Below are 72,089 nucleotides of genomic sequence, written 5' to 3' on the forward strand. Positions count from 1 at the left end.
AGGCCCAGAGGGGTGGAGTGGTTGAACAACGTCTTCCAAAGACACATAAGTGCGCTGGAGGCAGAGTTGCTGGAGACGGCACAGGTCACGTTCGGACCACCTACAAACCCACCCTTCTTCAACTCGAGGTCTTTGTCCAGTCGCTTAGGCGAGAGAGCCGATTCTAGAGACAGTTCGGGGAACAGCCGGACCAAGTTACCGAGCAGGGCGCCCATGGAAGCTGATGAAGCGACATCAGCAACTCCTCAGGGGTCGATAATATCCTCAGTGGTGGTTGCGGAGAAGAAGAGGTCAGAAAAGCCACTGGAGACCAGCAGGTCGAAATATGAGGAGAAGGTCAAGGAACTGGATCTGGAGGATCTGGAATGTAGGCTGGAGCTAGCGAGAACTTTGGGTCTTGAGCAGGTATCACACGAAGACTTGGGGAGACACCAGTGCGTGGACTGGTTGAAGGCTCATGAAACACATTTCTCGAGAGCGAAGTTGATGGAGACGGCGGATCTGACTGGAAATCCCATAAAATCGGTGATGGGACCGATTAATTACAGACCTCTCAAGTCATTGGGGAGCCCGGGACTGGTGGTGGAGCCTCCCAAACACCGAACCAGCATTGCCAGAATTAGAGTGGCCACTCCAGCACAGTTGAGAGTGGTAGACAAACTGATGGACCCGAGAGAAATGGAGTTACCAGACGCCGCATATGAAGGCACAAGATTAGCCAATGACCCCCGATACGGGAAACCCTGCGGGCAGACGCAGCTGGCCAAAACCTTGGCAGTTTACGACAGGGCAGACCCAGCTGCAGCAAGGGTGGTTATCGTGGCAGGATCAGATTTTGAAGGAACGTCTCCCAAGTTGTTTTGGCCAGAAACTCTGATATATGCCTTGCCGGGAGTGGAGCTAAACCAGATGTTGACACTGGTGGTGGCAATGAAGTCAAAAATGCCCTGCGAACCTGAGTTACTACTGTTTGCAGGGATGAACGATCATCTGCAAGCAACGGGATTTCTTGAGCAGCTCAAGGGTGGTGAGCCTACACCAAAGAGGATCTGGGAGGCCATCCAGACTTTATTCGCGGCTATAAATGAAGTACAAGAGAATGTCGCCTCAAGATTCGGCTCCAAGACAAAAGTGGCGTTCACAACGTCCCCCGGGTACTCGAACATGCCGCTTGCTCTGCAATTTGTGTACGCGGTCTTGATCTTGATCGCAGAGGGGAATGGGTGGCGTGTCCTGATGGCAGCTCCCAACCGAGAATTGGAACCGACGAACTTGAGACTGCGCAGATCAGAACTCGCGGCGGCATGGGCGGATGTCTCCCATGCGTTGAGAGGCTTTTACGAGTTGGCCGACATCCTCATCGTATTAGACGAGGTCCTCTTGTTGGAGATATCCAACTTCGCCAGGCAACTCAAGCTTAGCCCGATTATAAGGGACGATCATCCAGTGGTGGCTCACCTGACGGCTAGTCTGTGGTTTCGGGACATGGAGTTGACCATCACGAACTCAACCAGCAGATCTAGAGGGCCGAACAACGAAAGGAAGAACGTGGCCGCATCGGAGAAGCAACTAGAGTCGATGGTGCATCGGTTGGCACAAGAGGGAGGCAAGTGGCTCTTCTTAACACCAAGACTGGAAAACGCCACGGGGAAAACAAGAGAAGATGCGCCGCTTCTGGTGAAGCAGATCTGGGATTTTCTTGAGGAGCAACTGGGAATAGCTGAGAAGAGGGAGATGACGGTTGGCAGGTTCGTCACAGCAGCCAATGAGGTCACGATTGGAGGGTTCTGGAGGGAGCACGCGAGGGGTGAGCTAAGGACGAGGAGGGATCATGAGATTCTCGAGTTCTTGAGTCCTTGTTGGGGAAAAGAGTTCCTGGCCGGAGTGTACAGTGCGAAGGAGACTATCTTTAAAGCGTTCATACAGGAGGTATTGAATATGCCTATCAGTCTGTTGCTGGCGCTGTACCTGGTTTACCCGAAGTACTTGTTTAATATGGGCCCAGCATACATGTTCAGTCGTGGCGTGGATACCCTCAGGATAGACGGATACTTGACGTTAGTACTTCTGACCCACGGTGAACTGACCTCATTTCACCGATTGATGAGGTACGGGGAGCCCCTGTCGATGGGAAAAACACACTCGAGTATGGATACCTACTCGTACAAGTGTGCGGCCGGGCTAAAGACGCTGCTAGTGCTGTATCTACTGATGCAAAACAGGCACCTGACTGGTGAAGAAAAGAGCCCGAAGACAAGAGAGGAATGGAGAAGAGTGAATGGAGGCATGCCCCTATTGACGGACCTATGCCTGGCCATGAGATCGGACCCCATGGGGATGATCCGGGGGCTAGGGGAGTTCGTGACCTGTATCTATGGACCGGCCGTCACGTTCGCGTTTCCAGATCCTCTGGTGACAGCTTATCGATACTCGGTGACCCACATGAGCCTCATAAGCGTATTAGATGGAACGACACTTAACTGGTGTCAGCAAGAGGTGCTAAGGACACAAATGAGCAACACGGTGCTCTTTGGAAAGGTGAAGGATCCGGAGTTGGTCGTGTACAGTTTCCGAGGACAACTGCAATGCCGGATGGGAGGCAAGCGCGAGGGCCCCATCGAAACTTACCCCAAGTTCTGGAACTTGAATCCCTTGACAGCCAATGGGCGAGAAATCTTGAGAATTCCTGCATGGACAAAAAGCTTCGAGCTAGTGAAAAAGGAGCTGGAGGCGATATTGGAGAAAGAAGTCCTGCCAGCGAGCATTCCTGAGTTCCCCATAGTGAGGAGAATGACCCTGGGGATGAACAGTTCCCTGGTTGTCCCGTCCCTTTACGCGAGAACCGCAACCGAAGAACAGCAGAAGGAGTTCACCGACGGCTGGGATCCGCTCTTCATCGGCTACACTGCAGCGGTTTATTTTCATACCAGCGATGCGAAGATAAGTCCATGGACCACTCAAGCGAAGAAAATGAGAGGGTCATTGCCCCCGAAATTCGAGGCGCGAGATGCCTTGAGAATACTTGAGCGAGCAGGTCTGGAGAATAAGTTGCCGGTGTGGGACGATGGCAGGATAATATTGAATGAAGGGCATATCGCGCTGAGAGACGACGAGATACTGCTTGCCACAAGGAGATACCGGGCACCTCACGGACTAGAGCAGGTGAAAAAGTGACAGGAAGGGAAGGAGCTGGATGCAGCAGGTCCATTGTACGTGGCACTGACAGAGCACAAGGGGACGAATCCAACGACACCATCACCCCTATCGGTGGACACCCCTGGGGATAAAAGGAGTGGCACCGTGGAAGATCGATTCAGGAGGATTCTTGAGAGAAGAGAAGCAGAATCGGGAGACGAGAGCATGGATGAAACTCTCAGTGAGGCAGGAGAGGATATGGAGGTGGGAAACACACCGGAGCAGAAGCCAGCGGAGGAGGAGTTCACTGCGCAGGAACTGTTGAAGGATCTGAGTGAAGAAAACTGGGCAGATACCCCCACGCCACCTCTGACCTCATCCCCCGCAAGGACCCAGAGTTGTCATTGACGAGCGAGAATCCCAGCATGGGAATGATCTTCTTGAGTGCGGAGAGAAGGGAGAAGAATACCTTCGAGGGAAACAAAGACGCCTTCCTGGGCACTCTGGACTAAGATGCTTGGCAAGAATTCTTGAGCGATTTCAATCGAGAAGTGGATGAAGACACCACATTGGACAATTTTAAAGAGGAACTGTGGGACACGGTGGTGAAGTTCGGTGAACCTGTCCTGATGGGGACGGGTTTAGAGGAGAAAGCTAGAGGAGAGCTGCTGAGCAAGATGGTCGAGTTGAGGAAAACATCAAGAAAGACCAGAGAAGACAAATGTAAAGACAGCTCTTCTCCGAAACAGAAAACTGACAATAAAATAATTAAATATACAAGGGGGGATAAGGTAGGAACTAGTAATATGATTAAAAGTACTAATATCCTTAAGGCTCGAGCAGGGGGGAGGCAAGAGTTGGCTGGAGAGAAGGAAGTTGAATCAGTGATGATAACGACGACGCCCCCGAATAAAGACGTGAGGTCTCGCAAGAGGAAGAGAGACGTGGAGGGATTGGGCAGTCCTTCAGCTGACGCGGTCTCGGAAAAGGACTTGAGAGAGACGGCCCCCATGGTTCTGGCGCGATGGAAGACGGCAGCCTACAAGAGTAGCTATGAACCGAGGAAACTGCTCGACATAGAAAAAGAAATGGAAAACCCCACTAGCTCAGTGACGGAGGAAGATTTCAAACCTCAGAGAATAAAAATGAAGCGAGGTTCGACGAGCGGGCAGACCTGGGAGGTAGACGTCGGCAAAGAATGGGTCTCAAGTGAACATCAGGCTATTGGGAAACAAGTGACCAGCGATCCTCTTGAGAAGAATAAAACCAGAAATACCTCCCGACCGTGGTGGATAGCCCTTGGGACATTGAAGGAAATGGAAGACTGCTTGAAGAAATTGAACAGTGGAGTAGCCCGCAAACGACACAGTTGGGCCACCCAGCAGAAGGCTGAGGTTAACAAGATAGAATTGGCGAACCAGCTGAAGAGATCCTGGCAAAACTTATTGAAGGATCATTTTGAAGAGGCTATGAGGACACCCTCATCGGCACCGCCGCTGATGGCGAATCCCTTTATCAGGACTGCAGGACAACTGATGTTCGCGTGGAGCCTGTTGGGGATAGAGCTGGAGACACTGACTTCGTACGATAAGCTGAAGCTGGGAGGCAAAAACCTAGAGATATATCGAATGCTGATGCAGCACGTCGCCAGGGACAACTCAGGCTTGAGTCTGGCAAGAAGGAAAGATGCAACCTGTTTCTTGAGATGGACGATGTCGATGATGACTGACAGTACCATCCTAGCATGTCATCAGAGAGCAGATGGAAGCAAGACGCTGGAAAGGAGAGTCTCCACAGTCATCTTGAATGTGTACCAGAGTACTGGAATAGAGAGGGAGGATGGTTCTAGGCAATCTCTGGAGAGCCATAGGAAGTTAGATGAGATACGAAGGTTCTACAACAAGAAGTTCGAGGAGAAACACGACGTTCACCGCAACCTGGCTTCGTCAGGGGAGTACTTAAAACTCAACAAAAAGGGAGAGTACCAGTATGTTTCTGGAGTGATGGGAATGGCGTACAACCCCTTCTTGGACTTGGAAGCCGGAAGTGCCCACAGAAACTATGAGGTGGCGGAGCTACTGAAGTTCTGGACAGAGAAGATAATGGAGATAGACACTGTGGAGAGAGAGAGACCTAGCCTGGGTCTGATTCTCGAGAGAACGCCGGAAGTGATAAGTGTGCCACGCTCAAGTAAAAGAGTGGAACTAAAAATGGGTAACGGGAATGGCGTGTTGACCACGAATCTGGGAGTGGTATGGAAATTACTCAGACCCTCCTGGTGTCCACATCCCCATGCGAGCCTGATTGAGGAGGTCACTGAGCGAGTGAGATTGGCACCGACAGAGGATGAGGATTTGGCGACCTTGAGTATAGTACATAGACTGATCCTGAGTCAGATGAAAGAGTCGAGTGAGGTGACGAGTGGAACAGGGTCGGTGAAGAGGATGGAGCCGGGCAGTTGTCTTGATTCGACATGTGGCAACGGCTAGCATGCTTGTGATGGACGATCATGCGTCAGGATACAGTCTTTCCAGAAAGAGGACCTCATCACCTGGTTTGAGGATATCACCGAAAGGGAGAAGAGCGAGATACAGATAGTGGCTGAATGTTACGCGAGTAGCACCGTGAACCTAGCGACAGCCTTGGGATTTTTCTCAAGAATGTGTAGTCTCCAGTCACTGGAGAGGCTAGAGTCAGAACACCACCTGGTGACCGCGTTGAGCGTGGAATCATGGCCCGGAGTGTTACAAGTGAACCAGAAGCACATCAAGAGTTGGAAGATTGGACTCGAGGCGGAGATGGGATTTCCCATGAGCGAAGCCTATGGATTGCCTCTAAATGCGAAATCCTTAGTGGTGCCAGTTTTGGCTAACCTATGTGGAAGCCGCTATCCACTACACATGGCGATGGTGGAGGTGTCCAGTCAGAGGTTATTGATAGACAAAGCCTTCTCAGTGCCCAAGTGCGTGAGACTAACTCGGATGTCGCATCATTCACACAAGCTGTTGAGGAAGATCCGAGGAGCAGTACCGAAGGAACAAAGAGACGACTTGAGTGAAATCTGGGGTGAAGAACTCCTAGACTTGGAGAGCGAAAACACAAGTGATCATGGAAGGCAAAACGTGGTGGGGAAACCCGCAGTAGGTGCTCCAAGCTCGGAAGAAGTCGACGTGATACACGAGAAAATGATGGAACTTGAGCCTCTCCTAGAAGCCTCGGGAGAACGCAATCTTAGAAGCATCGACCTCACGCATGGGGATTGTCCATGCCACTGTCTGGCGCAGACAGTGTGGTACCCAGACCGCGCCAATCTCTGTCTGATCTGGGACATAGAAGAAATTAAGTCGTTGGGACTACCGGAGCATCGACAAAAGGTGACCATCTTGGTGGTGAGCACGATGCTGGCTCTACGATGGATGGAAGAAAACATAGCGAAGTATAGAGAATCGAGAATGCCAACAGCTGAGTCGATTCATGCGATAGATTACAGCAGGAGACTTGAGTAGTTCGAGACCGCATGCAAGGTATTCGCCATACCAGTGGAGATCAGACATATATGGAGCCGCCTGAGATTCTTTCCTTGGTTTCGTGCGACGTTAACATCCTGGTTATATCTGGTGACAAAGGACCACATGAGGAAACATCAAAAGGAGTATCGACAATTCCAAGCCGAGATAAGACCAGATGCCTTCAAGAGACCTCTGCTAACCCATCGAAATGCGATCACAACGGGGTGGAAAAGAGTGGGCAGAGTATCCAGAGACAATTCTAGAGCGAGAGAATCGATACTAGAGGAGGACCTGGCGAATATTATAAGCATGAATCTTCACAATTCCTTCTGTTTGAACCGGGAGTGGAAGGTAAAGAGCTTACCAAATCAATCGAAGAGGTTGCAAGAGCAGAGGGAGTGGATGCGATCCTATGAACAGCTGAAGGCCTGGGAGGAAATTGTGATCAGCTCCGATGATGAAGAGGCACTGTTGGAACAAATTACAGTGTCAAGAACACCGGTGTCGGGTACCTCGAGGGCGAAGGACACGAGGTGAGCCGGCGGCTCGAAGGGAAAATTCTAAAGTCTTGAGTCTTGAGAGGGAGGGGGCTCGAGGGTCAACTCGGATGAAATCCGGGTTCACGAAAAAGAAATTTTAGACGAATAAGCTATTGTTATTAATATGATAAATCTTTTATATAAATCAAAATGATGCATGATAATTTCCTGACTGAATCGGACAAAAGAAATTTTAAAATTACCAGCTTAAAAAGCGGGGATTCATGGGTGCAGGTGTGTGCAGATTTTGATTGGTGTTTAGCGATAGTGTGAAAATTTTATATGGTTGTGAATTTTGGAAGGTAGACAAACTTAAGTCCGATGCAAACTTCTGTAAATGACCACTGGCACTGTATCTTGAGCAACACTCGGTTCTCTGGGACTCACTGGCAGATGACAACACGCGATGAGGACATCGATCTCGAGTCCGGGGAGTATGTGCCAGTCGGTCATGTCTGGAGGTTTGACCTTGAGAAACACGTAATTTTGGAGTGAAGTTTTGATTTTAAAAATTTCGAATGGAGCCTGTCATGCTCAGTTTTCTCGAACCAACTGAAAACAAAAAAAGTGAAAAATCAGAACGACCGAATTAACAATTGCGGGAAACTACTCAAGAAAAAGGCAGGAAATTGCTATTCCCAATTTCTCGATACGAAATAATAAGAGAGTAGAGCTGTCTTATCCTGAAAACAGGAGAATAGAACACAGACTTGAGAAAGGACGATTATTCGAACGGAACAGAGTGAACATTCAATGGAAGAGAGGACAACTCGAGTGTCCCGATGGTTCATACAGAAACTTTGATTCTTGAGACAACTTACTTCTGTTGTTAAAACTAATTAGCATCAAACTTATTTAGTTATATTATTTGATTCTCGAGCTGCTCATCTTTTAATTACCCCTCATACTCAAGCGCATCGACATGTGAGTTCTCAATTTAAATTTCTCGAGTGTATTTTATGATAGTTATGTTGAGATAAGGCGAGTTTTAGGGTGATCCATCTGAAATGGATCAAAGTTCCACTGTCCAATAAAAAGTAACTAAGCGGATTGTTCCGACCCGGTTTTTAACGGCGTTCATGTATTTTGGGTATTTCGAGACCTAAGTATGGGGACGTTCTTATTTCTAGAGTGGGGGGGTATTTTGGTAGTGGCCTTTAAGCTGTAACGGGTTCTAGTCTCATGTCGCAAGCGAACCGAATTGGCTCCGACCGTTCTTGAGGTAGAAAAACACAAGAGATAGTGTCCCTGACTCTTGAGCCAATGGTTATAGGGCCTATTTCTCTTAAGCCTCATATGTGACTAAAGTAGGCGACTGTTACAATTATTATTATGATTATTATTTCATATCTTTCAGCCATTTATCATTTAAACTGCTACCTTTTCCAGAGAAAATGTCGGAAGTGCGCAAGCGGAGGTGGAGTGAAGCAGCTGAAGGTTTTTGTCATTTTATGCCAAGGGAAATGGGTGAGGTGGCCACAAATATTCCAAATTTGCCGTCATTTCGGAAACAACAAAACATTGGTAATCGTCCAAACATGATAAATAGTTGGGCAGGTTTGTCATTCACTAATAGTGAGAAAAACAAGGTTGACAGTATATGCACCGATGAAAGCTTTGGTGGTAGCAGTTCAGTCTTTTCCTTATTTTTTGGCGAATCAGATGAAAGCAGTTCATTGTTTTCAAATAATGTGCCAATTGTTCCCGATACAGCCAGGAATAAAAATTCCAGCCTGGGTCTTAGTTCAGAACACGTGAAATCACAAAACAGTCTAGACACCACTGAGGGTAAATTCACCGGAGGAGCTTTGATGAAAGTTGTGGAATACTCCCAGGTTACAGATAACAGTAAGCTTACGATAGACTCATGTTCTCAAATATCACAAGAATTTCTTCTTTCCCAAAGCTCATTGTCAGATACTAAACCAAACAGCTGCATTCCAATCAACAGTCAGTCATCTTTATCAAGTTGTGAGGCATCGTGCACAGCTAATTCAGGCACCTCAGAAGTTGCAAGAAAGTCTGAACTCGCAGATATGGTTTTTAAGCGTGTGAGCAAAGCTACCTCCGAACAGCAATTGTTTTCCCATATAATATCCAGCCAAGACAGTTCAGATGCGACACTAAATGGTTTTATGAACGAACCATTAGTATTTTTCCCAGCCGGTTTTACTTACAGTGGACCTACTTTACTTCTGCTGTGTTCCTGTGCTATGAAGAGCGACGAAAATGTTCTTCTGATTTTCAAAAAACAGGCAATCGATGAAGTTAAAGTAACAAAACTTGAAAAAGTTATTGTGTTTGATTGCTTTTTGAGACTTTATCTCTCTGAAAAAACTGTATTGTTTCCCTTTTTGTTTAAATTGTTTCTTTCTGTTTCTGATGACATTGTTTTAAATCAGTTGGGTTCGGATGTTGAAAGTTTGTTCAAATTATGAAAGTTTATTCATCAAAACAGTGTTTTTTTTTTCAGCAGATTGTTTTAATTTCATGTAACCTCTTGGTTACGCTTGCCATTAGCAGGTGTTAACAAATTGGAATATAGAATTTTTTCGGGTTAATAACTTGTTTAACAGAATGACTTGGTATCTTAGCTCATAATGAATTCGAATGTCTAAGCGTCTCCGGTACACTTAGTGTGGAGGCAACGAATACCACTGGGACGGCAAAGTGTTGGGCTCGAATCTGACCAGGACCTGTTTTTTTTTCAAGCGGGAAGTTCTCAGTTTCAGAAAACCTTCTGTCCTATTATTTGTCATTCTGTGCTTGCCGAGAAGATGAGTGAAAAGACCGATTGTTCCTATACCGACACCATGAATTACATCAGAAAGAAGCTATCCTTCACAATATTGAAAACTGCTCTAATCGCAATCCGAGGCCATCGAAAGAAGCAAATCTATACTTCATGTACTACAAAGAATACCGATGTCAATATTCTTATTAATAGCCAATAAACTCATTCCACCATCCATGACCAGACTTCCGTTTTTTTTTCATTTTCTGTAAATTTATACACGAACACTGGTTTTTCAGCACGAAATTAAATTTAAAACGCGCCTCCTGGCGTTTTAAAAAAAAACTAATTGTCTGCTTGTTTTATCGGCTTGCCAGGTGTCTTTTTTCTGTTTTGGTAGATTCCTTCAGTACTCTGTCTTCATTTTCAAGAGGGTATCTATAGTTCTTAGTTTTTGTGTTTTATACATGACAAAACTTTCTGTTAGACTAGTAAAAAAGCTTTGAAATAAAAAAATACATTATTCTTTTTCGAATGCATGGCTTGTTTTTTTTTGAAATCTAAAATGCGTGTCATTTTTTTAATTGTCTTTGTTTAAAATGCGAATAAGTTTTTTTTTTACTGTTTTAGGGTTGAGCAATGTTATTTGAAGTCATTTTAAAATGGTGAGATAGTGTTTGTTTCTACAGTTCAGGAAAATTTTGTTGTTTTTCACAATTTGAATTTGACTATTTTGTCAGCAAAAGATCTTGACGAGTGTAGCACGACCTTCAAAAGTGTGATGCTTTCTGGATGAAAGTTTTGGAAAAATAATAAATTTTTGTTTGTTTCTTTGTTTCCTTCACCGGCGTCTATTTTCATCATTTTGGTGTGATACAGCTATCTGAAGGGTCGATAAGCAAGGGTATTGCAATCAGGTGCTAGACTTTTTTCCCGTAAATAACTTTGTTCACAAGACTCACTTCTGAACTCCTTCACCTCTTCGTCCTCGCTGCAAATCCTACTCCTCTCGGTTGCAAATACTAAGCATGGTTGAGTTTGTTATTTTGAATATCCGTCCTTTTAAAAATTTGCTTTTTGTGTTGGTTGATGTTTTCCAACTCCATTTGTAAAATTTTATTTTTTGTTTCTTTTTTTTTCGGCTTAATAGGCTTCGACCTATTTTATATCGACTTACTGGCCTAATTTCGAGTAGTCTCAAGGGAAACATAATTTTTATGCTCACCTCTGCATCGCACAAAAGTCTAAAAATCTTAATAGAATTTATAGTTCAATATTCATGACCAACAATTTTTTTCGGCTTTTTTCTTTTTTCGGCTTGATAAGTTTGGACCTATAATATATCGATTTAATGGCTGCATAATGCGCCTTTCGATGGGCGAAAAAAATTTGTTTGTTGTGACACCTCTAAAGTGATGTCATTGATAGCCATGAAATTATTGCCATATTAGAAAATGTATAATGTTAAAATCTCAAGCATGCAGTTGAATAACTTATTATTGACACAATGTAAATAGTGTGTTCAGAATTGAGAAGCAAGCGATAGTTAGTCTAATAAACAGTCAGAAAGAGAAATTGAATAAAACTAACCAAAAGCTAAATTGTTAGTGAGCTGAAGATTAGGGAGAGATTCATGCTGTCGGGGCCCAAGCGTCCGTGATAAGATACTGCAACAATAACATCTAGAAAGAACATGCAAATAGAGACCAACAAGCAGTATGTCATATGGTGATAGTTCGTGAACGACAGTGACAATCTCCACCCACTCCAGCTGAACATCCAGACGACATCGCAAGGGTGCTAAAACAATAGATCAAGCGCAGCAACTGTGTCGAGCCAAAGAAGTGAAAACTTATACTACATCCTACAGTTTTTGTGGATTTTCTAGTTGAGGAAACTTCATCCAAGTGATGTATCAGGGGAAAAACTCGAGAACTTTCGTCTCTACAAACTTGTAGGTCAAACCATTAAGACTCTTGTGCTATATATTGGTGGAAGTTTTAAAATTGGTGTGCGCTCAATCAACCCAGTTTGAAATCAATCATTAAATTTATGAATTCATCAAAAATTGGAGAAGCGTAAATGCAATAAATTAATGCTTAAAGTCAAAATAGTATCGTACCACTACCTAAACCCACCTAAAGATTATTGAACATTTGCCAATAACCATATTGAGTACTTAAACGAAATAGCTCGTAACTTATTACCTTTTGCGGAAAACCTATCCTAATTTGTGCTAATAAGTTTCACTAATTGCATAAATCAGACTGAAAATCATCAAAATTGTAAATGGCGCACGCTCAAATCTCAGTCACACCATACGGCGGTACGGATGCCGAAGATTTCGCCCAATTCGAACAACTCTTCAACGGATTCATCGGAGTTGCAGGTGTCGCACCACTCCAGCAAGCGAACTTTCTTCAACTCCATTTGCGAGATCACGCACTTCGGTTTTACCAAACGTTACCAGCCGCAACCAGAGAAAACGTAGCGAATAGTCTGACAGCATTGCGAGACCATTTCAGTAATCCTCAACTTCAAGAAGTTCATGTCTTGAAGCTTGAACAAACTAAATATGATTTAAAGAAGGATACGCCGGAGAATTTCTTGGTGACGTTACAGAAAAAAGCGGAGAAAGCATACCCAACGCCTGAAATTGCAATTCCTAACCCAATTGATGCAGGAGCAGCGGATGCAGCTCTCGAAGCAGCACGACATGCTCGAGAAACTGCCCAACGCGACGAAAGATTAGACGCAGTCAGAGAAAATCGGGATGAACAGGTTCGCAGACTTTTTATAAAAGCCATGCCCAATTGGCTTCGAGGCAAACTAATGGATCGCCCTGCGGGAGAAACAGTACAAGAATTGTGTACATATACAAGGAGACAAATGACCATACGCGAAGTTTGCCGAAAAGAAGATTATCCAGAGGATGGATTCAATGAAATTAGCGCAACAGTATCCGATAATCTGATAAACGCCTTGTCTAAACTTAGCGCGACACAAGAAGCTATGGAAAAACAATTCAACGAAATTCGAACGCAAATGAGCGATAGAAATCGTCAAGAAGCATCGACTTCAGCGCAACAATCATCCAAACAACAACAACAACAGCAGCAGCATCAGCAGAATCGACCGCGAAATGACTATAACCGTGGTTTCCAACGAGGATTTCGCGGAGGAGGCAGAGGTCATCAGCAGAGACAATCTTACCAACCCTACCCTGACCATTCAACCGAATTCTTCCCAGGAAACCAGTCAAACCAGGGGAATCAAAATTATAGAGGACAATACCCTCACCAGAGCAATTTCAGATCTGGATATCGAGGAAGAGGTGGACGTTACCGAAACCCTTACAATAATTTCCGAGGAAACCAACAGCAACAGTTCCAACCATTCTTCCCAAATCAGAACTACCAATTTCCGCAACCAAATAACTATCAACAACAGTCAGTCCAACAACAAGCACAAAATGTTGATATACAAAACCCAGCCATGCCATACATGCCAGTCATCCAAGCAACTGCAGTATTCTGTGAGAACTGCGGATACCCTAACCATACAGCCAGTCAATGTCACTTTCGACAAAAACCTCAAGGAAAGGGACAATCTTTCCCATTCCAACAGCAGCCAAAAAACTTCTAAAGCCACCGAGTCAAGAGTCAAGTAAAGAAACGAAAATCATCAACGAAAAATCAGCCAAAACTCCTAAACGAAAAAGAAACTCTAAGTCTCACAAAAAGCGACCCAAAAAACCACACCCTGATCAAACGAAGCGGAAAATCGACCCCAATGAAAAAATTGATCCAGAAGAAATTCTTGATCTTTACGCAGTCGTCCCGGAAACTGATAAAATTTTAACTTACGTCAAACTTCAGTTTGCACCTCAAACATTCAAGCGCGCACTTGTAGACACTGGTGCCTGTGCAAACGTCATTACCAGAAAAACCTTAAATGAACTCAAAGAAGACAAAACATTATATAAAGTAATCCAGACCCAAGAATCAAAGTTGAAACGAGTACGAATGGCAGCTGGACAACTAGTACCAATAGATACAGAAGCTATAATATGTTTCCGAATCGCAGCGCAAACCTTTACAGAAAATTTTTTAGTGCTCCCAAAAGCAAATTCTATGATACTTGGAAACGGATTTTATAAAAAGCACAACATAGAAATTTGTCCAAAATATGACCTTCTTAAATTTCCAGAATTGACAATCCAAGTCAACGAAATCAAGTCACCTACCTCAAAACGACACAAGAAACCTACGCTACGATTTGCCCTACTTCTGTCACAGAAATACGTTATTCAACCGAAGAAAACAGTACTGTTAGAATGTTTCACAGAAACAAATATCAAAAACACTATTGGAACAGTTTTACCAATCCCTGAATTTGAAGATGACTCCAATATTGCACTTATGTCATCAATTAGTGAAACAACAGCAGCCAGCAAACTATATATTGCAGCACTCAACGTTACAGATCACGTAATAACCCTACCAAACAGAAGTAAAATAGCAAATTTTAAGATTTTAAGATCAACAGACACTCGTAACATCATCCCAATTGATTCACAGACATTAGCACTCGCAAAAATGAATAATCCAGAGGATTTAGAGCATGAAATCAATCAACTTATTCAAGTGAATGAATCAGATAACATGAAAATTAGCAAACCTGAGCCAGAGTATGAAAAATTGTGGTTCCCGACACCGGAAACGTGTGAAAACCCTAATTTTCTTACACCGATTCAAAGAGAAATCTACGATCAGATCCTCAACTTTAAAAAACTTGAACTTTGTGAACCGAAATTGAATGACCATGATAGATTGACATTCCTAAGCCAGTTCAATTGGGAAAATTCCATCCTCACGAACGCCCAAAGGTCAGAAGTAGAAAATTTACTAGTTAAATATTCAGACGTATTTGCCAAACATCGATTTGATGTCGGGTATAATTCCGAACTTCAAATTAAACTCACACCGGAACATCAACGACCCCTGTATACACAAGGTCCACCAACGCCAATCCACCTACGAAAGGAATTAACGGTTGAACTAGCATTAATGCACTACTTTGGCTTAATAACAACGTTATCACAATCAAAGTACAGTAGTCCACTGTTTGCTCATCGAAAACCATCAGGCAAACTCAGAATGCTTATTGACTTAAGAAGAATAAACCATTCGCTCAAAAATGACTATCTAAATGCCAACTTCCCAATTTCAAACATGACAGATGCTTCAAATCATTTTGCCGGAAAGAAACTGTTTACAAAGCTTGATTGCTCGCAAGCATACCATTGTGTGCAAATGGCAGATGACATCTCAGTTCAACTATTGGCATTTAACTTTTCATCACGCACCTATGCCTATAAATGTCTAGCTCAAGGTCTGAACAAATCAGTAACCGGATTTAGTTCTTTCATCCGTCATTACCTAGATCCATGCTTAGCAGGGGATATGTGTACTCAGTTCATGGATGATATAGGAAGTGCAGTGCACACTTTTGATGAACTAATACCAACCTTGTCTAAAATCTTTGATTGTATCCAAAAATCAGGACTGAAATTATCACCAAGTAAATGCGAAATAGGCACAGAAAAGATGAAATTCTTAGGCAACATAGTAACACCAGCGGGAGTTTCCCCCGAAGAAGTAAAAATACAAAAATTCCTACGTAATATACGAATGCCGCAAACTGTGAAACAAGTCAAGAGACTTATCGGATTTGTACAGTTCTTTAGGAACTATATGCCAAGCCTAGGAGAAAAATTACTACCCTTTTACAGACTTTTGAAAAAGGATGCTGATTTTAGAATTCTACCAGAACACCACAAAGGTCTTGAAGTACTTAAACACGATCTTTTGCAAGCAACGACGATAACACTAAGATTACCAAAGCCTGATTTGCAATATGTGATCCTTTGTGATGCAAGTTATCACGGAACTGGATTTGTTCTCATGGTAGAGGACTACATAAGCACTGAAAACAAAGGCAAAACGAAAACCTATGCACCAGTATCATTTGGATCAAGACTTTTCAATGAACCACAACTAAAATTTTCGATCTACTACAAGGAATTCTTAGCACTCTACTTCGCATTAGACCACTTTGCACACTTCATCTGGGGTGCAACAAAACCTGTAATCGTTCTAACAGATAATCGAAGCTTAACACAATTTTTTCAATCAAAGTCAATACCACCATCCGTTTGGAATTTCTTAGACAGAGTCTTAGCATTTAACATTGTCATAGCGCACATACCAGGAAAAGCAAATCATGCAGCAGATTTTTTGTCGCGCATGCAGACAGATCCGAATGCATCTCTATCTTTGCGACTAACAGACAAAATACCAGTACGAGAAATACACATAGATTCAACGGCAAAAGTACCAGATGCATCACTCAACTCTGTAGAGGAAATACAGGAAGCATTCCCTGAACAGATGCAGATGACAAACGAATTGCGTCAACAACTGGAATCTGTGGGCCTTCTCGAAGCATACTTGCAAAAACAAGCCATAACACAAAACTCGGATGAACTAGAAGCACAAACGCTTGTACGACTAATGAAACCAGCAATATCAGCAATCGAATACCCCGATCCAGCAGATGTTTTTTCGGATATACAAAACAGAAATGAACCACTGAATTTGAAGGAGGAACAAAGCAAGGATCTCGACATTGAGGAAGTCATAAAGTGGATACTTCTTAACGAAATCCCAGATTTGAAATACGAGAACAGCAAACGGAAAAAATACGCAAAGCAGTTTAATCGACTTGAACTGAAAGACCAAATTCTTTACCGAAAATTCTTCGATGACACAGGCAAAGTAAAATACCATCAATACTGCCTACCCAAACATCTGTGGCAGGAAGTCGTGTACCGTCTACATAACTCACCGAGTGGAGGACATCTCGGAATGGGCAGAACCATAGAGGAATTCAGGAAGAGATTCTACTTTCCAGGATTCACAGAGTTTCTTCTGCATATCATCAAGAATTGCCTGACTTGTCTCCAACTGAAGAAAAACTCCAGCAGATACCAAACCCCTCCATTACAACCAGTTTCATCATTACAATCGTTCCCAGGCGACATGATGCAAATTGACATCGTAGGACCATTTCGATCCACAGTTTATAAATTTGTCCTTACGGGAATTGATGTCTTTTCTAAATACCTGTTTGCAATACCACTGACAAATGTGTCAGCGGATACAATTGCGAGGGAACTGACGAAAATTTTCTTTACCCATAGCTACGTCCCGAAACGAATCTTGTCAGATCTAGGAAGTGCATTTACATCGAAACTAATGCATGAGCTTACATCGCTATTGGAGATACAAATCAGTCATGCAACACTCAAACACCCACAGACGATCGGACTCGTTGAACGATCTCACGCAGCACTCAAACGAATCTTGAAGCTGAATACAAACGAAGAATGGTCTGATTGGCACAAGTACGTCCCGTTAGCAACGTTTATTCATAATACATCGTACTATTCATCAATAGGATGTAGCCCTAGCGCAATTTTTCATGGACGAGAGCCAACCAAACCACTTGACCTTCGTTTTTCAACCACAGCACTCGAATCAATAACTGCTGAATCAGATTTTGTAACCTCAATGCAAGACGCAATGTTAGAGAAATTTAAAGAAACTAAACAGAATATCATTGACTCATATCAACGATATCGCGGATATTACGATCAGAAAGCATTAGCACAACCGCTCCAGCTTCATTCATACTGCTTTCTTCTCAATCCAAAATTAACAACACAATCAGATTTCGGAAAACAATCAAAACAAGTGTGGATACCTCTCTATAGAGTAGAAAAGGTTCTGACCAACTCAAATTATCTCATCCGAAAAATAGGAACGCTATATACGCAATGTGTTCATCGGATTCGATTGAAGCCAGTTGTGCCTCAACAAGAACCAGAAGACCTAGAAAGCATTGATCCAACAACATTTATGACAGATCCTTCATTAGGACAGTACCGAGGAGAACCAGAACTGTTCGACGGACAATTACCTCAGCTCTTAGAAGATATTCAACCTTCCGAAATAAACACTCAAACTCAGCAGCCAGCAACAATCCAATTATCGGTACCACTAGCAGTAGCACCAGGAGCAGCAGCCCCTGTAGCACCACCCGTACCACCAGCAATTCCTGCACCAATGCCGATGATAGCGCCACCGATACCCATCGTGGCCCCACCACCTGCTGAGATACAAGAAGAACCAGCAGATGAAGTAAACGATCAAAACGATAATGAAGAACCACAAGGTGATATTCAATTTCCAGACCCTGAAGAACAGCAGAACAACGATGATGTGCATAATACTCACGTACAAAACGAACGGAATGATGATGATGATACACTTAATTTAGATTTACTATTCCAAGAACCAGACCCTGTTCAAACGCAAAACCAGAGACCGCAGCGACAAGCCGCATTTGAAGCACGTGACAGAATTCACGCTCAACGAGTACAATTTAATAAACGTGTTCAGCGACGAGAAATCACGCCACCACCGTTAGTAGTACGTAGATACGGAATGCGAACGATCGGAGGACACGAAAGAGCACCAACCACATTCACACCGCGATGTGATGCAGCGGCTCGAAAAAAATCAATTCAAGACCAAGTCGCTATGGCCAATGAAAATTTAGGATTAACCCGCGAAGAAAAAGGAAACGTAATCAAAAACAGTGTGAAGCGTGCAAAACATACATTATTAGGTGGCCGACGCAACGAAAATCGAAACGACGAAACAGAGGATGGCCAAGGACCATCAACATTAAACACTATCGGAATAACGACGAATATCACACTAGGTAAGGGAAATATACTTCATTTCCCTGGCCCAATTGCACATTGCGTATCGAGCGATTTCGCGATGGGTAAAGGATTAGCAAAACAGATAGCAGCGGCCTACCCTGAAATCAAATCATCGCTTTTGTCTATCGAAAACCCCCAAATAGGATCCTCGATCGCATATTTCGAACCAACCGACAAGAAATTCATCTATAATTTGATCACAAAAAATCTGTATTTTGAAAAACCAATGTATTATCACCTGTCAGTCAGCTTGTGTCAACTACGAGCGCAGCTAAATCGTCACGGAATAAAGGAAATTGCATTACCAAAACTCGGATGCGGACTTGACGGACTCAGTTTTGAAACAGTTTATCAGATGATAGCGGACGTCTTTTACAACACGGATATCAAAGTATATCTCTACATGTAACCACAAACCTAACCTGCTTAATACGCTACTTCAACAGTGATCTGATAGCAAAATCTGAACGACCTGATGAAGACGACACAGCCATGATGAAACTGATCAAAGTGATGAATATGAGTAGTCGTCTCCTCTAGAAATCTAGAACAAAAACGTAGAATTAACACGATTTAGTGTATGCCGTATAACGATCATGTTACAGTACATTGGATGGTGCCATCTCCATGGCACCACCTCGTAACCAATTACTTAAAATCGGTCACTAAAGCAGTCTTTCCAGCGGAAAAATTTCACGGCATAATCAAAAATTGGCTAAAATTTTCTCAAAAATGCATCAAAAACTTAAAAATTTTGCTAGCCACTGATCATACACACTTCATGTCCCCTGTGGGCAGCGCCGGAGGCAGCCAGTGTGAAAAAAAAAAGTATCAAAAATGATCAAAGTTGACAAAAACGAAAAAAAAAAAAAAAAAAGAGGCGAAAATCCTCTCAGAATCACAGATGAAAAATATGCAAAACATGGAGAAAATTCCTTTTGACACCTTTAATGGCTCTTTGTGATCGTAAAACATTCTGAATCAGCCAGTAAAGCAAAAATATGGACTGGACGAGTACTCTGGAGCACATCTTTGGCCAAAAATAGTGGAAAAATACGAAAAAACGCGAAAATCACCAACTTTGAAAATCGATAACTCTCGAAAAAATTATTTTAGGTCAAAAAACTCTCCAACAAGGGTAGGTTATCGACCCTTCCCCGTCGATCTAGCATGGTTAGAACAAATCTGAAGAAAAAAAATTTTCCTATTCCGGTCCAAAGGATTGGGCCGTGTCCCAAGAAAAAACCTTAATAATAACTCACTTTTAAGTCACCTAACCTCACGACGCTAGCGTACGGTTAACCAGGATTGATATTAACACACTTAGCGAGCGTTTTGAGTACAGAAATCATATATTAACTTGAAGATATACATAAGAAATGACTCTGATTACAAAAGTTGAAAGAGTTTGATAAGTCCAGTCTCAACTTGAGTCATCAGACAACTCATAATAATGAGGTGAATCTGAACGGAGCCTTTTTACAGCCCTTGGAGCCAACTCACCATTCACCTCAGATGCATTAAATTCGCCAACAGTACTAAATAGAAAAAAAAAGCGTGAAAATTCCGCAAATAATCGCAAAAATTCTATTAAGATAGCGCAAAAACTGAATATGTAAGCCATTGAACAGCAAAAGCCAATGTTATTACCTCTTTACGGGAATGTTCATGAGTGGCTCCGCATGGTAGGGTTCCCCAATCCGTTTGCACCCAGCCTGGATGAAGATACATCCGCGGGACCCAGCAGGCTCTTCTGAGCACGGATAACGAAACCATGCGCTTTCATTTACATACTTCCAGTAGACCATTAGGTCTACTTCCATTGTGACCGCGGCCCCCAGAAACTGTAAACACAAAACCAAGAAATCAAATACACCAGTGCAAATCAGCCAAAAGAACAAACTTTGAGGAAAAATAAATTTTACCCAATGATCTCCCACGGAGTTTTGTACCCTCGTTAACTCTTCGATCTCGAACAGGCTTGGCCTAAAGCCTAAGCGCCTTTTGCATATATCTAGGAAGTCCGGTTGCTGCATCCTCTGCCCAACCGCTTGTCGAATCAACTTAGAGTCTTTAGCAAGTTTAGAAGGGTTTATAACAAAAACAAAACTCAGAAACTCCGACATCGTAATTGCACTAAAAGAAACCAGCCAAATATGATTTACCTGACTTCACACCGACGATCGAGTGAAATATGGAGGAGAAGAAACACTTCCCCTTAACCTCGGCGTGTTTAGCATCGACACTGACATCTGGCTTCCCGACTATGAACATCTCATTAGGGGCCACGACTTTATTCTGTCGAAAGGTATAACCGAACATCTTACACAATTCAATCTTTCGGTCATCCCCCAGCGCCCTACACTTGAATTCTCGCTCCCCATGGTTCTCGAGGAAACAGATATGGCACGAACGGATTTGCCTGAAAAAGAATAAAATAATGCGGACTTCAAAAGGAAAAGTGGCAGGACCCATTAATTACTACGTACTCGCTCATTGCGGCTTTCATTCCACCCAAATGCTTAGGAGCGCACCAACCCCTCTTCCTTGCGTGTTTCACGAGAGTTTCAGTATCTTTAATGTGTTTTCGCTTCCCCAAGTGAATCTCCCAAAACACCTTTGCAACATTCTCAGGAGTAGCCACCCGCAATTTCGAATGACTATCCACCAAATTACCACCTTCATCTAGGGACAGATACCTGACTGCCCTCCGCATGTACACCAACTGTTGTTGAGTAAATCGCTCCTTTAGGGTGTCATCATTGTCACAATTGGTGAGGAAAAATTGAAAGGATTCAATTTGCGATAGCTCCATTTCGAACACTTCAATAATTATCTGAAGATCAGAGCCAAAATGTCATTTGAATGAAAATTGCACTATAGGACGCCGAGACATTGTCTCAAAGCGTCAACTACGCACAAGATCAATTGTCGCAGATATAAACGACAAACTGCCATCCTATAGCCGTAAAAGCTAGCAGATGACCGTCGAACCGAACAACAGACCAACTCAAGCAAAACACCCTTGGCTCCTGAGAAGGCAACCGGCGGATGCTTCGCTCAAGTATCAAATTGATCACAATAAATATAAATAAAAATGCAAATGAAACAGTTAAATGAAATCACGAAACTATGAATTATGAATACTTGCCAACGTCGAACCAACATCTAAAGCACAAAAACTACCTTGAGCGCACACCAATATGTTAAAAAAAAAAAAAAATACTGAATTCAATAAAACGCAACTTCTAAAACAAGAAAGCCTCTATGGCTACAAAAAACTGCGCTTAAAGCTAATTGAGTTCACGTAACTCAGTTCGTAATTTCAATGTTCTAACTACTCTTCCTGTCGGAAGAGGAAACAGCAGGCCAGACCACACAGCAAGATAAACACGCCCACTGCAACCAAAACCACCGCCCGCGGGAAAGCTTCCTCCTCGAGAGGGGGACACAGAGAGGAACGCGTGGACCAAAGAGACCCAGCAGCAGAATTAACAAAGCTGCCATTAAAGCAGCAGAACACAGAATTGTTACCAAAGGCAACAGAAAAACACATTATCAAACAACTGAAAAAATTATTTCTTATTACCAATCAGTTCAACTCAAGTACATTTTACCTTTTGACACTCATTTTAAAAAGAGTTTAAAGCTAAAATGAAAAACATTCGGTTAAACAAGCACGTAATCGCGACCTTTTGTTTAACAAATAGAACTTTAGCCTCATTCGTTTAGCTGCTGAATTTTACGAAATTCAAGTTAAAATTTAAATGTTAATCATGGATATTACCAAAACACTTCGCTATACCATCGTCTAGTCTTACTCAACAGAAACAACAAATATGAGAAATAGAAAATAAATCAAAATCGAAGGATATATACAAAATCCAGATTACACGTTAAATGAAGTTTTAAAAGTTTTTCGAGTTACTCTAACTGTCGTGCACGCACGCCGTACAACTCTGCAACGATATCACCAATATAGAGGTACTCCTCTAACTCAGTCTCCAGCTGACTCAACGTTTCAGCCGGCAGAATCGGCGCCACAGCTCGAATTAGTGACTCGTTTAAGTCCGCGAAGAAGGATGGCACATACCCCACCCCGCGAACTGCGAGACATACGTAAAATACATCCCGGTCTAGATATACGGCAAGCATACTCTCTAAATGATCCTCAAAATTGCGAATTGTATCTAAGACCACGTGCAATTCATTTTGAGCAACATTGTCAGGTAGATCATCCTCCCAAAACTCCATTATGCTCGCAAATCGCAACAGCAAAGCATTTTCAAGTTGCATTGTTCCTTCACTAACTTGAATTTAAAGAGTAAATAGACAACCTGAACTTGACTGACAATTAGTTTCAACCAACAAAGGTCACCGAAATTTTCACCAACGTAAATGTCAACTCAAATCAAAATGTAAACCTGCTCTTTGAACATCCTGTTTAATTGGAACTAAGTAAATGTTACGACGCCTACAGAACGAAAGAATCATTCAAATCAATTTTGACAACTTTGAAACTTGACAATTAACGAACAAAACAAACCTTTCGCCTACACTAACAGAAATCTTGCTCATGAATAGCGAACAATTTCAAAATCTTTTGCAATCCATCGAGAACTCAGATCTACTTTCTGCAATCCCATACAATATTGACCTAATCGGTTTTGGCGAATTCAACGTGAATCACATATGCGGAGAGGTGTACTCTGTTTTTTCTAGTGAAGATCCAAAAGTTCTGATCATAATCGCATATTTGTTGGGAAGTGATATTCGCATGATAGTAACCTGCCGTTTCGATACATCAGCAGAACTCGCGGACACGATCTCCGAACTCCGATCAAACGCCTATTTCAAACTTGACGACCTCAACTTCTCGGTCATTTTTGAAACACCATCAACTGCAGCATAGACAAGTCATGAATTTCTCCGCTGCCGTGACATCTACACTAAACCGAAAAACAAAATACTCAACCGTCAAAGTGATGAAACAAGCCATAATCATTTTAGGATTCCTCTATCTCATAAAGATCTCTCAGGCAAGTGAATACGAAGATGCACTCAAAACGGGAATTATTTTCCATAAAGATAGCCAAATCCTGCTCGCCGAAAAATTTATCAACGCAGAATTTCTCGTCCCATTTCCTAAGTATAGTTTCACCATCCAAGACAACGTGACACAACTTCTCTCAGTATTGTCTACTAAATGGAAATCAAAGTCAACAGACTGTAGCCTTAACTTCGCAAAACAATTCAACGCCAGCGTGGAATCCTTCAATGTTGAATGGATACTCCGCAAATTACAGAGTGAAGTTCAATTGGCACAAGACGAGGTCTCCAGTTTCAAAGTTGAAACATCTCACTTTCTCTTTAACGAAGCTGAAGAGAATAGATCAAGGAGAAGGCGAGGGGCACCACTGGCACTAGCCACTCTTGCCGGAGTTGGACTCTTTGGACCAGGAATCCTGATGGACGATTCCTCAAGTTGTGGTCTACTAGGAATTTTTGGCACCTGCCAAGATAAGAGTCGAGAAAACGCGAAGAACATCAAGGAACTTCATGAATACACGATCAGGTTGACAGAATATGTTGCTGAATACGAAGAACAGGTTAACGAAAAGTTCTTTTTAGTTGCTGACAAACTTTCCGAAGTTAACAATATTCAGAAAGAGATGATCAAGAACCAACAAGAGAATTGGAAAGTGATCGAGGACCAGTTCACAGTAATCAAGAACAATTTTGAGATCCTTAGGGACTGTGATCAATATCTATTCTCAAACCAGCAACTGAACTTTAACTTCGATACAGCGGCTTCTCTTCTGTCGCTTCTTTACTCAGATGTCAAGAGTTATAGAGCAGCGCTGTACGCTTTCAAAACAAACATAATGAATGCCATTCCTACATTGTTGGACAAGCGACTCACGATGTCGTTAGTACCTAGAAATTCACTGATCGCGATTCTCAATTCAGTATATGAAAGCCAGAAAGACGCAGCAGACAGACTAACACTAGCCATTCCGACAACCGACTTGCATTCCTACTACGATGCAAAACTTCTTCGAGACGTCGTGACGGTCGATGAAGGCCTACTAATGACTCTGGCGATACCGATGTCATCAAGTCTGACAGTCTTCTCTGTATATCGAGCACATTTGATCCCGATGCCACAACCGGAGCAGAAGGATGCGATAAAGTGGAAAACTGAAGGAGACTACTTCGCGATTTCGGAGAACGGAATGGAGACATCCGTGCTCACGCGAGAGCAGTACGAAATGTGTCTCGGTTCATCTACCTACAGGATTTGCCATCAGACGATGGAAACTCAATTGGGCAGATCATCGTGTCTCGTAAACCTCTTCTGGCCAAATCCAGTAGCAACTCTGACCGTCTGTGAAACGGAAAAGGTCATACTACCTACTCCAGAAAAGGCCACGAATTTAGGATACGGTATTTGGCTCATTACATCAGCCTCTTCATCTTTTTCTTTGTGGGAGTACAACCTGAATGAGGTTCACACTCCATCTCGCAAGGAACATCCAGGATGCAACATATGCATCATTACACTAGATTGCAGGACGCAATTAGCTTCACGGAACATTAAGATTCGACCCGACCTTGGAAGTTGCGACAAGATTCCGGCAAGACGAATCGACGTCAAACTGTCCGACCCATTGAAGCACCTCATGTCGGAAATTCCGGGGATAGATGAACTACCATATTTCAAATCAAGAACAGACGCGGGGATTAGACTTTTGGAAGAAGTAAAGGCGAAACTTGTAGACAGCCCGATCGTGACAAACATGGAACAGTTGGATGAAATATCGAAACCAATCGCGCACGGAATGAAACTTCTAAAACCATCGTTTACTGAAAAACTCGAAAGCTATGTCCCAATAAAACTTTCACTGACCTTAACCGTAATTGTCTTCATTGGAAGCACGTTGCTTCAATGCCTGTGCACTTACCTCTTCCATAGATTTAAAGCGGTCAGGGATATAACACCACGATTCCTGAAAACAGCGCATGGTGACATCCGAATAAAGCCCGTAGTAGCAATGGACATCGATGAAAGCGAGAGAGACGAGAAGACAACCAGACTCATGGAATCGAGAGAGGAATGGCAGAATAAATACACTGTACTGGACGTGATTGATGAAACTGTTTCGGTGCCACAACAACGTAGTCAAATTGATGATGGAATGTTAAATGACGAGGCGAGATCAATGAGAGGCAGCAAAATGGACATGGCAAGATCAAGATCATTCAGCGAAATACCAGGAGATCAAAGGACAACGTCCAGACACATTAACGGAGAGTTTAAACTGACTCCTAATTCAGGAATTCTAGGCATGAAACCACCATCAGTTGAAATTGGAGCCCAGTATACCGAGCAGACGGCCTAACCGTTAGGGAAAACTGAGACAAGAGCAAGTTTCCATTACAATTTTCATTAACTGAAACCTGAGTAAAATCACTCAATTGATCAAATCATAAATGACTGACCCTAATGACTCTCATGGTGGCTTAATGAAGAATCAAACTCATAATGGCTGAAATCTTTAACATATTTGCGCAGAACCTAAGTTCTGATACTTTTTTCATTTAATTACAACTTATAAAGTGTTATAATCTGTTAATTTCAATGAGTGTATACTCGCTTTATATTGATTAATAAATAAAATGTATTTGTTCCCAAGTTAAATCCTTACAGTTTAACTCCACGTGTTTTGATTATTTTAAAATTAGCGTTAAAATTGATTTAAATTTAGTGAAATTGAATTGTACCGTATAACTGTTGCTAAATTTATTGCGAAGTAAATTATTGAATTAAAAGCGATTTGATGCACATTTAAATTACTATGATTTAGAGTTTTGACGTAGCAGTTTTCTTTTGAAATGCAGCTAAACGAAGTAGACTAAAGTTTCGCTTAAAATTTTACCCATTTTATTCATTTGAAATTCTTACCTCAGTGCTAATTCCAATCAATGCGTAAAATTTATGTAAAAACAGGTTATGTGACACCTCTAAAGTGATGTCATTGATAGCCATGAAATTATTGCCATATTAGAAAATGTATAATGTTAAAATCTCAAGCATGCAGTTGAATAACTTATTATTGACACAATGTAAATAGTGTGTTCAGAATTGAGAAGCAAGCGATAGTTAGTCTAATAAACAGTCAGAAAGAGAAATTGAATAAAACTAACCAAAAGCTAAATTGTTAGTGAGCTGAAGATTAGGGAGAGATTCATGCTGTCGGGGCCCAAGCGTCCGTGATAAGATACTGCAACAATAACATCTAGAAAGAACATGCAAATAGAGACCAACATGCAGTATGTCATATTTGTGCGTGTCTGTGTTTTGAGGGCGAGGGGACTTAATAACTTCTCATTAGTCTAAAAAATTACGCGTTTTTTTGTGTTTTCCTTTTCCTTTTTTTCGACTTGATAGGTTTCGGCTTATATTGCATCGGCTTAGCTGCCACATTTTGCGTCTCTTCACTAGCTGATTATGCGTTTTGTGGGGGAATTAATAACTTCTTATTTGTCTTAAGTTTTTTTTTCGGCTTTGTTTTGTTTTCCTTTTAAAATTTTTTCGGCCTATAAGGTTTTGTGCTAAGCGATTTCCGGCTTTGTTACCGCTTGATACCTTTTCTTTCTATGCTCATTTCACATTCTATTGTCTCGGCCCGTTTTTCTTTCAAAACTAGCCTTATCGATAGATCTAACTTTTTTTCGAATTTTGCGAATTTTTTTTTGACTTAGCGGCTTTCTTGTTTTTTTATCGCAAGTGGTGCGAAGCATACCTTGTTTTTTTTTCAATTTTTTGCAAGTTTTTTGGAGTAATTCAAGTTCTTTTTTGTGGCAATTGTTTGAAAATTGTGGCTTTTTTTGTCAATTTTTTTCTTTCAGTATGATCTTAGTTTATAGCAAATAACGGAAAGGGCTTCGTTTTGTCCTCAGTTGTTTTTGTATGATATGCAGGTTGGTTGGTTGCAGAATTTTAAGTTTTTAGAAAGGTTTAAGACTTAGGATATTTTTGATCTCGATTTTTTGACCAATTTTATTTTATTGTTTCCATCTGCTGATTATGAGAAAAAAGGAATGGAATTTGTGTAGCCCGAGTCATTTTTATGTGTTGTAGTTTTTTTTTATAACATTTCAATAAGAGTTTTATTGATTTTTATAGCCTACAACAATTGATGTTTTTCTACTTTTCGTTTGAGACATCTTATTTTTTGATTTTTGGCAAAGTTTTTAATGACACCATTTTCTTTTTGCTCAAAAATTGTTTTTGAATTTTTATTAAACGTCGTCAAATATGTTTCTGGACGTGTTTTCCGCAAATAGAAGATCATTCCAGATAACCTTTTGAATTTTTAAGTTGTGGTTTTTTCGAACATTTTTCCGTTTTCGTTGGTCTTAGTGACTTTCCTGATTGCTAGCTTGCAATGCTGTTTTTGTGGTATCGCAAGTCTCGAAATGCTTGCATAACGTTTACAAACAATCAACTGTAAAAAAAACTGCGCATGGCGCGAATTAACTAATTATTATAAAATTGCTTACGAAGAAAAAAATTTGTTGGGAATAATTTTTGAAATTTTCAAGTGATCTCTCAATTGGAATTGATTCGTTTTTCTGTTGAAGGTATGTTTTTATTTTTTCTTTAAATTTCTTGCATGATGTGACCAATCTGATTTCTTTAGGTAGTGATTTCCTTTTTTATACAGCCTCTTGTTCTTGATTCTTTTCCTTTTTGTTGCTCGATCGACGCTGGGGTATTACCTGTACCGTTCTCTTGTTTGATTGCAGCTTAAGTGTTCAGTAGACAAAAAAATTCCTGGTCTTCGTGTTTTCTTAAGCAATCGAAAGATTTCAAAGACTCTTTTTCGTTATCGATAGCTGTGTTGGAAATATTGCCTTTTAACAAGACTTGTAAGATGAGCTGAACTCAAAAAAGATTCACTGGTTAGACTTTTTGCCCTAAACAATCGTAATCGTAACAATTTTAATCGGAGCGATATTTTTATAGCTTTCGGTTTAAACTAACTGAAATTCTCTTATGTCCCAAGGAGACCAATTCCATATAATTGTTTATTAATATTCCACCAAGTGCAAATAATTAATAAAAATATCTGTATTGTTTTTGGCTTTTGAAGTGTCCTGCAGAGGTTAGTTTGGCATTGTCAATTGCGCAAACTCTAGACGAATCTTAAACATTGAGATAGAGTCAAGAAAGTGGCTAGGAGCCAGTCAATCTCAAATTGACCGTTTTCATTTTGTTTTCATTCTTTCTGACCTCTGTTGGCGCCGCAAGATTTACCTCGTTTGGATAATTTTGAATTGTTTGAAAATTGACCGCTTTTTTCTGATCTTTACTATTGAAGTTTCAATTACTGAAAATTGTTACACTCGCGAGAGAAAGTGCATTGCAATCGCGCTCGACATTTTTTTCCGCGAACAACTTTCTCAAGACGCATCTACTCAGGTCTGGCTGTGATTGAGACCTCCCAACAGACCTGTTGACCAACAGACTTGTTTTGAGCTTGCTGTCATTTCAGATACCCGTTCAATTTTAGATAACCCTTTTTTCGACACAACAGTCTATTAAAGTCTTGTCGATTTAGTTAGGTAAGGCTCGGTTAAGGCTGTAGTTTTGGTAGATATCGTTTTGTCATTTTTTTCTCAAACTACGCGACTTTCGGCTGATTTTTGTTAAGCTATTTTTGTGATGAATCTCAAGTGATGCGAAGTAATGCTTTTTTCTGTTATTTATCTTCGTAGCCAATTGAGATGTTATCAGTGAAAAGGGAGCTAGAGAACGGCACTGCTCTTGAAATAATTTAAACTCGACGTTTTTTTTACAGTAAAGTTTTTTTTACGCCTGAGAAGCGGCTTAAATTTTTGCATTGCTATTAGTCATTCGCGGTAATTCGTACTCAGGACGACCTAAAGATTTTTTGTTCAGTTTTGCTGCAAAAATGCAGAACAGGCAGCGTTAATCTAGCGCAGCTTAACTTTTTGAAGGCTGATTCTTAGTTTTCTCGAATCACTCTTTTTTCTCGATTTAATTAATTGACTTGAATTAATACGGCTTTTCGTCGCTTTTTGAGCTTCAAGAGATTGGCGCTATGAAAACAATTTAAATAATTTCGAAGTTTCGTTGCGCGATCGGTTCGCTTGAAAAATTTCAATCTATTGCTAACCGTTTGCGCTATGAACTAATTTGAAGTTTAGTAGCTTGACGAGCTTGCTAACAACAGCAAGTTTTTATGAACCGACTCAAGCTATGAAGTAGAATAAACTATAAGTGAAATTTGTATCTTGAAAAGTTTCTTTGCCCTTGCTTGAATAGCTTCTTTTGCCCTGTTTTTTGGAAATTTTCTGCTTTTTTGGACTATTGTCGGTCTGTTCGTTTTAGACGGCTTAGTTCCCGCAGCACGGACACTTTTTGATGGTTCAGTTTTCTTCTAATTTCGTGAATGCCATTTAAAAACACCATTGTTGGAGGTAATTCAGTCACAAGTTTTTTGCGGTTTTAAATTTTTTTTAAAAATTTTAATACATTTTTTAAACACAAATATGGTTGAAAAATTTTCTTTCATTTTTTGCCCTGTCCATTAATGTGCACTAAATTTTTACGTAGCAAGCGTTAGAAGATCAAAGCAAAGTTGTTGGCAATATTGATGACCTTGAGCAACTAAATCGGAAAAAAAGGCTGTTTAGACAAATAATAATGTTAAACAGGGTATTTTGTGGTGAAACGATGAGCTGTCAAAATGAGTGGGTTTATTTTCATTTTTTTGTTCAAATTTGTCCATTCTTTTGTCAGGGTATTCTCTAGAGTTTTTTATACTCCAATGGAGGCTCAAAATATCCGATTCTAAAATATTGATAAATCCTGCCAAATAAAAGCAGCAGTCACTTGTTATTTATATCGCGCTTAAAAGGGCTTAAAAATTTATCTGAATGAAAACCAAATCATAGGGTCGAAAAATTAAGAATCAAGTTTTCATCACCTAAATTACTTGATCTGCTAGAGAATTAATTCAAGCTGTTAAGTTCAAGCTGTTAACTGTATCATAGCTGTAGTTTTTAACCGAACGCTTTAGATTTGTTCTTACTTCAAAGCTTGCCTTTAGAATAGGACTGAAAATCTCAAGAATTCGAAAATTCATCCTGTAAATACAGTTTGCTAAAAGTTTAAAAACTAGTGCACAGTTAAGCCATTAGAGTAACTTAAGTTTAATACTGAAAAACAAATTTCCTTATTACACTACGAAGAATTTTTTTCTAACGTAAGTCACAAATTAAAGTGCTCGTTTGAGTTTCATTTTAATCATTTTTAAGCTTATTTAAGCATAACCAATTCAATGGCATATGTTGCTGTTTTATTTCTCGCTAGTGTTAGATCCAGTTTGAAAATAAAAACATGTATTATGAAAATTATGGGATTGTTTTTTTTTTCGTATTTTTTGCGATGCTTTGGAAATTTTTTGCTTTGTTCGCAGAAAATTCAATTTTTCTCAAAAACTACTGTACTGATGTTCGCAAAATGGCACCAAAGAAAAAACGGCTGCTCTTCTATATGCCTGCAAATTTCGCTAGACGTTCTACGGCCTGCGAAATCTTCAGGAGGGGGATTTTTATCATTTATTTTGAATTTTTTCATTTTCTCAAGTTTTAAATGCACAAATCTGAGTTGAAGGTTTCAATGAAAAGAAAAAAATTAAGGGGATCTTCCGCTCTCAAGCGGCTATTCAGTGTATGTAGCAGAAAAAAGTTATGACATCAAACAAGCCCATTTTTTGACATTTTGGTTAATTTTTGAAAAATTTTCACTTTTCCCTTAAACTACCCTGCTAAATTGGAGTTTAAGGGCTCAACTAAAAGAAAAAAACTAGTTATGCGAATCTTATGCCCTGCGTCTTGACAAAAAATATGGCCCTAGAAGATGTCCACTTTTTGAAATTTTGCCCGCTTTTGGAAAATTGTTCTTTTTTTTTTCAAAAAGTAACCTGCTGATTCTGAGCTTAATAGTTCATTAAAACTAAAATGGTGCTCAAATTTTCCCTGCGTAGCCTGTTTTTTCCTGTTTAATTTCTAAAAAAGCTGATATGGACTTCCGAAAAGTTCCTCTACCGTCACTATTTTAGAAATCTACTAGCTAAATCTGATATTAAGGGTTCAATCTAAAAAAATCAGGGTGCGGAAATCTTCAATCCAAAATTCAGGGTGGGAAAAGCCGGTATTCCCATGCTTCACAGAGAAATTTTTATGGACGCTGGTAAATTTTAAATTTTTGATCGATTTTTGGAATCTTTGCTTTTTTTCGAAAAATAACCAGCCAAATCTGAGATGAAGTCTTAAATTGAAAGAACCAGTAGCGGTTTTCTCTAAATGAGCGGTTAATCCCCTATTTAAGGTGAGAAACACTAGGGTTTTGTGTAAAGTGCATTTTTTAAGAACAGGTAGATCCAGCATTAGCTGGGCCACTAGTTTACTCCCAAGCGATCTCGGCGCAGATGAGAGGACGTGATACTCCTGCTCCCAACAAAAATCTTTTTTCAAGGTGTATTTTTTATCTTTTTCATTTTGTTTTGCCTGTTTAGAGATCTTTTTTGCATTTTCCTCGCTTGTGTTTGCGAAGCGCAGCTTCGCCTCTGTGTGTAACAAGGTGCAATTTTTTGGCAACATTTTTGCTCGTATGTCAATGAGCGAATTGGATGCACTTATTTAGAACCTGTTTTTTTCAGATAAAAATAGTTCTTTGTGCTCAAACTTAAAATTCCCCGGCTTGATTTTCCGAGTTTTTTTTTCAGCTCATTTCAAAATTTTTTGCTAGAAAAAAAAAGAAAATTATGCTCTGCAGTAACGAAAGTGCATTATTTATCATACTGAAGTTTCAAAATTGAAATAATATTTGATTTGTTCAGTGCAATTTAAAAATTTACCCAGCGATCCAGTTTTTATCGAACTGGGCTATTTTTTAATCAAAAAAGGGCCAAGAAGGTGAAGGTGATATCTTTTTTTTGTTAAGCTCAGTTTTTTAATAAATGGTCATTTTTATTCTGGATTTCCTTAAAACTTTTCCAACTGTCCTTTTATTTCACCATTCCAAATCGAAATGACCTTTAACTTTGGTGGAATTTTTGTAACGGAAAAAATATATTGATTTTTTTGAAATGTTTTTTCAATTGCATTTAATAAATAGTGTTTTTAATTTATTCTGTCAGCACTCCTACATTTTCAAAGTGTACTAGATTTTTCCACAGGATGTAGTTTTTTAGTGTTTTACTTTGAGATCAATGAGATTTTGCGCTTCCTCTGTTTGTGTCACCCACTGATTAATCCCTCTGAAATTTGTTCGGCCTTAGAACATCTTGAATAATTGATGGCTTATGTCAATTTTTGTATCCAATTTACCCCTGTGCCCTGTGTTTGACAAATATACCCGGCACACTCGCATAATATCACCTAATAATTGCCTCCTTTGTCCCTCTTCTGTGCCCAAAATAGCTTCCTCTTTATTTTGCGGAACAAATTATCTCGTTGTTGATGAAAAGCCGACATCCTAAGGCTTGAAAATGCCACGGAAAATAAAAAAACGTCGAATGTAATTAACTATGCAGTCACCTATTTTGATTGTTACCGAGATACCGTCAAAGATCGAATTAAATTGCCATTGAACATCTGAAATTTTGCCGCAAAACTCAATCTAATCGTCTTGAAAGGCACACAAATTGACTGGAATCGAATTTCCTTTTAGTGTAGTCCTTCGTTTATCAGTTCTATTACCGGGAAAGAACGTTTCTTAGAGTTTGTAGAATTCCGTTTATTTTAAATTTAATCCCATTTTTATGATAATTACTCTTGCGATAAGCAAAGGTTTTGCAATCGGGTACTTTTTTGCCTTAAATAACTTAATTCGTAGGATCTCCAATTTTGGAAGATCCACAGCTTCACCCAATTTGCACAGCTCTAGTTCTTGGTTAAGAGATACTGTGTTAAGAGTTAATGAGGTACTAGGAGTGCAGCTGAAAAAAACTTGAGATGTAAATTGATTTTCTGTAGGCTTAATTTATTTTGTCCCAATTTTTGTCTGCTTCTTTGGCGGTTGTTTTTTCAGTAACATTATTCAATTCAATTGCTTCATTCAATTCAAGAAGAACGTAATTATGTTTCATTGATTTTTCTCTATACACGTTGAAATAATCAGTTTGAAAACAAATTTTCAAGCGATTTTTCGATTTTTTTTCAGATTCTGATTTTTTTCCTGAGAGTGTGCAGTTAGTTTAAAGCAACTTAGCGTCATATTTTTTGAGCAGTTTCGTTTTAATTTCATTCAAGGTGACGACACAGCGTAATGTTTTGATGTCTAAAAATTGCTGTGAGGTACTCTCAGAGTTTGCGAATCTTGCCTCCTAATATGACTGCTCAAATCCTTGTAGTTTTCAAGGTGTGTTTTTTTAATTAAAAAAAGATTTAAAACAATTCAAAAACTTTTAATTTCTTAACTCTTTAATTGGATGCTGTCAGGGTTTTCTCCGGGGTTGCAAATTTTGCCCCCAACTATGACTGCTCAATTTTTTTTAGCTGCCGAGAAATTACGTTTACGATTTTTTCAAAAGTTTTTACAGAACTTACTTAAATATGAAAAATTTCATAATATTGAATTTCCCAAACCAATAGTGGGCTGCTGTCAAAGTACTCTCAGAACTTTGCCTCCAATAGTGGTTGCTGTAATACTTGTAGTTTTGAAATCCTCTTTTTAGTTTTGAAAAAGTGCTTGCTGAAATCCTTGCTGAAAGTGGTTGCTTGAAAACTTGCCCCTAATATCACTGCTCAAATTTTTTTAGCTTCCGAGAAATAACGTTTTTCTACGATTTCTTTCAACAATTTTCTAAAAACTTAGTTATAAGAAACTTCACAAACTTTGAAATTCCAAACCCTATAACTGGATGATGTCAGGGTATTTTCAGGATTGCATTTCTTGGTTTTAAAAATGATTGCTCAAATCCTGGTAGTTTTCGAGGGATGACGTTTTTTAAGAATAATGAACGTAATGAAGACTCTAATCTAGGTCTTGCTGATTTTTTTAAAAATTTTTTCCAGGAACAAGTCTTAAAATGTTGATGGACTTAGGTATAATGCACTTTATGAGTTCAATTGAAATTCAGCTGCTGAAAGTGACGTAAATAGCACTCTCCAAATACGAACGTGGAAATAGCACAAAAAACGTGAACGATTTCCAGTTTCGAAAGTGGAATTTATTTCTAAGATTTCCTACGGAATAAAAACGTTACCTATTGATCCAGTTTTCTCAAGTTGGGTTCATGTTGTCAAAAAAGCGCCAATCATAATTGTTCTAGAAATTCTTAAAGGGTATCTATTTTTTTCTTTGAAATTCGAAAGGTTTTCAAGAAAGTTAGTGTTTTTTTAATGTTAACCTGCGTTCATTACTCTTTTCCAATCTTCGATTGACTATGTTTGATTTTTTAAATAAAAATTTCAAAAAATTTGAAATACCAACATTGTAATTGGGTACTTTGAGGGTAGTCTCACGTGTTGCAAGTTTTGCGTCCAAATGCTCTTAGTTTTCTAAATGTGGCGTTTTTTTATGATATTCAAAAAAATTAAAACTTAAATTAACGAAATTTTAAAAAAATATATGGAATTCCCGGACCTGTTTTCAATGTTGTCAGGGTACTCTCATGGCTTGTAGTTCTTGTCTCCAAATTTGACTGCTCAAATGTTTTAGTTTCCGAGATATGAAGTGTTTTTATGATTTGTTCAAATGTTTTCAAAACAGAATTATAAAAACTTTACAAATTTAGAGTTTCACTACCTTATAGCTGGGTGCTGCCTGGGTAGGCTCAGGGTTACCAACTTTTCCTCCGATTGTGACTGCTGAAATCTTTTCAGTTTCTAAGACGTGATGTGTTTTCAATGTTTAAAAACATTCAAGTAATTTGATTTTAAAAAGCTTTACGACATCTATCCCTGTAATTGGTGATCTGAGGATTTCAGAATTTATAAATCTTTGCTGCAGAAGTGACTGCTCAAATCATCTTAGTTTTCCGAGATATGCCATTTTTATGATTTATAAAATTTTTCAAAAAACTTAATTTATAAAAATTACGAAGTTTTAAATTCTCAACACTATGGTGGGTCACTGCCAAAAGTCACTGCTTAACACACAACTTCACGTTCCTAGATCAGATATTATTGATTTTTCAAATCTGTTAAATTGAAAAATATATATTCAAAGTTTCTCAAATTTGAAAGTGTCGACGCTTTGGTGGGGTGATGTCAGGCGACTACCAGCAGTTGCAGATTTGGCCTCCATACTAATGTAATTGCTCAAATTGTCTAAGCTTTTCAATTAGACGTTTTTTAGAGTTATTTCGAAAATTTTTATTAAACTAAGAATTTTACCAAGAAGATAGTGATGTTTTTAATTAATTACGCTGGATTTATCTATTGATTGCAGCAAATGATATACGTACAGGCTAACTAAAAAATTAACAGAACTTAGCAAGAGTCTCATTCATGAATTCAGTTATTTTGCCAATGAACTGAAATATGGAAAGCGCAGTTGTATGCTGTCGGCCATTTTAGGGTTCTGAGTTAAAAATATGAAGATCTGAAATCCAGAAGGTTTAGAGCTTTGACCATTTTGAATTAAAAAGAAATTTGTAGTTGAAATCGTTCAATTTTAAAAATCAAACGCTTTGTTAGATGCCCTCGACTTTTGTTATGGTAACACTCCTGTCGTTGTTTTTTCATATATTTTTATAAGCAGTTTTCAAGTTTTTAATCTGTTTGAGGCACAGGAGAAACGTTACATGCTAGTTTTTTTAGTTTGTGGAAAGTTTTGTTGGGCAGTTTTGTCTTCTCTGTATTGTCTACGAAGTTATTTTTATAAACTCGATCAATCATCTGACGCTGACTAACACCTGCTTGAGACGGCAACGGATTTGGCTTGAATCCAGTCGGGACCTGTTTTTTTTTTCTCGCAAACTTGAGTTTTTGTGGTTTTTTTTGTCCGCCTAGTTCCCGTAGCCCAAATTTTTTGAAGCAAGAGTCTCATTCATGAATTCAGTTATTTTGCCAATGAACTGAAATATGGAAAGCGCAGTTGTATGCTGTCGGCCATTTTAGGGTTCTGAGTTAAAAATATGAAGATCTGAAATCCAGAAGGTTTAGAGCTTTGACCATTTTGAATTAAAAAGAAATTTGTAGTTGAAATCGTTCAATTTTAAAAATCAAACGCTTTGTTAGATGCCCTCGACTTTTGTTATGGTAACACTCCTGTCGTTGTTTTTTCATATATTTTTATAAGCAGTTTTCAAGTTTTTAATCTGTTTGAGGCACAGGAGAAACGTTACATGCTAGTTTTTTTAGTTTGTGGAAAGTTTTGTTGGGCAGTTTTGTCTTCTCTGTATTGTCTACGAAGTTATTTTTATAAACTCGATCAATCATCTGACGCTGACTAACACCTGCTTGAGACGGCAACGGATTTGGCTTGAATCCAGTCGGGACCTGTTTTTTTTTTCTCGCAAACTTGAGTTTTTGTGGTTTTTTTTGTCCGCCTAGTTCCCGTAGCCCAAATTTTTTGAAGCTTGAGCTTTCCACAAGGTTGTTGTTTAACCGATGCTTGAGAAATAAAAGACCGGGAGTTCGATTCCAGTCGGGACCTGTTTTTCTCCAAACTCGAAATCTTTGGCTGTTTTACAAAATTTTCTGTCTTCTTATTTTTATCGGCTTATTTCCCACAGAAAATATTGTTGGAAAATTCGACTTATTCTCAACGTTCCAAAAATTTTTGAAAAGTTTGAAATGGTGCAGGTAATTTTGTTCTCAATTTTTTTGGGCTTGTTTGTCCATTTTTATAAATGTTTTTAACAAAAACGATTTTTTTCTACTTCTGGTTTTCTTTTTTTTTAATTTTAATCATTGCCATTCATTTGTTGTATCGTAAGTGCTGCGAAGCTCAGCTTAGCCTGTGTTTATCATTTTAAAATTATTTACTACGACAGTGGTCATTTTAAACCTATCTCAGATTTGGCGGTTTTTTTCTGGATGTTTTCAAAAAAACTCAAACAATTAAATGTAAATACAAACCCCTTTAAGAACGGCGTTCTTAGTGTGTATATGCTAAAAATTTTGCTAATTTGTGCGCAAGTATAGCTCGTGTTACAAAACGAATCCATTTTTCTTCAAGGTAAGTCACATATATATCAACTTCTTTTTGGCTTGATTCTAGATAGCAATTAAAACAGCAAGCGCCATATCCGCTTAAATAAGCAAGTTCACTGCTGCTTGGGTTTTAGGTATACAAGGAGCTCATTTTTATGCAGTTCAAAGTATAGCGTTCTCAATCCACAGGCGCATTGTTCGAATTTTAAAGATGTTGATTTTTTTAATGACTTTTCTTTTAAGGCTCATTTGCCAGTTTCATTGAATTTTATGAGCTCGTTACTTGTGTTTGCAAACTGCAGCTTAGCTGGTGCGGAAATTTCTCTGGCATAGTTTTTAAGACAAGAAAAAGTTATAAAGTTTTGGTTGATGTAGTTTTTTCGAAGTAATTTTTTCGATGTAGTTTTTTCGAAGTGATTTTTCAATTTGATTATTCAAAAAATCGATTTACTGTTTTTCATTCAATTCAATATCTTGTAATGCAATGTTTTAATTGTATAGCAAGTGTTGCGATACTCCACTTCGCCTCTGTGTAAAGACTTCAGACAGTTTAGTTTTATATTTTCTGCTGTTTCCGTTCGGCTAAATTTTTCACTGCGATAATTATGTCCGCTGTACTGTTCCAATTTAAATTTTTGTTTTTGAAATTGAAAAAAACTAAGTCATTTTCACTTATATAGGTCTCATTTTTTTCAAGAAAAATTAGATTTTGTTCTCTCTCAATTTCGATTTTTTGTTTTGGACTTCATTTCTTAAGTTCAGCTTATTTCTTTTTTAAAGACAAACTCACTATCGATCAGTTCAAGTGCAAAGTTCATTAAAAATGCGAATGCTCAGAAGTTTCGTAAATGAACTTTAATTTTCTGCCACAATCTGGTTTCATACAATTTTTTTGCCGTTTTCATTTTTTTAGGTGTTTGTTTTTCTTAACTTCTTAATTGTGACCAGAGCATACACTGTGCTAGTTGCAAAATAAAAGACTCTGTTAGTTACTGATATAAAGTTTTGTTAATCATGGTAATTTTTTACTGAACCTACATACATAATTGAACTGGCGTTTCACGTGACTCATATTTATCACAACAAGTCCCTTTGTTGACAACTAAAATGCCAATGCACTGCACCTTTTTCCTGTTTTCGCTTCTCAAAATTTGTAAAATCCTGATAGTTTTGAAAGCTTATCAGGATTTAGATTTGAAAGCTTTTCGAAGTGTTCTCCCTTCGAGTGGGGAAAAGCGCTGCAAACAAAACGTACACCAGGGGAGTGTGGGAAGGAACGACTTACCCAGCCAAGGCAAAGAAGTCGGACACCCCCCCTCCTATCAAACACCACGGGGACCAGCCGACTCCAGTGGGAAAACAAAGGCGATCATGGTTCTCGGACGAGCACCATTCTCATGTTTGGCGGGTTTTTGGCAGCTGGACCGGGTAAACCTGCATACTGGGTCCAGCTTTTGGTGAGGGCAGGAGACGTGGAACGAAACCCAGGTCCTGAAACATACGTATGTCCGATCTGTGGGAAGGAAATCAAGGATAGGCGGCAGATAAGCGTGTGGTGTAATTTAGGGGGGTATGTCCACATGAAATGCACAAGCTTGCGGAGTATCGAGGGATACTCAGATGAGTTTGTATGCGACCGGTGCTCCTGGTGTAAAGGAGAGGGAGGAAAGCGAGAGATAAGGGAAAGAAGACGAACAGAAAAACGGAAACGTAGGGAGAAGGTGCAAAAGACCAGAGCAGAAAAGAGGGAAAGGGAAGCAAAGACGAAGGGGAAAGGTAAAGCAACAAGTGTATGGACGTGGAACATACAGGGGGCGAGAGTCTCGTTCCCTAGACGGAATCGTTTTGCAGAAATCCTAAGATGTATAAGCAAGAGTAACGCGGAAGTGGTATTACTGTCCGAACTGAGGGAAAAGGAGGAAGGAATGAAATGGATTAAAGCAAAAGACATGTTTGGGGTCCTTATACACGGCAAAAGAAGCGGGATAATACTCCGAGACGAATGGGCGCTAGATTGGAGAGACCAAGGATGCAAGAGGACATGCGGGGACAGGAGTTCGGCAGTAGAGGTCGACCAAATCAAGTTTGTAGCGACATACCAGCCCCTTTGGAATAGCGATAGACGGGATTTCGATGCGTATAGAGAAGAGCTAAACGAAATGATTAGATGTGGCGCAAAAAAGCTAGTACTAGGAGGCGACTTCAACTCCAGTGTAGGGGACACCTCCCAGAGGGAAGAAGATGACGCGGTAGGACCATTCGGACTGGGTAGGACCAACGCGGCGGGGAGGGATCTAATAGAATGGTGTCACGAACAGGGGTTAACCTGGACTAGCTCCTTCTTTAGGCACAACAGGAGGGGAACCTGGAAGTGCCCAGGAAGAAGAACATGGCACGAAATTGACGGATTCATGGTGAAGAAAAAAGACCGGAGCAGGGTAGTGAAGAGTATAAACACGATAATAGCGGGTACATCTCTATCGGACCACAGGCCGAAATGCATGGAGGTCTGGAGAAGGAAGGGGGCGAAGGCAAATAGGAAAAGTGAGACTCAAAGGAAAATAAACTGGGAAGCTCTTCGAGATGGATCAATCCGGCAAGCATTCGCATCGACAGTAGACGGTAAAAGAGAACAACAGGGTACGGGTGAGGAAAGTGAACGCCTAATCAACTTGATTAATGAAGCGGGTACAGAAGTGTGCGGATTTAAAAAAAAGAAAGCACTGAGTCCATGGCTGGATACACATTTAGAAGAAATACAGGGGTTCAAACGGAGGATCGGGGCACTTACGAAGAGTTTTGAACGAACACGAACGGAAAACTTTAAAATACAAAGGCAGGAGGTCAGGAAAGAGTACAAGAAGGCTAAAAGAAGATGGGAAGAAGAGTGGTGGCTTAAACTGGTAGACGAAACAAAGGACGCCGAAGTGAAAGGGGATATAAGACGCATTTACAAGACACTAAGGTACTTAGGGGGGAAAGACCTCCAGAACATAGAAGAAGAATTTTTCTCGCCAGAAGAGTTCAGACGACACTTCATGAAAGTCTCGGAAGACAGATACGAGCGGGACGTCATAGAGATAATGAGAACGGCATCGTCAACAGAAATTAAGGACTCTCCAGAGGCAAAGGCAGCAGCGGAAGAGATGGAAGAAGCAATAACCTTCGTGGAATTCGAACGAGAACTGGCGAACATGAAAGACGGAGCGGCAGGAGTAGACAATGTAAGTGTTAGCGCAGTGAAAGCCTTAAGTATAGACACCCGGAAAGAACTATACCAATGCATGATGGAACAATTAGCCACACCGGTTGAGAACTGGGCCGACAAAGCTAAGGAAGGATGGGTCATACCCCTACATAAGAAAGGAGCTAGAAATGAACTCGACAACTACAGGGGTGTGTGCCTACTCCCGGTGTTGAGCAGGATAATGGCAGGGATACTAACGAGTAGGATTAGAAAATGGGCGGAGAAGATAGAGGCATGTGGTGAGAATCAAAATGGTTTCAGAGAAGGACGATCGACGTGTGACGCAACGCAAATCATACTGAGAATAGATGAGGAAACAAGGAGGGTATTTGGGAAGGCGGAGACGACCGGGAACAGACCGGGAGCTGTACTGTTAGATATAACAAAAGCATACCCCCGAGTCAACAGGCCCTTATTGTGGATGGTTTTGGAAAACTTAGGAATGACAGAGGGTGTGATAGAGGTCTTGAAAAACCTGCATGAAGGAACGAAATACAAAGTTAAGGGTCGAGGGGAACTAAGCGAGGAATGGTTACCGGTACGAGGTCTACGGGAGGGTTGCGCTACATCTCCGATACTTTTCAATGTGTATCACGCACAGGCGATGCGGTTAGCTGCCAAAAAACGAAGAGAAAAAGCGGCGGAGATAGGCGAAGAGTGCGGTCTAGAATGGTCGTGGGGACCAGGTAATAGTCTCCCTCCAATAGAAGTAAAGAGGGCCTTAAGGAGCAGCACCCAGGAAGTCTTTCGATTAGAAGAGTCCCTTTTCGCAGACGACTCAACTCTCCTGGGCTGGACGGAAGAATTAGCGGTCGGCAAAGAAACGGTCAAGGCGGAAATGATGAAGTTCGAGGAAAAATGTCACAACGGAAAAGAGGAATACATAGCTTTTGGAAGCGAGACAGCGAATTGTACGAGGATGTTAGGGACGCTAATAGGGAGGAAGCAGGACAGGGCAGCGAGGATTAAAAGGGGATACTGGGCGTGGTCAAAAGTAAGAAGATGGTTGTGGAAAACAAAGGTCAGTAAACGAACGAAGGCAATTATTGTACAGGCAGTGGTCGAATCAACAATGTTCTTTGACTGCAGTGCAAGAGCATGGACAGTGACTGATATGGCGAAGATGCAGAGCATGGCGGATAAATGCTACCGGTGGATATGGAATGAGGGGAGAGGTTTAACACTCTTGCGAATGGAAAGAGAGGGGGTCAATAGTTTCGAGATACGTAGGGTTCTGGGGATAACATCTATCAGAACAAAAATAGAGACGCGGGCGTTGCAAAAGATGGGCCACGTCCTTTGGATGAGCAACAACAGGACAACTAAAAAAGTTATACTAGGGCACTGGACAAACGAGAGAACACAACAGGGTAGGTTAAATGGAGGCGTGGTTAATTACTGGAGGCGACTCATAAGGGAAGCGGGAGAGGACTGGACGAATATAGAAAATTTAACACAGGACCGGAAAAAATGGAAGGCGACAGTGAAAAGGAGAAAAGAAGCGCTAGAGAAATGGGAGAGTGAAATGTGCAGATACAGGGGAGGGGAGAAACCTAGGAGCCAGGCGAGGTATCAGGGAGAAAACTTAACATGCAGGTGGGAGGGATGCGGACGAATTTGTAAAACGAAAGGAGGTCTAGTGCAGCATGAACGACGAGTTCACAGGATACAGGAGAGGGTGTTTAAATGCGATAGATGCAACAGAACTTTCGCGGAGAAGCACAACTTAACAAACCACAGCAAGAGCTGTAAGGGGGACCAGATGGGTAGGTGTGGGGACTGCGCGGTGACGGTAACAAGGGGTAATATGGCGAGTCATAGGAGGAGTTGCGGAGGAGGGAGTGGAACGGTAGGGAACACGGCGGCAAGGGAGACGGGAGGTAACAGGTACACGGGGACCAGGGAGAGGAAAGAGTGTGGATCCTGCGGAGCCTGGATCACTGCTAATAACCTAGCCAAGCATGAGAGGAAGTGCCAGAACGAACCGCCCAAGGCCCCCCGAGGGGCGTAAATGGGAAACAGAACTGAACAGAACAGAACAGGATTTGAAAGTCTTTTGAAAATTTAATTTTAAAAACTTGGACCCAAAAAAAAAGCGTAGCACCGAGACTATCGCGTCCTCGGAAACAAGCCATTCAACCCCATAACAACTACTGAGATAGTCTCCGTTTGTTCTGGAGGAGTTTCAGCTACCTTGAAACTATTAAAACCGAAATTACTGCTGTGCGAGAAACCAAGCTCCACCTTAAAATCAAAACTTACTTCGAAAACTATGATATAATTGTCAAAGACCTAGAAAAAGAATGAGGAGGACTTCTCTTTATTTGTAGATTCATTGAAATCCCCTCTGAAACCGCCTTCTCTACCCCTTTAGCCTCTAAAGAATAAAGAATCATTAACTATAAACATTTTTAACGAAGATGGAAAATATCAGTCTTAATTATCTGCGTTCCCCCAGATACTCCTGCCCTCAAGGTTCAACTGCTTCACAAAACCACCTGGTCAACGAATCTGATGGACTAACAAAGGAATATATAATTTATCACAGTCCCCTTTGAAATTTCAAATTCCAGAAGTCGACAGAGGTGCTACCAACTTTCAAAATAAGAGCCCCCCACCCACGACCCTACGTCCCACCAAAGGCTGAAGTCCAAACTTGCTTGCTTCTCATCAATCATCCTCCCCTGACATAGCTTTCGCCTAGAAATCAATAAATCGGTCTTGTCATGGCGCCCACGAATCTAGGCACAAACCTGCCCCTGCAAACTGAACCAACCCATTTAAAATAAAACAAAACGGCATCTTAAACAATATGCCCCAGTTTTACACATTAAAAAATACACAAAGGGATAAAACGGATCTTTTCTTACCATGATTTATTTGAAATACCAAAATGGTATTGCGTGAGAGTACATAACTATTTAAATGAAAAAGGGTCCCAGCGTTGCACAAATGCCCTCAGTCTATAAAACTGCAACAGTAACAGAACTACCATTGACCAAATCCACAAAAATCCCCACCCTCAGCCTCAATTCCCCAAACAACTACTGAGCCCAGTCGTAAGAATAATTGCTCCACTGACAAACTCACATATTGCCCCTAAAGGCCACCTGAATAGCTTCTTGCCTTTCCACTCCACTAACGAAGTACTAACATCACTCAATAATGCAAGATACCTAAGATCAGGGGCAGATTTAGGGGGGACGCCCCCCATCAGGGATTCGACCCCCTGCCAACCCAAAAGGTCCCCCTTTGAACTATTTTGAGATATCCATTTTTGGCTGACGGACCCCAAAATTGTTGTAAAGGCGCCTTCGGCGCCAATATAGACTAATTTTGAGGGGGGAGCGCGCGCCGAAATAACGCAATTTTTTGGTCATAAATTTCCAAAAAGTGCATAAAAACGCTTTTTTGGCCTGTTTTTTCAAAATGTTGCCTGCGGCGCATAAAATTTGGACAATTCAGGGTCTTTTTAGTACGTTGGGAGAGCTCGGAAAATCAATTTGATCCTAAAAAAAAGTAGACAAAATTTGGTCTTGTATCGAGTACGACGGGGCAATTTGAAAAAAAAATCTACCGCTTGCTGAGAATTTAACTGAGCGGTTGACATGCAAAACTTTTTCTATTAAAGATCGCCTCTCCGAAGCCAGAATAATCCGCAGTAGAGGGATCAGTTATTCCCTAAATTGTAAGTAGCCTTCAATTTGAAAGTGATCCACCTACACTTTCGCAACGCGTATAAACGTTATGCCGACGACTTCAACATTTTAACACTTAATCACAAAGCTACAAACCTCTCCCTATCAAATTACTTCAACTCTGTCAGGGGCGGATCTAGGATTTTCTCGAGGGGGGAGACATTTTGGTCGACCAATTTTTTTTAGGTCGACCAAATTGATTTACCGAGCTCTCCCAAAGCACTAAAAAAACCATGCTGTGGCCAAATTTTCTGCGCCGCAGTCGAAATTTTCGACAAACAGGCTAAAATTTTGGGGAAAAAAATCTTAATCTTATTGAATGAAAAAGTTTTCATTTTACTCAAATATTTTGCCCCCTCCCCTTTTTAAATCCGCCCTGTGTTTCTTTTCTTTTGAAAACAACCGCAAACAATCCACAACCAATTGCCTGATTCCAACGACTACAAATTTTGCTAACCTGTCAAAATCTAGAACACGCTTCTACCACTTGATTGCCATCTAAAATTTTAGGACTCAATTCAGATACTTGTAAAAAAAATACTTAACCACGGCAAAACTGAAGCCATAAAAAGAAAACAAAGAGCTGCGCTTAAAGCGCTTGCAGGATCTAGCTGGGGTCAAAATAAGGACACTGTTTACCCGTGCAAGCTATCAAAAAAAGCAAACAATCTTCATTTGTAAATGAATTACTGAACAACGTTTCAACCCATTCTAAACGATGTTTGCCGGAATTAAAGATGCGCTGTCGATGAAAAAGGTGACAACTTGAAATAACGCCCTTTGGTAGTATTTTAAGTCATCCATTTTTGGCTGACCAACACTAATATTTGCGGCCATTATATGCAATTTAGTCGTCAACATTTTTCAAAGGGTGTCCTTTTTTGCTGGCCTGTTTTCCGAAATTTGCCTGCAACGCAGAAGTTTTTGGCTCAGAAAATATTTTTGGTCGACCTGAAAAACGTCGAAAAAAACTTCAAAAAAATTGGAGAAACTGCTCTCGCCCTTCGAAAATTTCTTGAGCATGTCAATGAGTTCCGTGGAAGTGCTGTCAGGGTACTATCAGGATTTGAAAGTCTTTTTGAAAATTTAATTTTAAAAACTTAGACCCAAAAAAAAGCGTAGCACCGAGACTATCCCGTCGTCGAAAACAATCCATTCAACCCCATAACAACTACTGAGATAGTCTCCGTTTGTTCTGGAGGAGTTTCAGCTATCTTGAAACTATTAAAACCGAAATTACTGCTGTGCGAGAAACCAAGCTCCACCTTAAAATCAAAACTTACTTCGAATACTATGATATAATTGTCAAAGACCTAGAAAAAGATTGAGGAGGACTTCTCTTTGTAGATTCATTGAAATCCCCTCTAAAACTACCTTCTCTACCCCCTTAGCCCCTAAAGAATCATTAACTATAAACATTCTAAACGAAGATGGAAAATATCAGTCTTAATTATCTGCGTTCCCACAGATACTCCTGCCCTCAAGGTTCAACTGCTTCACAAAACCCCCTGGTCAACGAATCTGATGGACTAACAAAGGAATATATAATTTATCACAGTCCCCTTTGAAATTTCAAATTCCAGAAGTCGACAGAGGTGCTACCAACTTTCAAAATAAGAGCCCCCACCAACGACCCTACGTCCCACCAAAGGCTGAAGTCCAAACTTGCTTGCTTCTCATCAATCATCCTCCCCTGACATAGCTTTCGCCTAGAAATCAATAGATCGGTCTTGTCATGGCGCCCACGAATCCAGGCACAAACCTGCCCCTGCAAACTGAACCAACCCATTTAAATTAAAACGAAACGGCATCTTAAACAATATGCCCCAGTTTCACACATTAAAAAAATACACAAAGGGATAAAACGGATCTTTTCTTACCATGATTTATTTGAAATACCAAAATGGTATTGCGTGAGAGTACATAACTATTTAAATGAAAAAGGGTCCCAGCGTTGCACAAATGCCCCCAGTCTATAAAACTGCAACAGTAACAGAACTACCATTGACCAAATCCACAAAAGTCCCCACCCTCAGCCTCAATTCCCCAAACAACCCCCAGTCGTAAGAATAATTCCCCAAACAACCCCCAGAAAGAGCCCAGTCGTAAGAATAATTGCTCCACTGACAAACTCACATATTGCCCCTAAAGGCTACCTGAATAGCTTCTTGCCTTTCCACTCCACTAACAAAGTACTAACATCACTCAATAATGCAAGATACCTAAGATCAGGGGCAGATTTAGGGGGGACGCCCCCCATCAGGGATTCGACCCCCTGCCAACCGAAAATGTCCCCCTTTGAACTATTTTGACCTATTTTGACGGACCCCAAAATTGTTGTAAAGGCGCCTTCGGCGCCAATATAGACTAGTTTTGAGGGGGGAGCGCGCGCCGAAATAACGCAATTTTTGGTCATAAATTTCCAAAAAGTGCATAAAAACGCTTTTTTGGCCTGTTTTTTCAAAATGTTGCCTGCGGTGCAGAAAATTTGGACAATTCAGGGTCTTTTTAGTACGTTGGGAGAGCTCGGAAAATCAATTTGATCCTAAAAAAAAGTCGACAAAATTTGGTCTTGTATTGAGTACGACGGGGCAATTTAAAAAAAAATCTACCGCTGGCTGAGAATTTAACTGAGCGGTTGACATGCAAAACTTTTTCTATTAAAGATCGCCTCTCCGAAGCCAGAATAATCCGCAGTAGAGGGATCAGTTATTCCCCAAATTGTAAGTAGCCTTCAATTTGAAAGTGATCCACCTACACTTTCGCAACGCGTATAAACGTTATGCCGACGACTTCAACATTTTAACACTTAATCACAAAGCTACAAACCTCTCCCTATCAAATTACTTCAACTCTGTCAGGGGCGGATCTAGGATTTTCTCGAGGGGGGAGACATTTTGGTCGAACAATTTTTTTTAGGTCGACCAAATTGATTTTCCGAGCTCTCCCAAAGCACTAAAAAAACCATGTTTTGGCCAAATTTTCTGCGCCGCAGTCGAAATTTTCGAAAAAAAAGGCTAAAATACTGGGGAAAAAAATCTGAATCTTATTGAATGAAAAAATTTTCGTTTTACTCAAATATTTTGCCCCCCTCCCCTATTTAAATCCGCCCTGTGTTTCTTTTCTTTTGAAAACAACCGCAAACAATCCACAACCAATTGCCTGATTCCAACGACTGCAAATTTTGCTAACCTGTCAAAATCTAGAACACGCTTCTACTTCTTGATTGCCATCTAAAATTTTAGGACTCAATTTAGATACTTTTAAAAAAAATACTTAACCACGGCAAAACTGAAGCCATAAAAAGAAAACAAAGAGATGTGCTTAAAGCGCTTGCAGGATCTAGCTGGGGTCAAAATAAGGACACTGTTTACCCGTGCAAGCTACCAAAAAAAGCAAACAATCTTCATTTGTAAATGAATTACTGAACAACGTTTCAACCCATTCTAAACGATGTTTGCCGGAATTAAAGATGCGCTGTCGATGAAAAAGGAGACAACTTGAAATAACGCCCTTTGGTAGTATTTTAAGTCATCCATTTTTGGCTGACCAACACTAATATTTGCGGCCATTATATGCAATTTAGTCGTCAACGTTTTTCAAAAAGTGCCCTTTTTTGTTGGCCTGTTTTTCCGAAATTTGCCTGCAACGCAGAAGTTTTTGGCTCAGAAAATATTTTTGGTCGACCTGAAAAACGTCGAAAAAAATTCAAAAAAATTGGAGAAACTGCTCTCGCCCTTCGAAAATTTCTTGAGCATGTCAATGAGTTCCGTGTATAGTCAAATGAAAAAATGTTCAAATGAAAAAAGTAGTCTGAAAAAAATTGGCTTAAATATAGAAATGCGGTAAGCCAAGTTCATCAAATACAAAGTGCTCAATAAGGATCAAACACGCTGAATGAGGGAGCAGATGAAAGCTATTAAAACTAGACTGCACCAATTGATATAAAATGTTTTTAGCTAAGTTTTTTTGCTTTCAAAACGTAGAAGCGAATGAAACAAAATGAGGCCGCAAGGGGTGCGGCGGTAAATATTTTTAGTCTTTTTGAATAGCGAAAGCCATCATACTATTGCATTTTTTGCTTTTCTTGTTCATTTTCCAGCCTCTCAAACAATGCGGTCAAAATAAGAGTAAAGTTCCAAAGTAGGTCGCCCAACTACATGTAAATTGATATATAGAAGCATCAGTGGCAGGCATTTAAGCTAATTGGATGATATTAAAAAAGAAGACGAAAAAAAATATCGACCAATTTTGATCGTTTCTTTCTTCTCCTCAATTCTATTTTAGTGCCAGGAGATTTTCCTGCGTTGCCGGGCTGTCAACCTATCGCATCAATGAATTTCTTTGGCTTCTTTGTTAACTTATTTGACAAAATTGCTCAAATCTTAGCCAAATGAATAGTATAAAAGCGAAGAGGTGTTTTTTCATTTGACAAATTTACTCTAAGCATTTGGTCAGAGAATAGGAATATAAAACTGATGGTACAAAAAATAGCTGCCACTGAATAAGAAAAGTATTATAATATTCCACTGGCAAGTTCATTTAGTTTTCACTCTTCTAAACCGTGAGCCGCCCTGTCCGTCAATTTAGTGTAAGAACGCATAGCTGCAATGTTGATTTGACGGAATCAGATAAGATTTGAGAGAATGGGCAATTGTTTAAGGGCTAGTTTTTAGTATTTCCTTATTTCTTCTGCTGACACTTTTGACGAGTTTCTTCGCTCTTATTCGACCAATTTCAAGAAGCGTTTTATTTCTGTTTTTTTAACAATAAATTTGTTCTTCTATAGGCTTTTTAATTTTTATAGTTACTGGCAAGTTATTGTTATAAGTTGTAATTCACTATAAGGAAAGAAAATATTGATTAGAAGGTGAACGAGAAATAATGAAACTGGACAAATTGTGCGTTCGTGTTTCGGTGTCATTTATTAACTTCTGCGAAGTAATCCTGTGGAAATCTCTAATCTGCACCCTGCTGTTATATTTATCGCTTACAGCTGTCACTTATTGTTCGCTGGTACCTTATGTTGACAGACATCTGCTATCGGATGAGGGAGATCAATTTAATGTGGCAGTCAGAGGATCAGGTATGAATAACTAATTGTCTTCATTCCAATCATCTCAGCCATTCGTGTACTTCTATGTTACCTCATAACGAGCCCCCTCTCCCCTCCGCCCGAATCCCTTAAATTACGATAACTAGTCCAACCGGCGAACCCCCCCCCCCCCACACACACACACAATTTGGCATCAGGGGGTGTTGCCAAGCAGATACCTTCATTCGGTAGCTTTATTTATGATTAGGTTTATAGCTAAAAAAAATTGAGGCAGAAGATCGGTTTTCACTGGAAACAGTAGCGTGCCGAGGGGGGGAGGGGTTTGCCACCTCCCTCTCAATTCTGGCTGCCAAAATTTTCCTTTGGTATAACTTTATGACATCCATTTTTCGGTGAACAACCTCAAAACTTTTCTAAAGCCACTTTCGGCGCAAATATGAATTATTTTGAGGGGTGAGCGCGTGTGAAAAAAAAACGCCTTTTTTGGAAAACATTTTCCAAAAATTGCCTAAAAACGACTTTTTTGGCCTGTTTTTTGAAAAAAAAATTGCCTGCGTCCTTATACTATTTTAGGAGAGCTCGGAAAATCAAATTGCTCGACCTAAAACAAAGGTCGACAAAATTTTCGAAAAGCCGCCCCCCTTAAAAAATTTCTGCGAACGTCACGCCACTGACTGGAAAACTTGGTGATTCGAGGTGTTCAGTGATGTCCATTTAAAAAATAAAAATTAAAATTAAAATTGTTCAAGAAAATAATAAAAATTGTTTCCAAAACTATTTAAATTTTTCTTTAGAAATTTAAATTTTTCTTCAGTCTGTTTTTAGCAGTTTTGCCAATTTTGGGGACTTTTCGCAATTATGTGAAAAGAACTCCAAAGCAAGGGGAAAAATAAAGGTTTCGCTTTTTTGGCTCATAGATTTGCATTGACATCAAATTACGTCATATTTGTCATGACGAAATTAATCGATACATTTTGACCTGCCGTGAAGAAAAATTCAATTCATAGGTTGGACCTTTCTCTTGTGAAGCATGTCTCAAAAAGGATTAGACGATGCTAATCACACCGTTTTGTTCATCGATATTCTGCAAAAAGGCTGATTATTATTTTTTCAGTTTTAAAGCCCTGGTTTGATTTGTAATACCATTGCCTAAAATCGCATCCGCTGTTCTCTTTTTGAGATTTATCCGCCATTCTTTTTAGAAAAATTTGTAAAAGGATAAGATTTTCATTTCAATGGGAGTATAGGTGAGATGGTTATTGAGCGAGTATGATTTAGTTATCGTGATGCGACATCATTTCCGCATGTATAAAGTAATGTAAAGATGTGCGATGTGCTGGAAATTCAAATATACAAAGAATTGCAACGCAAAGTCAAATTCCTACCAAAGGGACCGCTTAAATTTATCCTTTGAGATAAATAGCTCATAAAAAATGCATATTTGTAGCTCTTATAAAAAATTATTCGCGAGTGACTGTAATGTGTTTTGAAAGCTCTTATACTTGAATTTTTTTGTAAAAACGTTTTTTTTTTCTTATTAATTTTTTTGGACACAATGTACGATCAAAATTGAATATGTAAAGCAAAAACTTAATTTTCAGAAAACGTAACTTTAGCAATTAATAGTTGCGTCTTGGCTTAACAATTTTCGACTTACCTCGCTGTGAAGTTAGTCTGAAAGGCGAAAGCCAGATTTGTTTTTGAATCCGAAGATCGACTCAAAGTTCTGTAAATAGATATCAACTTGAATAAAGTCTTCTGCATAAAGTGTATCTAAAGTTGCGTGGTAAAACTCCGAGCTTAGCTATAGTTTTTCCCGATCCGTTAATGGTCGGAATTAAACTCTCATGATATTGTGTTGAAGAACTAATAGGAGTTGTCGGATCTCTTCAAGTATTTCCCCCTTTGGTACCTAGTAACGAATTGCCACCCTTACAAAGAACTAATTCAACGGCTGAGCATATGAGAATTTAATGAACCCCCCTTACAATAGGGGGATAGTTAATGAGATCCGAATGGTCTCACAGCCAAGATAAGCACGGTTTATTTTAATGTAAACTAGGTTCATTTCAGTTTTCTTTTAGGTGGGCAGCGCTTCTCGGACGATCAGAAGTCCGATTCGATACAATGTAACCCGCTTATAAACTACATAGCTGTTATTTCCCTTTGCATCACTTACACCGTGTACGTGTTTGAATCGTACTCGTATCCAATCAGGAAAGAATTACGCAATAAAATGACGTTGAAAAAGTGTCTGAGCTTAGTCCGCACATACACTCAGTCCTTTCCGATTATTTGGTGGCGAGCTATTTGTTATCATTACGCTAGACGGTCCAAACAGATCACGTCGGTTCGAAACGGTGAGAGGATTTTGATCACCCAGGAGTATCTGGAACGACTCGACACAAACACGGCGTTGTCGGCTTTCGACTTCTCGCAGTTCCGAGTAGAAGATGTAACTCGGCTGCCACCAAAGTTCAATTCGAAACCAATTACTGAGATTTCGTTCTTCAAGAGTTTCGGCTTTGCGAACGCGGAGGCTGAAAATGAGTATCTAGCCCAGAGGTCCAGTTTTCTGATGGAAAGCGAGAGCAAAGATGATTACATAGAAACATGTGAAGGTGAGTTTAGGTTTCCGAACTAGTTAATCAGATAGCCAGATTTGTTTGGTCGCTGATTCGAATCGCAAAAAAATGTGGCATGGAAAGGGTGTATTTTTTCGATAAATCTGTTTTGAAGCCGAGTTTTTTGATAAATCTGTTTTGAAGCTTTCGTGTTTTCCTTGTTCAGGAATGAACTTGAGTGACGTGGACTTCTTGACTGAAGTTGTCATGTTCAATGAAGGGATGAGACCCTGGTTCATAAGCCACGCCCTCTATTGCATCACCACTTTCGTAGGCTTCTCATACCCTTTTCGCCTCCTTCTAAAGTGTTACACAGTACACGTGGATGTGACCATCGAGAAGATATTCTGCAAGCTAGAACAGTCGGCTAATTTGCCCAGTGGGAGGAATGGCACGCCGCAACAGCCGCAGAGTATGAACAGCCATGAAAATGGTTAGATGTTCAGCCAACCTGAAAGAGATTGCAATTGAAGTTTTATCTTTTTGTTTTCGCAGGAAAGTTTTTGTGCGCAATTTGAACCATAGCTGCATCTTTAGTGCCCATATGGCAGTCTCAGATAAGATTTGAAGGGAATATATGGAAAATTAAAAAAAATGTAAATGAGAAATTTTGATTGTATGAAACTTAAGTGTTCTCAGCTTAAGCATAGTTTTTTTTTTGTAGAATTCTTCAACAACTGGAATCGAGAATTCAACCTTGCTGTCGAACTACCACCTGCCTACTCGGATGCTCTGATGTGGGAACCCACGGAGAAAGGAACCCTCAGCCGCAAATACGTGAACAAATCCACCCAAATGAGTCGAAACCAATCCCTAACTTCCGTTAACGCCATCAAACCGATTGTTAAGAATACGAACGAATCACAAGCTGCGAACTCTTCAAAAGTGAAGATAAAGAAGTCTGAAAGTCTGCGAAGCATTGGCAAAGTTTTAAAATCTCCTTCAACAATGAGTTTTGCCGCAAGAGGGCGAGCTACTGATGGCATGATCAATTCAAAATCGTTCGGACATGTAATCGAAACACTTGACAATCGAACGACCTACTGCGTCCATTTCGATAAAGAACGATGTCTAATCAATGTCGCGAATAATCCATTGCCGCGGTCGTACCAGCAGAACCATAATTTCAGACATCAATGCGATACAGTTACGGAAATGGAAATAAATGGGACATATTTGGAATCAGGGCAACTGACCTCTAATGGTACAGGAGGAACTTCTGAAAACAGATTTGGCGAGAACCAAAGAGTTGCTAAACCAATCACGAAGAGTTTCTCGCTCTTCTCTTTCAACTCGAATAAGCCAAACTTGAAATAGACTTCGTGTCAATCATTTTTTAATTTAACGTTTTTTTCTTTCTTTCTTCAATTTTCTCGACCACCAATGCATTGATTTCATAAGTGTACTTTTAGCAGATGCCTATTTTTGATAGTTAACAACTATTAAATAACCGCGTCTGAACTAAACAGCATGCAAAACAAAGAGAAAAATGAAAAAAAACCAGTCCAATAGGAAGCAGTTCAAAAATAAGCATGAAATCATTATTATTTTAGCTAGTCTATAAGACGATAGAAATTTAAAAAATAACCAGCTAATTAGATCAGTTTGTATGATTTTTTGAACTCTTTTACAGCTGACTGTTTCGAATGAGACTTTTTTGTATATATTCTGCGTAGCGCAGGCGGCGAAAAAATCCCGGCTCAGAAATCATTCTGAACAGAATTTAGGAAAACTCGATTGTCTTATTGATGTGTTTCGAACCATTTGCACGTCACATATTCGTTTGTGTATTCTTTCAAATTTTAATTCATTTTTTGTTGGTTATGATTAGTTAGACGGTTTCTCTTTATAATCATGAGTGTCATAATAGGAGGCACTTAGCATAGTGGTAAGGCGTTCACTTTGAAATTGTCAGATCCTGTATTCGATCCCATGCCATGGCAGTGATAGTGTGTGAGGACGAGCTCTCACTTGACCTCTAGCTTCAGGTCTGCCACAATCTGGCCAATTTCGGCTGGAATGGTACCACGTGAAAGTTCTGGACGCAATAAAACGGCCATGAATCGCAAGAAAAAGAGCTTCGCTCAACAGAATATCTAAATCTGGAATGTGGAGAGATAATAATCATTGACTATCCTCCACAGGACTGTTAAAGCCTACTGATAGCTCCTCTGCGATTCGCAGGAACCACCTTATTATTATAATCAAAAGGAAAAGTTTACAGTCCGTGTTACAAAACCGCGTAGTACATCTATCTATCTATCTATCTATCTATCTATCTATCTATCTGTCTATACTTCTATACTGTATTTAAATGCGAGTAACAGCTATCTCCCATGTTTAAGCATAATAATTTTGCATGTTTGACGAAATTTTTTTTTCATGTTTAATCTATATCATATATTGCAATGCTTAAGAAAATTTTTCAATTAGTTTTTTGCAAGGTCATTATTTTTTCAGTATTTTTTCGAGGCCAAATTAAGTCTGTCTGTCTGTATACCTGCTTTTTTGAATAATTTGATAAGTCTGTCTACCCGTCCCCTAATTTTTAAACTTTCATCTATTATCAATCTATTATCTATTTTTAAATATTTAAAAGCGGGCTTCACTATCTTGCCATGCTTAAACTTTTTCAACCTATTTTTTTGCATTTTAACAAATGAAAGTTTTCACGTTTAAGCTATATCGTATATTGCAATGGTTAAGGTTTTTTTTTCATTTTCCAGTTTAAATTAAGTGTTTATTCCATCAAGTTTGAAAATAGCAACCCAGTAGTAGGATATTGTCAGAGTTTTCCCAAGTTTTGCGATTCTGGCCCCCATATATGAATAATCAAATTCTTTTAGCTAAACGAGATAGGCAATTTTCGAGGTTTTTCAAAAAGTTTCTAGAAAATTTAATTTTAAAAAATTTCTGAATTTTTGAAATTCTCACCCTGTAGATGGGTGCTGTAAGGGTACTCTCAGGGGTTGCGAATCTTGGCTCCAAATCTAACTTCTCAAATCCTTGTAGTTTTCGAAATATGACGTTTTTTTTATTATTTTTTCAAAAACTTAGATTTTGAAGAATTCCAAAACGTTGAAGATCTCAATCCTGTTGTTGGATATTGTGAGGGTACTCTCAGGGGTTGCGAATCTTACCTTTGATATGTATTCCAGATATGATGTTTTTTTTGTGATTTTTTTTTCAAAAAAATTTTCATGAAAATTAAATTAAAGTTTTTTTTTCAAAGTTTGAAATTCCCAACCCTGTAGTTGTGTACTTTCAAAAATTGCGCATGTTTTGCCATCAAAAAAGACTGCTCAGATATTGGTAGTTTTTGAAATCTGAATTTTTTATGGTTTCCAAAGAAAAATTTTTTTAAGAAAACTTAAGGTGAAGGTTCTCAAAGTTTGAATTTCCCAACGTTGTAGTTGGGTACTGTTAAAAATACTCTCAGGAGTTGCAAATCTTGCGTCCAAATGCGACTGCTGAATTGCGTTCAGTTTCCCAGATGTGACGTTTCTTAGTTCATTTTAAATTTTTCGAAGATTTTATATAAAAAGCATCACAAAATTTTATGGTTCTTCAAAATTTGTATAAAAAACTTGAATAAAAAACTTTGCAAAATTTTTAATTACGAACCCTGTAACTGTGTGCTTTCAGAGTACACTCAAAGAATAGTTTTTTGAGTTGTTAAAAATTCGAAGCGCCGGAGGTGCGGTACACGCTAGTATGGCATCAAACCAATCGAGGTCAAAATTAATCAAGGTTACAACTTGTTAGTCAAGCAGTTACATAATCTGCTCATCTAAAGTGAACCAATAGGTTTCAGCGTATAACAATGTTCCCAACTATAGTGCACTAATATCCATTTAGATATGATTGAGTTATTATTAACTTCTTCCCGTTTCAAGCTTTGAAACGCAGATCTTCAAACCGTTAGCAGTGTCAAAAAGTCTCTAAGGGCTTTAAATGTTCAAAATTAAGCAAAAACCTTTATCAAAACTCTTTTGAATAACCAACCAATGCCTAAAAACAGCTCGAACAGCTATTTTTTTCCTTCAGAAATCGGAGCAAAAAGCGCTCTAGTAAAGTGCTCGTATTGTATGTTAACCTATCCTTTTGATTGAATGTTTTTTTTTACCCTTGCGATAAGCAAGAGTTTTGCTATCGGGTACTTGTCTTTTTTTGCCGTAAACAACTTTGTTTTCGATTCAATTTAGAAGAGCGTTGTATAGTTTATGGGTTTTTGTTTTTATACACGCGAAATAATTTCTGTTTGAAAAAAAAAACAACAAAGTTTTATTAAAATTTTAATTAGAAAAAAGCATTAATTGTCAGTTGTTTTAGTGCTGGTTTTCTGATTTATTTTTTTTTCGCCCAAAGGTATGTGCAATTGCTTTTAAGCATCTTTGCGTCATAAGCAGGTTTAGGCTGTTTGATTTTGAATCCCTTCAAGGTGATGGCACAGCGTGTTATTTAAATAACCAAAAATATTTTAAAAAAAAAACATCCATTTCCGGAAAGTTTGTAGTTGCAATTTTGGCTTGATTTTTATGTCTGTGAAGATACTTTGCGAGTGATTCACAAGAGTTAGGGTTGTTGTAGTTTCTCTGAAAATTTTTCGTTGTTTTTTGTTTTTTCATTGTTGTTTTTTCCTTCGGGCACTTTTTTTGTTTATTTTTTGTTGCGATTCGGCTCTCTTACCGTTGCGTATTAACTTAGTTTTTGATAATATTGATGTAATTCAGTTCGTCAAAATGATTATATTAATTTCATTTCAGAGTTCGATAGTCTTTTGTCGCATTTTTTAAAAAAATTTTGTATTCAAGTATTTAAATTTGAAATTTTTGTCCGTGCTTTTTGGTAAAATTTTGTGATCTTGATGGTCATGCATTTTGTTTGGTTCCAAGGTTTTTAGCAAAGTTTCTCATGGTTTTTAAGTGTTTGTATCCCAATTTTTTCGCGACCAAAATTTCACTTTTTTCTCATTTTCATCTGTTAGTTATGAGGAAGAAATAAAAGTAGTTTGTGGAGCCTGAATCATTTTTATTTTTTAAGTAATTGCTTTTTTAAATTTTGCAAAAAGAAGTTTTCAGCTCACGATTCTTTCAACGGATATCAATTGATTATTTCACGTTCCGTATGAGATAGATTATTTGTGACTTTTTGCAAAAACTGCCCTATCAAATCTGAGATAAAGATTTCAATCGGAAGAAGTGGTTGCGCGAATTGTCCTGCAAAAGCGGTTTCTCCTTTGTAAAAGAAAGGTCATGTATTTCGGAAAATTTCAAAGTTTTCATTCTCGCATATTTTAGTGGGAAACAACTAAGGTTTTCGGCAAAGTCCAACTTTTGAAATTACGCATGTCCTGCATCAGTATAGCAAATTCAAAAAATGTCAAAGACGTACCTCCAGCTTTAGCTGTGCCCTTCAGGTGTCCTTCATCGAGACATATGAAAATTTTGGTTTCAAGTTTTTTTTGCACTCATGCTTTCATGATTGTGTTGTATCGCAAGTGGTGCGAAGCTCTGCTTCGCCTCGGTGTATCAACATGTTCCAGAGAAGTGTATCAATCAAATTGTCTATTATACTGGTTGGTTTTAAGAAAGTGTAGTTTTCATTCATGTGGATTAGTTATCCTTTAAAGATGTGGCCTGCATATTTTATGAGCTTAGTTCCTAGATCGCCTCTATGCTAATCAGGAGATTGAAATTGGTAGTTCTGTTTTGTTAAAACTATTTCACGCTGCTGAAAAGTTTTCATGCCTTTTCTAAACTCTTGAAGGTGTAATAATTTCTTTTCTTCATTAATATTCCGTGCGTCACTGTTCCTATAATTGATATTTCTCTTTTTTTTTCCTCATTCAGTCGCCACTGCATAATTCAAATTAATTCAAAAATGGAGAAAGAAAGCGAAATCTTATCGTTCAAAGTGAGAAACTGAGAAATGGATAAAGATTGGCTCACTTTTAATTCGGGGTAGTAGTAGCAAAGATTTTTCATGGTTGACTTCAAAAAATTGTTCTAAGCTTCATTTTAGCCCATCAAACTAGCGGTTATCAGTTGAAAAACCTAACCAGCTTAAGTGGATTTCAACTTAATAATTAGATAAACCGATGACTGAATTAGATTTGCCTTTACATCTATCAAAAACTCTAATGGTCCTTAAGTGGGTTTAGGAGATAAAATAAGTCTGGAAGGAGCTTTCAGTCTCTGGAGGTTAAGGGATACAAGGAAACAAAAGTAATTATAATCAGAATGAAGATCTGAATACGAATGCATTTAGCTGATAAAATTGGAGGTAAGCGCTGCTTCTACTCAAATGGTTAACAGCGACAAGAGACAATTATTAATTTTCAAGATGCATATTTAGTTCTAAACCCCAAATCTTTAGAAATGTGTAATCTCAAGTTATTACCTTTTTCTACGATAAACCTTGAAGTTAATTTTAAACAGCTTAATGAATATTTGAGAGTACCTGAATTTAGGATTGATACATCTTGTTAAAATCGGAAGCGTAGGTCGTAATTCGAGCATGGTACACTTACACATAAATAAATTGCAACGATTTGTTTTTGACTGTTGAGTTATAAGAATCCCGGGTTGAGGTTTTCGACTTATGTTTTGACCAAATCGACCAAAAATGGCTATGTTTCGACTAAAATTGCTGTTTCGACCGACTAGACTAAAATTGCTATGTTTCGGCCGACTCAACCGAAGTTGGCTATGTTTCGACCGACTCGACTGAAGGAAAGTGTGTTAGATGGAATTCAACTATGTTTCGACCGACTCGACCCAAGTTGGCTATGGTTCGACCGATTTGACCGAGGGAAAATGTGTCCGACTGTGTTTGACGCAAGCAAACTATGCTCGACCGAATCGACTCAAAGTGGCGCTGTTTTGACCGACTTGACGGAGCGAAAAGGTATTCGACAGTGTTCGATCTTTTCTTCACGTTTCTGCCGTTAACTCTGCTCTAGATACATGGTTGAAGTTTTGATATATGATTGATGAAAATTTTATGGGGATTTAATCGCATTGAATCGAAGTTTTTTTCAGGAAAACGTTTTAACCATTCAACCGAAGCTAGATTGTGCTGTGTTCTTGGCGCAAAAACACCCTCTTGAATAGCGCGAGAAGTGAATTTTCAAACTTGAAACTATTCTTTCTAACTTTTAACTGATATTCTTGACAAGAAATTAAAAAAATATTAATTGCTAATTACACGGCAATTGATTTTTTTTGCTTATTAATTTATAGATATAGGATTGTCAGTTTCTTTTTTTTGTCACTAAAGTCAATCGAGGGGTAACCTTGATCCTCCAATTTCATGAATTTTGTGAACAAGCTTCTTTAAAATGGAAAATGTATTTTTTTTCTATTGAACAACGTGTACATTTAGAGAAAATCTTTACTACGCTAGTGGCTAACAAGCGTTTCAAAATCGGGTTATAGATATTTTTCAGGATAAAAATTTGTTTAACAAAGTCAATAGAATCATATGATAGTATGATTTGAAAAAAATTCAATTTCCCTAACTTCTGCAGTTTTAGCCTAAAAGGAACGACCACATCCAAGACGTAGTCAAGAAAAGAACATTTTTTCGTTCAATGTGAAATATTCCAGTTCCGATAAAACTCTCGATCAATCATCTGTGTGTCCAGGTTTTTTGACGGCTTAGTTGTCAAATCATATGTTTTTTTTGTGCTGTAAACAATTTAATTTTGTAATCATTTCCTTTATTCGGGCTTTTTGATTCAGCTTTTATCATTTTTTAGCTTAGAGATCTATTTCTGCGTAATTTGAAAGGAAGACAAAGCACCCTACTTTGTTTTCGTGTTTCCGGAAAAGTTTTAGATTATCATAAATTTGAAATATCAGAACTTTGTGTTTCCGGAAAAGATTTTGAATATCAGAACTTTAAAACACAAAGTTTTTTGATATTTTTTGGCTAAACTGGCGTTTACCCGATTTGCAACTCGCTATATGTTTCTTAAGACTAAAATCTGTAGAATTGTGTTGCTGAACGTGTTTTTTCTTAAAATGAACATCTCTCGCGATAAACATTTGGTAATTCGTAGTTGTGGTTGTTTGACATTTTCAAATGCTAATTTGTGTAGTTTTAAGCGTGGCGCGAAAGTGCTCAGATTGTTGCCCAATCATATTAAATTCGAGTACTACAAGCTCAGCAAAAATACAAAGCCTCAGTTATTAAGAGATACATCTGATTTTTCACACGCTTATAAAATATCGAGGGCTCAATTTTGCGCCTCCTTCCGGGCTGAGGTGTTCGACTCATGATTCGATCAACACGGTCGAATGGAGTCCAATTTTTGTCGCAAATTAAGACGGTCGAACGAACACTATAGTCGAACTAAGTCGAATCATAAGTCGACTTAGAAAAATCTGGAAAGATCTCAATTACAAAGATTCATTCAGTGTACTGAATGACTTAAACCAGTACGCACTAAAGATAGGAATTACCCAACCAAAAATTTTAAAAATATTGCTTGTCTACTAAATTGAAACAAATCAAACAAGGACAGGTAGTTGCTCTGCAGAGAGCACAAAATTTTCCGACGGCATTTATAAGAAGCTACAAAAAAGTTTTTTCTCTTATTGATGAGGCTTCCTGTTCGAACACTAGAAAGTGTCCAAATAACTATACAAATAACTATAAACTTAATAAAAATCCAACTTAAATGACAATAATTCTCTTCAAAAAATTATAAACAAACAAAAAAATTTTTCCGAAAATATGTTGTTTAGCAAATTTAAGGTTGATAACATAAATGACAAAAAGACCAATTTTAATAACGAACGTTACTTACTCGATGGCTTCACTTGCTTAAAATTGACCAATTTTCACATATTTCAAAACGTTTTTTCGTCACTATATCAACATTTGAGATTTATTTCGAATCACAACTAAAAAGGCTTTTATAAAACATATTTTCTATCCATTCCGATTGTTATTCGAATTACCTGATTTTGCATAGAACAAAAACTAAAACAGACCCAAAAACAAAATTCCTCACAGTGTCAACGCTCGGATCAATAGTAAAAACACATCACCTACATTTTTGATCAAAGATAAAACAAAAACGCGCTCAAAACAAAGAAAAATTTGCTCAACCGAGAGCAAAATTCAGAAGAAACTAGGATCCTTTAAAGCAATTATTTTACATAACTTTAATTGCTGTGGTAGGCTGTGGTCACAAAAAATGAGGCATAAGCAAGATACTGAGTGCGACGCAGTGGTTAAGGAAGCAAAATCAAAATTGCAGCAAAGTTTATCAACCCTTTTCTCATAACGCAACAATTTCGATCTGGAAAGCTTTGTTTTTTTTTCATAAAACACTATATTCAAAAAATTTCATCCTCTTAGTATCCACGTGAAAAAAAAATCGTTTACTATGAAATTTTTCTGGTAAAAGGATATTTTCTAATGCTAATACTCGTTACGGTAGCAGCAGTATCCATCTCCAGCTCCTCAAACGTTTCTTCATTGCAAAACTCACCCAAAATATTGTTTTATACCTTCCGAAGTCTGAGTTTCGTTTGTGGCCTTATCTGTCTTCTTTTACCTGATTTATAATATAGCGTGATTAAATATGTGCCGAGTTTTGAGAACTCTTAATTAGAAGCTTCATTGTCTCGATAGCAAAACCAGACAGCGGCTTTCGTTTCCGTCTGGCCGAGCAACAACAGCGGGTTCACTAAACTGTTGAAACAATTCCTGGAGTGTCCTAAGCGAACGTATTTTTTTCAAAAGTTTGATGCCAAAATTTTGAATCAAAAATTGGAAGAGTGCTAGCTGTTCCAATTTCATTTTTGAAGCTTGAAATAAAGGTGATTTATTTTTGTCTCAATAAATGAAAATCTTCGGCAGAGTTATCATGTAACCTCTGATATGTAATCTCCCTTATTCAGCAGAGTTATCTTGTTAGTTTTCGACTTCGTTAGTTTTGTAGTTTTTTAAAAAATTCAAATTTTTTGTTCATATCACAGTTTTTGTAAGGCAGGGCAAAAATAGTTTAGTAAAAATGATTTTAAGTAATATATGTTAGTTTTTAATAAATTTTTATTTCAATTAGAAATTTTCTGTATCAGATAAAAGATCTTATTCTCTCAGATATACATGAGACAAAAAACTGGATAAGGTTGAGATCAAATCTCTCGCCGTCAAATCTAAACCATAACAGGATATCAACATAGCGTTCTCATCATCTGAAATTGTCAACTGTTTCTATTTCTTTAAAACTTTTTTCTTTAAAACCCATTCCATTTAGTTCACTTGTTTTTGTTCTGCGTATTTGTGCTTGAACTTTCAAAAATGTGTACGCTTCAAACTAATTTTTGAAGGTAAAAAAAAACAATTCGCAGAACATGAAGAATTGAGTACTTTTTTGTCGTGAAGTCTTAAGGTTTATAAGTTGGCAAAACACCAACTGATTGACGATTTCAATAAAAACCAAAATACCATGTTAGATGAGAAAATTTCGCCTTTTTGTTGGATGTTATTTTTTCAAACTTTCGACGAAGGCTTACAATTTCCAACTGAATTTGCCAAAAACCAACAACAAGGTTGTTTAATTGCATATACTAAATAACGTTATTCAAACTATCGTACAAACTGGTAGCAAACTGATCACAAAAAATGGCATTTAAACATGTAATATGTAGACATTAGCTAGTTAATAATATGTAAACATGTAATACCTGTAAACATTCCGCCGTTTTAGTAAAAACTTACCGCGGAACCTCCAATCGAGTAGTCAAAGTGGACAGACGAACTGCCAATGGCGATTTTTGCAAAAAGAAACATAGACATGACTGAACTGAATTTCAGCAGACCGACAACAACACATTCAACAATGGCTCCACCATTAGAGAACGAAATCTTCATTGAAACTAACACGCACAGGAAAGATCGTGAAAACAGAATTTAAGAAAAACGAACAAAATACGAGAACGAAAAAACGAGAGTGGAAAGCAAAATCGATTTTGTGGGTCATTCCCATGGGATGAGGCAAATACAAAAACATGAAGCTGCTTTTACTGAAGTTTTGGCCAGGATGCTCAAAAGCTACTTATTTTGGCAAAGAAGACCAAACATATAACTGAAAACAATGAAAAAAAAAATGTCGCATTCGAAGAATAAAACTGTAATTTAAACATTCAGCAGAAGAACCAAACACTATAGAACAATTCTTCTGGCACGGAAAGCAGAATTTGGGGACCCAGAAAAGAATGGGTCGGGCATGTGATCACAGCTCATATGTCAAATGTGAAGAAATTAGAGGAAATATCGGCAGAAACAAGAACGCCGAGAGAGGCTCATGACTACGCGATCAGAAGAGAAAAAGGAATTGACAAACACTGCAGTAAGTGTCACACCAAGCTCATCAGGTAACACGCTCAATATAAAGCAAGAAAAATTATTGTTCATAAGTTAATGGAAAACACACCTACATTCAGAAGAAGACGGGGCATAGGAAATGCAAACTTTGAGAAATCAAAACCAACTGGCACCTTAAAGACCAACAGTAAAATCTAATCAAATGCTAAAAAAATAGTTTACAGATTCGCATTTGGGACAGAACACCTACAGGAATGTCCAGCAAAAGGCTAAATTTGGTGGCAATAATTGCGGAAGAAGAAGACCCTTCCAAAAGGAAAGCCGAACATCGCACGTCAACCACGTCAACGACCAAAGCAAAAAAACAGAGCAGCTACAAATGAAATCATAAAAAGTCAGCGTGAGTCCGGTAGCCTACGTGGAGTAAACATCAGCAAACGGATGAAAACATTACAAGAAGATAACTTCACATTAACGGCAATCCAAAAAACATGACACCAATAAGTGATCGACTACAGAAAGTAAGACTTATCCGATTATTGGGTAAAACTTAACGAGACTAGCGAGTAAATAACCTCTCTAATGGACACAGGCAGCCCAGTGGCGTTCCTGGTTGAACATGTGGCGAACCGCTCAAATATTACCATAAAAAACTATCTGGAAACAAATTTCAAAAGATGCTGCTGGGCAAATTTTGACGTGTCACAATAGTTTATACGCAGAACCACTGGGAAGATAAATCATTTCAATCGAATCAGAAAGATAGTAAGTCCAGTCGGCGCCGTTCATAGTCGTCAACAAGCAAAGGGCCAGTATATGTTGGGCCGATTTCTTCTAACAAAAATAGGAATCAAACAACAACGAGAGAAACCTAGACACCAAATGCTACTACACATTGATTCAAGACAAGAAGCCCAGTGAAACAGACTGAGCAAAGACTATATACACGCATTGAAAAATCCAAGAAATGTTTCAGAAAAATTTCAATCCATCAAACAAAATGGACTCAGAGTGTCTAGACATCAACAGGAAATGGTTAAAAGGATCTTATTGAGAAGAGTGATCAATATCCTGTGAAAAAGTTAGAAAAAGGCAGTGACAAACAGTTTAACGGTTCAATCGTGATAACAGTGAAATACAAAGCAATAAACTAAATTGGCATTAGATTTGAGCAAGTCAACAAACAAATCAACAGAACAAGATGTGAAATGCCCCGTATTGAAATATAAATAGTCAACGTGGCAAAAACGATCTAAACAATGATAACTTAGGAGGGCTTTCCACAATAACTGATGTACCATACGCGTACGCACATATCAAACTGGTTGAAAGCACTAAGGAGTAATGCAATTTTAGCCTCCTTGTAGAACAAGGAACTGGTACTTACCAATTCTAGACAGAATGATACGACCTGACAGTTATTCCGGCCGAACTCCGGAAGGCAATCTATCTCACAATAACAAACTAAAAGAATACATTCGCATTCTTTGACCGAGACTATCAGAGATACAAATGAGAAAATATCCGACCAGCAATTGGCGATGAAATTCCTACCGGACAATCTGAACAAATGAAAATTATTTTTTTTTGTGGAACATTAATCACTTTTATTTCAAAGAAGTAGAGTGGTCGAGTTTTACTTTTATCGAGGAAGTGGCAAGACCTTAGTCAAGAAATCAGTCGTAGTCGAAAATTTACGAACACCAAAAATCTTCAACCAATTTAAATAATTCATGGTGTCGATACAATATTTGACAAAATATAAGCCAAAACTCGCCGCCGAAGCGACCCAAATCAGACCGCTCTGAAAAAACAGCGAAATAAAAAGTTCGAACAAATCGGGTGTCAAAACTTTCATAGAAAATGTAAACCCGTTAGTGGAAAATAATGAGGTCAGACAGTTTTATCAAAATGTAGAAACAAAAATAATATGTGATGTAATTAATCGTACTTGGATTGGAGACGGCACTAGAACAAGCGTTCCATGTGCGTCGAGTCTTGTAAATACCTGCAGGAAAAAACATTCCACTAAGGAATTGGAGCTATTAAGGGTAATTTAATCGGTAGAGCATTTTAAGTACTACCTCTACGGCAAATAATTTTTATAATTTGGTAGCCATCAAGCTCTTCTAAGCGCACAAAAGGGTCAGAGAAATCAGAGACGGTACAATCACGATTACCTATTCTCCAACTGGATCTAATATCCAAGTAGTAACTTCATGAAGCAATGTTTAGCATGATTTCGAATTTAAATTGTAGACAGGAGAATCACGAAAACGACAACTCTCTTGCTCTAGATGTTTATCGGTGCCCTGAAGGTCACCTGAAAACTTTGGCATTCAGAGCCAATAGTATAACTTAAAACTTTTTGATTTTATATTCGGCCTTGAATGCCAAAGTACCGATGTGACATTCGCGGCACCGGCACACAAACTGTCGATCCTTGAACTTTCCTAAAAATTAATTCCGCTTGAAATTTCTCACTGTTTGAAATGTAAAATTCCTAGTTTTGTAATGTCTCACATTGCTTTTTGTTTTAAGTTGTATTTTCTTTATCTAGACATATCGAGACTACAGTTCTCAAGTTTTTCTAGATCTTTTTTATGCAACAAATCACTTTTGTTTTTAAAAATATTCTTTCATATGGTTAATTTCTGTAATCGAAACTTTTATAAAAATAAAACAAAAAACTATAAAAATGTAGATCTATCAATTGCTGTCTTCCAAAAATGCGAATTTTTGTTTTGCAAAAATTTGCTACTGAACTGAAAAAACCTTTGATCAATTGGTATCTAAAAATGCGACAAAAATGCTGCGTTTTTTCAATGTGCATTGCTTATGATAGGCGCCGAATCGATTTGATAAAAATAACAAAAAATTCACATATGCCTGTTTTAAGTTTGCGATAGCAATGTTTTTCAATTGGGATTTAATTTTTTTTTTGGTCGAACATAATTGTTCACAGGACGTGCTGGAACCACTTCCTGGAAGCGTCTGTTAGCAATAAATTTACTGCGAAAATAAGTTTTGGCACGTTGGCCTTTTAAATATCTACCTTTTTAAAAAAATTTCTACTTTTCTAAATTGTTTTTTTTTACCAACTTGAACTGTTAGAGAAAATTTTTGAAAGGGTTTTTCAAGATTAAGGGCTTGAAAGTATTCGGTCTATATTATCTCGGCTTAGTGGTTTCATTATGCTGTGTTTAGCAAATAAAAAAAAACATTTGTGTGCAGGGACTAGATGCAGTCGAATAGAAAAGAACAATGGTTCATTCCAAGCAGACATCCAACGAGGTTTGCAAAGTTGTATCCAGGCTGTCCTACTTCTTAGCATCCAAAAATCTCCCCTGTGAAATATTAATAGCTTACATAATTATGTTGGCATACAGCCCTGTAAGGAACTCTGTAGAATAATGAGTAAAAATTGAGATAAAATTGAGATTGTAGCACAAATAGTTGGTAAAATCATCACCCAGTGCATAAATTCCGACCATAAAAATATTTTAAAAAAAAATTCACACTACATAGGCTAAAAAAACCCAGCTAGCAGCAGAGTACGCAATTCACAGCCTAAGAAAGAAATTGAAAAGCCTGGGACTGAAGCAATTTTACTTACAGGCGCGGAAATTGTTATTAAATCATTGAACAGAGGAGTTGCTCTCCAGAGATTGAAAATCCTGTGACCAAAAATGAAGTATGCGCTCTCTAACTCATTTGAAAACCCTTGTAAATGTTTATCAGTTAGACGCTTGGGTTCCTGTGGCAATGAGCATGAAAGAAGCAGCGAAAACTCCAAGGAACGAGTTCTTGAAAAACACACAGACACTCAAAAAAGGTACGCTGATAATGGAAATGTTGCGGTAGAGTTTACGGCTACGACGTAAGTCTTTCGAAGTTTTTTGAATGAGAACAGACAGGAAGAAGTACTGAACATTTTTGAAGAACAAATATAGTAAAGATATAGTAAATTAAACATTGAAATCATAAGCAGAGACATTGAATTGATTCAACGTCTCCTTTTTTCTAAAAAAAATTTATTCTCTGATAAAATTTGAGTTCAGAAAGCATAGAGGTGCGATATGGCTTTAATATACTAAAAACGCCTCGTTCATGAGCGTGCGCACAACGTTTTACACTCATTCCCACTCATACACACCTAAGACACAATGAAATTTACTTTCCTAGACGAAGTAAACCATGATATCGAGATAGTGCCGATTCTTCAACCGAAAGGGAAGGCTACCACAATACGGCAACCACTAAGGAAGATGACGTCAGAGTTGACGTTAAGCCTATTGGACTCTGGCGAGGCCGTTTAGTCAAACCTTTTTGAAGTGAAGTTTTTGAACCCCACGCCAAGTCTTATGCTCAATAACCGAACGCGTTTGTTTTTTTTAGGCTGGTTAATGTTGCTTACTGAAATTCATAATATTAAAAAAATGGTAATTGAAAAGTTTTGGGACAATCAATGCATAATTAAGATTAAAGCTGTTTTTTTGTTCACAAGCCATCTTAGATCAACAAAAAGTCACCAACAAGCCAAAAAAATATCTTGAAAAATTTTTGATCAATCAAAATTATACAACTGTAATTGCATAACAAATTAGGTTATCATCGAAAGCTTTTAATAGTATGTTTTTGAAACTGTTGTTTGGTTTTTCATAATTAGATCAGTTGATATGCGCTTCAATCAATTTTTGACAGTGTTTGTCAAAACATTTCTTGAGTGTTTTGTTTTCGAAATTTTTGTTGTTGTTGAAATTAAGCTGTTTTCAAACAATTTTGCAGCTTCTGAATAAGCGTGTTTGCTCTTACATCGCCATGAAAATTGAAAAACTATATACAAAAAAAATTTGCCATGAAAAATGACGAAATCAGCGAGGCGCTGTATGCTATATTAAGATCCAACGGAGCGCAGCAGGTTAGGCTCAACGTGTTGTCAAAAACACAAACAAGGTTCACCACTTCGTAATGTCTTTTTCTACCTGGTAACTCGTATGACTATCTAAGCAAAACTCTAGTTAATTATTTAAAAAAATATTAAATATTGACGGGTCAAACATAGATGCTAACTCTCAATTGGCTGGATAAATTTTGGAGAAAACAGAACTGGACAATGATGAGAGTATAATTGCATCTGATATCAAAGAGATTAAACACTAATGACTCGCACAAGTTGGCTCTTTAACTAGCCATTAAAAGATTGCATGAGCAAACCATTTCTCTGGAAATGTTTCAAAAAACTTTGGAAAACTACTAACTCTGGTTGTGAAGAAGGTGCACTTTGAACGCATTGGTTTATGGTATATTCAAAAGTTCGGCTTAGCATTGAGCGCAACCCTTGCAGAAATACTAGCCATTTCGGGGCTTTGATACTGCGAACCTGACTTGAAGAAAGATGTACAAAAAGTTTATTTGCAAATGGACATGACTACGGAGTCTGCGTTGGTTGTCAGACAAAAGGGACATGTTGAACTGAGCGGGTAGTTTTTTGTAGAAAATGTTCCTTTAGCGTGTGGAAAGTTATCGATATCCAAATACGCAAACATCTCTGCATTTATCTGTCATTGTAAAACATGCAAAAAACAAGAAACAGATCCGTCCAAGAGAGGTATTAAAAATTTTCTAGGATATGTGGAGGACGTTGTTAGTATCGTGAAGAGCAATGCTAAGGGTAGTTTTCAGTGCTGCTCAGGCAGCACACGATTTGAATTTGAATTTCAACATTGAAGAACTCGATAGTAACGGTAAGTTGTTCTTTTTTGGAATTGACTAAATGAGGACTCACAAAAACAAGTCATAAGTTGGGTGTGAACTCACGAAAACAGATCACAAGCAACGAAAACCCACTGACACCGGCAAATTAAAAATTTTGTGAACTGCGTTTCCTGACAGTACAGATTAAATGTTATTGAAGGTACGGTCTATTGGGTTTTCTAAGTACCCCAACATAAGTAAATTTTGACAAAATAATGTTGTAAGACCGGAAACAATTGATTGACAATCTTTCTTCGGAAATTTACCCTTTTTGACAACCAAATATCGAGGCAATCCATCGCAATTACTATCTGCAAAAGTGAAGAACTGCTGAGCTAAAGTAAGAGGTTTTAGACCAAACAGGCAACACTCATAAACCACTCACTTTATAGGCCTCGCATACTTCGAGGCAAAGGCCAAAAGTCAACATCCACGAAGAGTTCTGAAGCCGGCAATTGACCTTAAAATTGTATTGCATGTATTAATATTGCTAAAAAAATCAATTAACTGACTCGTCAGAATCCAAGATAATCCCGAAAAGAAAAATTTTAATAGGTAAAGAACAAAAAATTCAAAAATCTCAAAATTTTACAAGAAAATATTATTCAAAAATATGTAATTTAATAGGTAATCACAATTTTTCAACATTCGCCTGGAAAGTACATAACGACGGAAAGTGAAACTGTATCCTTTAAAGATTGGCTAGCGTCAAGATAGAGCTTCACGTGCTTTCAACAGCCTCTACAAAAAGCCAGTTCAAAATAGTCCACATAACATCGCATCGACAAAGTTGTTACTGCTTAAAGACTATCAGCCGAGTCGCACAAAATAATTTAGTTTCATGTGCAAAATAGTGAATCATGGCTGGTTCTCAGTTTCCCCAGACCACGAGGTCAACCCTAAAAACGAGGTAGGCACATTTTCACTTGTATATTATTATATTACTGCTGTTTTTGTACAGTAGAAAAAATCACCCTATCCATCGGAGATGGATCAACCTTTTCCTTAACTCATATCTTCTCACAGCCTGATACTGAAAATAGATGTTATAATTTAAATTAAGGGCATCTCTGGAAGCTAAAAATTGTTGAAATAACAGTTCAGGATTGTGACTCCAGGCCCCTCCGTTTTCTTCAATATCTTTGAAGAAACGTCTTCTTCACAACCAGGAAGGGTTGCAGTCTTCACTTTTGCCCTTCCTCTGATTCGCTCAATTCTCAGGGTAACGATTGTAACAGCACAATAGTTACAACTCGGAAAGCTTCTTAATGATTGACTCTGTTAGCGTTACTTAGTTTCGTATCGATCTCGCTCGTCGTGGTTAATCTCTCTTCTAGCGAAAATCGCGGTGCTGATTTTCGCAGTTTTTAGTTCTTGCAAAAATGAATGGGAACGTGTCATGCACGCCCAAATCGAAATTTTAAAAATAATCACTTCCGGATTCATTCAATTAGACGATTAACAACCTAATTCATCGAAACAGTCATTTTTCTCGTCGAATGAGATACCCATGATGAAGAACAAACATGTAACAACTCGGACTGTGTTTCTCCTTCTGGTATTGTAGATTTGATTCTATGTGATTTTTGTAAAAAGTGGTGCCATGACGTATGTGAAAATATCCCGCCTAAACATGGGGATACCGTTGACACCTATAAATGTGTTGCTTGCTCCGGATTTGATAGTGACAGTGTCTTTCCCAGCACTACTGGACTCAGTCAAGCCTTTTCAATGTGTACTTTAGACGATGCGACCGAGAGTGAACTCATCGTTGAAAGCTCGCTGGCTGACTTTGAACATGCCAACAACAGTACCACGGTCTGGGGAAACGTTCCAGTCGAAAATGTGATTGCAGAAATCTCGCAAGCCTATGAACAAATTGTGTACTGGCGGAAAAACTTGTTCAAATTGCCTTCTGGTAGTCCTGGAAAAAAGTATGTTACCCAGATGGTTATTTTGTTGAAAGAATGGAACCTGAAGGGCCAGTTTGAAAGTACTGCTCCAAAAACCGAGTAAAATCTGGAAAGCCGAGGATCATCTGCGGTACTTGGGTGAGAGACCTGCTAAATGGAAAGAAGATCAATTATCCAATCTGGTACGCGAAGGCCGCGCCATACAGAGTATGTTACCATCTGTTCGAGGAAATCAAAGAGATGCAGCAGCAATGCACAAACAGTTTTCATGGTCGATGCTCCAGGGAAAAGTCAGTGCTGCAATGAACTACCTTGAAGCTAACGCCAACTCGACTGTTCTTGATGTTACCCCTGAAGTTATTGAAATTTTGAGGGAAAAACATCCGCCTGCTCAGCCAATGAAACTGAAAGGTCTCTTGAAAGGTCCTGTTGATGATGTTCCTGTTACTGTTTATGATGATATTACAGGCGAAG

The 72,089-nt window shown here is 38.9% G+C and overlaps 2 protein-coding genes across 2 annotated transcripts; both read left to right on the top strand.

Moving 5' to 3' along the window:
• The first annotated feature begins 12,206 nt into the window (after positions 1-12,206).
• On the top strand, positions 12,207-13,562 carry LOC134841844 (uncharacterized). Its single transcript, XM_063857884.1, has one exon. It carries the CDS (start codon positions 12,207-12,209, stop codon positions 13,560-13,562), a length of 1,356 nt encoding a protein of 451 aa, XP_063713954.1.
• A 15,681-nt stretch (positions 13,563-29,243) lies between these two features.
• On the top strand, positions 29,244-53,957 carry LOC134842461 (transmembrane protein 151A-like). The gene is made up of 5 exons (XM_063858811.1): positions 29,244-29,260; positions 49,787-50,005; positions 52,060-52,596; positions 52,766-53,032; positions 53,264-53,957. Exons 2-5 carry the CDS (start codon positions 49,804-49,806, stop codon positions 53,914-53,916), a joined length of 1,659 nt encoding a protein of 552 aa, XP_063714881.1. The 5' UTR covers positions 29,244-29,260; positions 49,787-49,803; the 3' UTR covers positions 53,917-53,957.
• Positions 53,958-72,089: the final 18,132 nt, after the last annotated feature.

The sequence above is a fragment of the Symsagittifera roscoffensis genome, chromosome 3 (genome assembly GCF_963678635.1).
Source record: "Symsagittifera roscoffensis chromosome 3, txSymRosc1.1, whole genome shotgun sequence".
In the NCBI taxonomy this organism is placed as follows: domain Eukaryota; kingdom Metazoa; phylum Xenacoelomorpha; order Acoela; family Convolutidae; genus Symsagittifera; species Symsagittifera roscoffensis.

Bases quoted from the DNA above. Each gene is read 5' to 3' on its own strand.
- LOC134841844 (XM_063857884.1), top strand. From the start codon at position 12,207: ATGGCGCACGCTCAAATCTCAGTCACACCATACGGCGGTACGGATGCC.
- LOC134842461 (XM_063858811.1), top strand. From the start codon at position 49,804: ATGAAACTGGACAAATTGTGCGTTCGTGTTTCGGTGTCATTTATTAAC. The intron at 50,006-52,059 runs GTATGAATAACT...GTTTTCTTTTAG, and splicing joins TGTGGCAGTCAGAGGATCAG to GTGGGCAGCGCTTCTCGGAC. The intron at 53,033-53,263 runs GTTAGATGTTCA...TTTTTTTTGTAG, and splicing joins TATGAACAGCCATGAAAATG to AATTCTTCAACAACTGGAAT.